The sequence below is a fragment of the Triticum aestivum genome, chromosome 7D (assembly GCF_018294505.1).
Source record: "Triticum aestivum cultivar Chinese Spring chromosome 7D, IWGSC CS RefSeq v2.1, whole genome shotgun sequence".
Lineage (NCBI taxonomy): Eukaryota > Viridiplantae > Streptophyta > Magnoliopsida > Poales > Poaceae > Triticum > Triticum aestivum.
Genome location: NC_057814.1, coordinates 92,380,230 through 92,449,772, shown reverse-complemented (window position 1 = coordinate 92,449,772; position 69,543 = coordinate 92,380,230). Strand labels below are relative to the sequence as shown.

The 69,543-nt window shown below is 48.4% G+C and overlaps 6 protein-coding genes and 1 pseudogene across 6 annotated transcripts in view; 4 read left to right on the top strand and 3 right to left on the bottom strand.

Moving 5' to 3' along the window:
- Positions 1–20,534: 20,534 nt before the first annotated feature.
- Positions 20,535–22,148, top strand: LOC123170539 (protein SRG1). Its single transcript, XM_044588399.1, has 2 exons — positions 20,535–20,834; positions 20,953–22,148. The coding sequence occupies exons 1-2, from the start codon at positions 20,559–20,561 to the stop codon at positions 21,787–21,789; spliced, it is 1,113 nt and encodes a 370-aa protein (XP_044444334.1). The 5' UTR covers positions 20,535–20,558; the 3' UTR covers positions 21,790–22,148.
- Positions 22,149–22,469: 321 nt separating this feature from the next.
- LOC123170542 (codeine O-demethylase) lies at positions 22,470–28,932 on the bottom strand. Its single transcript, XM_044588402.1, has 6 exons — positions 28,671–28,932; positions 25,415–25,867; positions 25,043–25,302; positions 24,517–24,847; positions 24,173–24,420; positions 22,470–22,871 (listed from the first exon to the last, which is right to left on the bottom strand). The coding sequence occupies exons 2-5, from the start codon at positions 25,646–25,648 to the stop codon at positions 24,178–24,180; spliced, it is 1,068 nt and encodes a 355-aa protein (XP_044444337.1). The 5' UTR covers positions 25,649–25,867; positions 28,671–28,932; the 3' UTR covers positions 22,470–22,871; positions 24,173–24,177.
- LOC123170541 (protein SRG1) lies at positions 28,506–30,158 on the top strand. Its single transcript, XM_044588401.1, has 4 exons — positions 28,506–28,876; positions 28,951–29,210; positions 29,318–29,645; positions 29,732–30,158. The coding sequence occupies exons 1-4, from the start codon at positions 28,634–28,636 to the stop codon at positions 29,972–29,974; spliced, it is 1,074 nt and encodes a 357-aa protein (XP_044444336.1). The 5' UTR covers positions 28,506–28,633; the 3' UTR covers positions 29,975–30,158.
- A 2,336-nt stretch (positions 30,159–32,494) lies between these two features.
- On the bottom strand, positions 32,495–34,238 carry LOC123170540 (codeine O-demethylase). The gene is made up of 4 exons (XM_044588400.1): positions 33,878–34,238; positions 33,496–33,755; positions 32,992–33,322; positions 32,495–32,904 (listed from the first exon to the last, which is right to left on the bottom strand). The coding sequence occupies exons 1-4, from the start codon at positions 34,109–34,111 to the stop codon at positions 32,656–32,658; spliced, it is 1,074 nt and encodes a 357-aa protein (XP_044444335.1). The 5' UTR covers positions 34,112–34,238; the 3' UTR covers positions 32,495–32,655.
- A 20,900-nt stretch (positions 34,239–55,138) lies between these two features.
- Positions 55,139–56,728, bottom strand: LOC123170544 (protein SRG1). The gene is made up of 4 exons (XM_044588403.1): positions 56,372–56,728; positions 56,048–56,307; positions 55,625–55,952; positions 55,139–55,545 (listed from the first exon to the last, which is right to left on the bottom strand). Exons 1-4 carry the CDS (start codon positions 56,606–56,608, stop codon positions 55,303–55,305), a joined length of 1,068 nt encoding a protein of 355 aa, XP_044444338.1. The 5' UTR covers positions 56,609–56,728; the 3' UTR covers positions 55,139–55,302.
- A 276-nt stretch (positions 56,729–57,004) lies between these two features.
- On the top strand, positions 57,005–58,995 carry LOC123170545 (codeine O-demethylase-like; annotated as a pseudogene).
- Positions 58,996–67,334: 8,339 nt separating this feature from the next.
- LOC123168775 (codeine O-demethylase) overlaps positions 67,335–69,543 on the top strand; it is a 2,288-nt gene continuing 79 nt past the window's right edge. Inside the window, exons 1-4 of the mRNA XM_044586646.1 lie at positions 67,335–68,007; positions 68,180–68,439; positions 68,688–69,018; positions 69,112–69,543. The exon at positions 69,112–69,543 is cut by the window's right edge and continues 79 nt beyond it. Coding sequence (XP_044442581.1) covers positions 67,774–68,007; positions 68,180–68,439; positions 68,688–69,018; positions 69,112–69,360 — 1,074 coding nt within the window. The 5' untranslated portion in view covers positions 67,335–67,773 and the 3' untranslated portion in view covers positions 69,361–69,543. The remainder of the gene's footprint in view (positions 68,008–68,179; positions 68,440–68,687; positions 69,019–69,111) is intronic.

Sequence of the window (69,543 nt, the reverse complement as noted above, 5' to 3'; positions counted from 1 at the left end):
GATAAGAAGGATGGCAAAGTGAACAAAGGTATATATGATATACATGTTATTGATGTGTAGTTTACTAGTGTTCATAGTAGCCCTTGGGTATTTGATACCGGTTCAGTTGCTAAGATTAGTAACTCAAAACAGGAGCTGCAAAATGAACAGAGACTAGTTAAGGGCAAGGTGACGATGTGTGTTGGAAGTGATTCCAAGGTTGATAAAATCACCATCGCACACTCCCTCTACCTTCGAGATTAGTGTTGGACCTAAATAAATGTTGTTTGGTGTTTGCGTTGTGCATGAATATGATTGGATCATGTTTATTGCAATACGGTTATTCATTTAAGTCATAGAATAATTGTTGTTTTGTTTACATGAATAAAACCTTCTATGGTCATACACCAAATGTTATCGTTTTATTGAATCTCGATTGTAGTGATACACATATTCATAATATTGATGCCAAAAGATGCAAAGTTGATAATGATAGTGCAACATATTTGTGGCACTGTTGTTTAGGTCATATTGGTGTAAAACGCATGAAGAAACTCCATGCAGATGGAGTTTGGGAATCACTTGATTATGAATCATATGATACTTGCGAACCATGCCTCATCGGCAAGATGACTAAAACTTCGTTCTCCGGAACAATGGTGCGAGCTAATGACTTATTGTAAATAATACATACGGATGTATGCGGTCCAATGAGTGTTCAAGCACGCGGCGGGTATCGTTATTTTCTGACCTTCAGAGTGAAGGAAATATGCCCTAGAGGCAATAATAAAGTTGTTATTTTATATTTCCTTATATCATGATAAATGATTATTATTCATGCTAGAATTGTATTAACTGGAAACTTGATACATGTGTGGATACATAGACAAAACACAGTGTCCCTAGTAAGCCTCTACTAGACTAGCTCATTAATCAAAGATGGTTAAGTTTAACAATAGACATGTGTTGTCATTTGATGAACGGGGTCACATCACTAGGAGAATGATGTGATGGACAAGACCTATCCGTTAGCTTAGCATATTGATTGTTCAGTTTTATTGCTATAGCTTATGCAACTCCCAGATACCGGAGGAATACCTTGTGTTCTATCAAACGTCACAATGTAACTAGATGATTATAAAGATGCTCTACAGGTATCTCCGAAGGTGTTTATTGGGTTGGCATAGATCGAGATTAGGATTTGTCACTCCGAGTATTAGAGAGGTATCTCTGGGCCCTCTCGGTAATACACATCAAAATAAGCCTTGCAAGCAAAGTGACTAATGAGTTAGTTACGGGATGATGTATTACGAAACTAGTAAAGAGACTTGCCGGTAATGAGATTGAACTAGGTATGAAGATACCGGCGATCGAATCTCGGGCAAGTAACTTGCCGATGACAAAGGGAATAACGTATGGTGTCATTATGGTTCGACCGATAAAGATCTTTGAAGAATATGTAGGAGCCAATATGAGCATCAAGGTTCCTCTATTGGTTATTGACCGGAGAGGTGTCTCGGTCATGTATACATAGTTCTCGAACCCGTAGTGTCCGCACGCTTAACGTTCGATGACGATGAGTTATGTGATTTGGTGACCGAATGTTGTTCGGAGTCCCGGATGAGATCACGGACATGACGAGGAGTCTCGAAATGGTCGAGAGGTAAAGATTGATATATAGGATGATAGTATTCGGACACCAAAAGTATTCTGGAGTGCATCAGATATTTATCGAGTACTGGAGGGGTTACCGGAAGGGTCTGCACGCTTAACGTTCGATGATGATTTAGTATTTTATGAGTTATGTGATTTGGTGACCGAATGTTGTTAGGAGTTCCGGATGAGATCACGGACATGACGAGGAGTCTCGAAATGGTCGGGAGGTAAAGATTGACATATAGGACGATAGTATTCGGACACCGGAAGTGTTTCGGAGTGTATCGGATATTTATCGGAGTACCAGAGGGGTTATCGGACACCCCGGGAGGTTAATGGGCCACATGGGCCAAAGGGGAAGGGGCACACCAGCCCACAAGGGGCTGGAGCACCCCTCCTAGGCCGCCGGCCAAGTGGGAGAAGGAAAGGGGGGGAGTCGGCCTCCCCCATCCTTTCCTCTCCCCTCTCTTCCTGTTCCCTTCCGGCAAATATGGTAAGGGGGCGAATTGGAATAGGCCCCCAAGTAGGATTCCTCCTACTTGGGGCGCCCCAAGGCTGCTCCCCTCCCCCTCCCACCTATATATATGTGGGGAGGGGCGCCTAGAACACACACCATTAATTGTTAGCCGTGTGCGGCGCCCCCCTCCACAGTTTACGCCTCCGGTCATATCTTTGTAGTGCTTAGGCAAAGCCATGCATGGATCATTTCACCATCACCGTCACCATGCTGCCGTGATGACGGAACTCATCTTCTTCCTTGACACCTTTGCTGGATCAAGAGGATGAGGGATGTCATCAAGCTGAACATGTGCAGAACTCGGAGGTGTCGTACGTTCGGTGCTTGATCGGTCGGATCTAGAAGAAGTTCGACTACATCAACCGCGTTGTCAAATGCTTCCGCTTTCGGTCTACGAGGGTACGTAGATACACTCTCCCCCTCTCATTGCTATGCATCTCCTAGATAGATTTTGCGTGAGCGTAGGATTTTTTTTTTGAAATTGCATGCTACGTTTCCCAACACAGAGATGATTTGATAAGATATGGGTATATATACTTAATGAAACACAAGTCTGAAACATTTGAAAAGTTCAAAGAATTTCAGAGTGAAGTGGAGAATCGTCGTAACAAGAAAATAAAGTTTCGACGATCTGATCGTGGAGGCATATATTTGAGTTACAGGTTTGGCCTTCATTTAAAACAATGAGGAATAGTTTCACAACTCACGCCACCTGGAACACCACAGCGTAATGGTGTGTCCGAATGCCATAACCTTAGTTTATTGGATATGGTGCGTTCTATGATGTCTCTTACCGATTTACCACTATCGTTTTGGGGTTATGAATTAGAGACTGCCGCATGCACATTAAATAGGGCACTGTCTAAATCTATTGAGACGACAGCATATGAACTGTGGTTTGGCAAGAAACCTAAGCTGTCGTTTCTTAAAGTTTGGGGATGCGACGCTTATGTCAAAAGGATTCAGCCTGATAAGCTCGAACCCAAATCGGAGAAGTGCGTCTTCATAGGATACCCTAAGGAAACAATTGGGTACACCTTCTATCACAGATCCGAAGGCAAGATCTTTGTTGCTAAGAATGGATCCTTTCTAGAGAATGAGTTTCTCTCGAAAGAAGTGAGTGAGAGGAAAGTAGAACTTGATGTGGTAATTGTACCATCTCTCAATTTGGAAAGTAGCACATCAAAGAAATCCGTTCCCATGATGCCTAAACCAACTAGAGAGGAAGCTCATGATGATGATCATGAAACTTCAGATCAAGGTACTACTGGAGCTCGTAGGTCGAATAGAGCACGTTCTGCACCAGAGTGGTACGGTAATCCTGTTCTGGAGGTCATGTTGCTAGACCATGGTGAACCTACGAACTATGAAGAAGCTATGATGAGCCCAGATTCCGATAAATGGCTTGAGGCCATGAAATTTGAGATAGGATCCATGTATGAGAACAAAGTATGGACTTTGGTGGACTTGCCGGATGATCGGCAAGCCATTGAGAATAAATGGATCTTCAAAAAGAAGATTGGCACTGATGGTAATGTTACTGTCTACAAAGCTCGACTTGTTGTGAAAGGTTTTCGACAAGTTCAAGGAGTTGACAGCGATGAGACTTTCTCACCTGTAGCGATGCTTAAGTCTGTCCGGATCATGTTAGCAATTGCCACATTTTATGATTATGAAATCTGGCAACTGGACGTCAAAACTGCATTCCTTAATGGATATCTTAAAGAAGAGTTGTATATGATGCAACCAGAAGGTTTTGTCGATCCTAAAGGTGCTGACAAAGTATGCAAGCTCCAGCGATCCATCTATGGACTGGTGCAAGTATCTCAGAGTTGGACTATACGCTTTGAGGAGGTGATCAAAGCATATGGTTTTATACAGACTTACGGTGAACCATGTATTTACAAGAAAGTGATTGGGAGCTCTATAGCATTTCTGATATTATATGTGGATGACATATAATTGATTGGAAATGATATAGAATTTCTGGATAGCATATACGGATACTTGAATAAGAATTTTTGAATGAAAGACCTCGGTGAAGCTACTTGCATATTGAGCATCAAGATCTATAGGAATAGATCAAGACGCTTAATAGGACTTTCACAAAACACATACCTTGATAAGATTTGAAGAAGTTCAAAATGGTTCAGTCCAAGAAGGGGTTCTTGCCTGTATTACAAGGTGTGAAGTTGAGTAAGACAAAAAGCCCGACCACAGCAGAAGATAGAGAGAGAATGAAAGTCATTCCCTATGCCTCAGTCATAGGTTCTATACGATATGCCATGCAGTGTACCACACCTGATGTGTGTCTTGCCACTTATTTGGCAAAGAGGGTACAAGAGTGATCCAGGAGTGGACTACTAGACAATGGTCAAAATTATCCTTAGGTGCCTTAAAGAGGACTAAGGAAATGTTTCTCGGTTATGGAAGTGATAAAGAGTTCATCGTAAAGAGTTATGTCGATGCAAGCTTTGACACTAATCTAGATGAATATAAGTCTCAATCTAGATACATATTGAACATGTGAGCAATTAGCTATAGTAACTCCATGTAGAGCATTGTAGACATAGATATTTGCAAAATACATACGGATCTGAATGTCACATACCCATTGACTAAACTTCTCTCACAAGCAAAACATGATCACACCTTATTACTCTTTGGTGTTAATTACATGGCGATGTGAACAGGATTATTGACTCTAGTAAACCCTTTGGGTGTTGGTCACATGACGATGTGAACTATAGGTGTTAATCACATGGCGATGTGAACTATGGGTGTTATTCACAAGGCGATGTGAACTAGATTATTGACTCTAGTGCAAGTGGGAGACTGAAGGAAATATGCCCTAGAGGCAATAATAAAGTTGTTATTTTATATTTCCTTATTCACGATAAAGGTTTATTATTCATGCTATAATTGTATTGATCGGAAACCTAAATACATGTGTGAATACATAAACACAAATACCGTGTCCCTAGTGAGCCTCTACTAGACTAGCTCGTTGATCAAAGATGGTTATGGTTTCCTAACAATGGACATGTGTTGTCATTTGATAACGGGATCACATCATTAGGAGAATGATATGATGGACAAGACGCACCCGTTAGCTTAGCATAACGATCGTTCAGTTTTATTGCTATTGCTTTCTTCATGTCAAATACATATTCCTTCGACTATGAGATTATGCAACTCCCGGATACCGGAGGAATACCTTGTGTGCTATCAAATGTCACAACGTAACTGGGTGATCATAAAGATGTCCTACAGGTATCTCCGAAGGTGTTTGTTGATTTGGCATAGATCAAGATTAGGATTTGTCACTCCGAGTATCGGAGAGGTATCTCCGGGCCCTCTCGCTAATACACATCATAAGCTTGCAAGCAAATGACTGGTTGTACATGGTCGTATGAGAAATTCTATGATATATGATTGGTTCTATACGAGAAAGTCTATTATATATGCATAACGTGTAGTAGCGTAAAATATGTTTGAAATGAAAAAGAATGAAATGAAAAACATAAAATTAAAAGGAAAAATAAACCATAAACCTAAACCCCTAAACCTTTAGTCTCGGCTGGTGTTACCAACCGGGACTAAAGGTCCCCAGCCCCAGCGTGCACTGCCGGCCACGTGGAAAGGATTTAGTCCTGGGTCGTGGCCAACCGGGACTAAAGGGTGGGGGCTAGAGGCCCTTACGAACCGGGACTAATGACCGATCATCTACTAGTGTGTATTTCCCCCTACTCCCCTCACTTTTTCTTGTCCTTCTATTTCACATAAGCAAAATTGCAATCTAAGCGGGATATAAGCCCACTATTGTACTTTCTCTTAGGGTTGAGGGTTTAGGTACTCGTATTTTTGAACCGGCTACTAGCTTAATGTCAGACCCATATACTCCCTCCGTTTGAAATTACTTGTCGGAGAAAATTGATCTATCTATACGTATTTTAATTCTAAATACATCCATTTTTAATCCATTTATTCGACAAGTATTTATGGAGGGAGAAGTATTTTATTACCGTACATAAAGTAAGTATAAGTGTCCCTAAGAAAAAGTAAAGTAGTGTGCATAGTGCACGTCTAGTAGCCACCACACTCAATTAAGGAGATAGTAGCAGCTGTTGGGGAACATAGTAATTGTTACAGTTATATTAATATTGTCTTTTGGCCTTTTGCATTCTAGTCTATTGGCATCCTCTTGTATCCTTTTGGAATCCTCATGTATGTGTATATATGTTGGCTTTGACCTCGTAATAATACAAGTTGTTCTCCTCTCAATATGATATTAGAGCTCTAGGTTTTTTTTTATCCAATATCCACCGGCCCGTTCTGCTCCTCCGCTCCTGCACGCGTCCACACATCGATCCATAGCTGGCTGTTGGTTCCCATCGAGACTTGGTCTCATTGATCCAGGCTGCTCCTCTCCGTGAAGTCAATCTCTTTGCTCTGCCGCCGATCCTGTTTGCCAGATCGTGCTAGTGCTCCTGACGCGTCTCGTAGCCGATCTCCGTCTCGTCTCTACCCGCCAGACAGCGAAGTCCAGCCACTCGAGGCACCCTGCCGCCTCGAGGTCCGGCATCCCCCATCGGCCTTCTGCTCTTCCAGGTCGGGCCACCACCGCCGCGTCTCGGGCTGGTGCTCGAGGTCCGGCCGCCGCCGCCGCTGCGTCTCTGACTGACGCTCGGGTCCGGCCGCCGCCTCAGCGTCTCGGGCTGGTGCTCGAGGTCCGGCAGTCGTCGCCGCGTCTCAGACTGGCGCTCGGGTCCGGCCCCCGCCGCTGGCCTTTGGCTCACCCAGGTCGGGTCGCCGCAACTTTGCTCCTCTGATTCTGGTGTACGAGCGCTGCGGGCGCTGCTTCTGTCGTTTGACTTACTCTGGATTCATCGATCAGTTGTGTGGATTGATTAAAAAAGAGAAGGTTAAAAAAACGAGGTACAGAGAGCGCACCATGTCTTCGACCTCGTTGGACTATGTCGCCATTCCGCGCTGCCCGGTGATTTTTGATGGGGCTAACTATGCTGAGTTTGCTGCTTTTATGCGTATTCACATGCATGGCCTTCGTCTCTGGGGAGTTCTTTCCGGCGAGGTTCCTTGTCCTCAGCGCCCGGTTCCTCCTGTGGCTCCTATCCCACCGCCGCCTCCACCGGATCTTGCAGCAAATGCTTCTGATGATGATAGGGCTGCAGCCCGAGTTGCTGCTGATGATGCGGTTGCTGCTTATGACCAGCAGGTCGTGGTTTATTCGGATGCTCTTTCCGTTTATCGTGATGATCTGGCTGCTTACACTCAGTGGTGTGATGATGATGCTCGTGCAGCTGCTGTCCTCACTGCCAGTGTTCTACCACAGTTTGCTTCTGAGTTTATGGGTCTCGGCACTGTGTTTGAGATGTGGACTCGTCTTCGTCAGTGCTATCAGCCCTCTGGTGATGCTCTCTACTTGTCTGTGGTACGTCAGGAGCATGCTCTTCAGCAGGGAGACTCCACTATTGATGAGTTCTACACTCAGAGTTCTGCTATCTGGCGCCAGCTTGACTCCCTTCGCACTGCTGTTTGTGGCACTTGCGCCTGTTGCCAGACTGTGAGGTCCGACTTGGAGTTTCAGCGTGTCTATGAGTTTCTGTCGCGGCTCCGTGGGGAGTTTGAGCCTCGGCGTGCTCAGTTGTTTGCTCGTGGCCGTGTTCCTATTTCTGAGGTGCTTTCTGAGCTTCGTGCTGAGGAGACTCGCCTCCGTGGTGCCGGTCTGCTTCAAGTTCCATCTGTGCTTGCTGCTCAAGCTGCTGCTCCACCAGTACCTTCTCGCTCGAGTGCTCCGCCGCTACTACCCACTCCTTCTGGTAGTGAGAGCCGCACTCGTGAGGGCCGCTCTCGTCCTCATACTCATTGTGGGTACTGCAACAGGGATGGTCACCCCGAATCTGATTGCTTCAAGAAGAAGCGTGATATGCGTAATAGGGAGCGCAATTCTTCTACTGGGACTCGCGCTTCTTCCTCGACGTCGTCTACTGTCTCCTTGACTGAGCAGGATATTATGAAGCTTAAGCGTCTACTTGCTGCTTCAGGTTCTTCGACGGGTACTGCAGGCTCTGTGACTGGTGCTTCTAGTGTTGAGCGACCACCATCTACACAGTCTGGTACATCCCCATGGGTTCTGGATTCTGGAGCTTCATTTCATATGTCTTCTGATTCCTCTGTCTTGTCCTCTCTTAGATCTCTCGATTTTCCTATTAATGTTCTTACTGCTGATGGTACTCCTCTACCTGTTGCTAGTCGAGGCATTCTTTCCACTTCTTCATTTCATGTTCCAGATGTTTCTTATGTTCCTCGCCTTACCATGAACTTATTTTCTGCAAGTCAGCTTACTGATTCTGGTTGTCGCGTCATTCTTGACGTTGATTCTTGCACTGTCCAGGATCGTCACACGAAGGCTTTGGTTGGAGCTGCCCTCGCCGCCTTGACTCCCAGGGGCTTTGGGAGTTAGACTGGCTTCATGTTCCTTCCGCTGCCACTACACTCGCCAGTACATCTGCCATCGCCACTTCTGCTACCAGCTCCTTCCAGTAGTGGCATCATCGCCTTGGTCACCTTTGTGGTTCTCGGCTATCATCTTTAGTTCGTCGTGGTCTTCTGGGGCCTGTCTCAGGAGATGTCTCTTTGCAGTGTCAGGGTTGTAGGCTTGGTAAACAGGTTCAGTTACCTTATCCTACAAGTGAGTTAGTGTCTCAATGCCCTTTTGATTTAGTTCATTCCGATGTGTGGGGACCGGCTCCCTTCTCTTCCAAAGGGGGCCATCGCTACTATATTATTTTTATAGATGATTTCTCTCGCTACACTTGGCTTTACTTCATGTCTTCTCGTCGCGAGGTTCTCTCTATTTATAAGCGTTTTGCCGCCATGGTCCACACTCAGTTCTCTACACCTATTCGTGTGTTTCGTGCTGATTCTGCTGGCGAGTATATCTCCAAAATGTTGCGTGGTTTTCTTGCTGAGCAGGGTACTCTTGCGCAGTTCTCTTGTCCCGGTGCTCACGCTCAGAATGGCGTGGCTGAGCGCAAGCATCGCCACCTTCTTGAGACAGCTCGTGCGATGATGATTGCCGCCTCTCTTCCGCCTCATTTCTGGGCTGAGGCTGTCTCCACTGCCACATATCTCATAAACATTCAACCCTCATCTGCTCTACAGGGAGGTATTCCTCTAGAGCGTCTTTTTGATCATCATCCTGATTATTCCGCTCTTCGATTGTTTGGTTGTGTTTGTTATGTTCTCCTTGCCCCTCGAGAACGCACCAAACTAACTGCTCAGTCTGTCGAGTGTGTTTTTCTGGGCTACAGTGATGAGCATAAGGGTTATCGGTGTTGGGATCCTGTCGGTCAACGGATGCGTATTTCTAGGGATGTGACTTTTGATGAGTCTCGTCCATTCTATCCACGACCATCCTCTTTGACCTTTTCAGTAGAGGATATCTCTTTTCTCACGTTTCCTGATACACCTCCCTCCGTGCCTCATATTCCTACTCCTCCTTATCGTCCCACTATTGCAGATCCGACACCGTCTTCTCCTATCGTTCCTTCTCCTTCCTTATTGCATGACACCCCACCTTCATCACCGATGTCTTCTCCATCTCCATCACCTCCGGTGGTTCCTTCTCATCCCACTTTTCCTTTTCATTATACTCGTCGTCGACGTGTTATGGATGAATCTACTGATGTGCCATCTACTTCTGGTGCACCGTCTTCCTCGTCCCAGCCGACTTATGGTCTTCGGGCTCGACCTTGCCCTCCTCCTGACCGCTATTCTCCTAGCAAATATGGCCTTTCGGTTGTACTTGAGCCTACCTCTTATCGTGATGCTGTTGTTCATCCTGAATGGCAGTTTGCGATGGCAGAGGAGATTGCCGCACTTGAGCGCAACAACACATGGGATCTGGTTTCTCTTCCTCCCCGTATTCGTCCCATCACTTGTAAGTGGGTCTATAAGATTAAGACTCGCTCTGATGGTTCTCTTGAGCGTTATAAAGCTCGTCTTGTGGCTCGTGGCTTTCAGCAGGAGCATGGTCGTGATTATGATGAGACTTTTGCTCCTGTGGCCCATATGACCACTGTCCGCACACTTCTCGCCGTGGCCTCTGTTCGCCACTGGTGTGTGTCACAGCTTGATGTTAAAAATGCCTTTCTTAATGGTGAGTTGCGTGAGGAGGTTTATATGCAGCCACCACCTGGGTATTCAGTTCCCGATGGCATGGTTTGTCGTCTTCGTCGCTCTCTATATGGCCTTAAGCAAGCGCCTCGCGCTTGGTTTGAGCGTTTTGCCTCTGTGGTCACTGCTGCTGGGTTTTCACCCAGTGATCACGATCCAGCGTTGTTTGTCCACCTTTCTGCTCGTGGTCGCACTCTTCTTCTTCTATATGTTGATGACATGATCATCACTGGCGACGATTCTGAGTACATTGCCTTTGTCAAGGCGCGTCTTAATGAGCAGTTCCTTATGTCTGATCTTGGTCCTCTTCGTTACTTTCTTGGGATTGAGGTTTCCTCCACCTCTGATGGCTTTTTTATTTCCCAAGAAAAGTATATCCAGGATCTTCTTACTCGTGCGGCTCTTAGTGATGAGCGCACTACTGAGACTCCTATGGAGCTCAATGTTCACTTTCGTGCTTCTGATGGTCTGCCCTTGTCTCATCCGACACGTTATCGTCATCTTGTTGGGAGTCTTGTGTATCTTGTTGTCACTCGTCCGGATATCTCCTATCCTGTCCATATTCTGAGTCAGTTTGTTTCTGCTCCCACTTCAGTTCACTATAGTCACCTTCTTCATGTTCTACGATATCTTCGTGGCACGATCTCTCATCGTCTCTTTTCCCCCTGTTCCAGCTCGTTACAGCTCCAGGCCTATTCGGATGCTACGTGAGCTAGTGATCCTACGGGTCGCCGTTCACTTTCTGCCTACTGTGTCTTTCTTGGTGGTTCCCTCATTTCCTGGAAGACGAAGAAACAGACTGCAGTTTCTCGTTCGAGTGCAGAGGCCGAGTTGCGAGCTATGGCTCTTCTGATAGCAGAGGTGACTTGGTTACGATGGTTACTGGAGGATTTTGGTGTTTCTGTTACTACACCTACCACCCTCCTGTCGGACAGCACAGGTGCTATCAGTATTGCGCGGGACCCTGTGAAGCATGAGCTTACCAAACACATTGGTGTTGATGCTTCTTATGTGCGCGCCGCTGTGCAGGATCATGTTGTTGCTCTTCAGTATGTGCCTTCTGAGTTATAGCTCGCGGACTTCTTCACGAAGGCTCAGACTAGAGCGCAACATGGATTTCACCTCTCCAAACTCAGTGTTGTGGATCCACCATGAGTTTGAGGGGGGGTGTTAGAGTTATATTAATATTGTCTTTTGGCCTTTTGCATTCTAGTCTATTGTCATCCTCTTGTAGCCTTTTGGCATCCTCATGTATGTGTATATATGTTGGCTTTGACCTCCTAAGAATACAAGTTGTTCTCCTCTCAACAGTAAATTCAAAAAAATTCCTACGCACACGCAAGATCATGGTGATGTATAGCAACGAGAGGGGAGAGTGTTGTCCACGTACCCTCGTAGACCGAAAGCAGAAGTGTTATGACAACGCGGTTGATGTAGTCGTACGTCTTCACGATCGACCGATCCTAGTACCGAACGTACGACACCTCCGCGATCTGCACACGTTCAGCTCGGTGACGTCCCACGAACTCACGATCCAGTAGAGCTTCGAGGGAGAGCTTCCTCAGCACGACGGCGTGATGACGGTGATGATGAAGCTACCGGCGCATGGCTTCGCCTAAGCACTACGACGATATGACCGAGGTGGATTATGGTGGAGGGGGCACCGCACACGGCTAAGAGATCAATGATCAACTTGTGTGTCTATGGGGTGCCCCCCTCCCCCGTATATAAAGGACTGGAGGAGGGGGAGGAGGCCGGCCTCCTAGGCGCGCCCCAAGGGGAGTCCTACTCCCACCGGGAGTAGGATTCCACCCCTTCCATGAGTAGGAGTAGGAGGGAAGGAAGGAGGAGAGGGGGGGAAGGAAAAGGGGTGCCCCCCCTTCCTAGTCCAATTCGGACTAGAGGGGGAGGGGCGTGCGGCCTGCCCTGGCCGCCCCTCCCTCTCTCCACCAAGGCCCATGAGGCCCATTACACTCCTCGGGGGGTTCTCGTAACCCCCCGGTACTCCGGTATTCGTCGAAACTCACTCGAAACCCTTCCAATGTCCAAACATAGTCATCCAATATATCGATCTTTATGTCTCGACCATTTCGAGACTCCTCGTTATGTCCGTGATCATATCCGGGACTCATATTACCGATCGTCACCGAACGTTAAGCGTGCGGACCCTACGGGTTCGAGAACTATGTAGACATGACCAAGACACATCTCCGGTCAAAAACCAATAGCGGAACCTGGATGCTCATATTGGCTCCTACATATTCTACGAAGATCTTTATCGGTCAAACCGCGTAACAACATACGTTGTTCCCTTTGTCATCCGTATGTTACTTGCCCGAGATTCGATCGTCGGTATCTCAATACCTAGTTCAATCTCGTTACCGGCAAGTCTCTTTACTCGTTCCATAATGCATCATCCCGCAACTAACTCATTAGTCACATTGCTTGCAAGGCTTATAGTGATGTGCATTACCGAGAGGGCCCAGAGATACCTCTCCGACAATCGGAGTGACAAATCCTAATCTCGATCTATGCCAACTCAACAAGTACCATCGGAGACACCTGTAGAGCACCTTTATAATCACCCAGTTACGTTGTGACGTTTGGTAGCACACAAAGTGTTCCTCCGATATTCGGGAGTTGCATAATCTCATAGTTATAGGAATATGTATAAGTCATGAAGAAAGCAATAGCAACATACTAAATGATCAAATGCTAAGCTAACGGAATGGGTCAAGTCAATCACATCATTCTCTAATGATGTGATCTCGTTAATCAAATGACAACTCATGTCAATGGCTAGGAAACTTAACCATCTTTGATTCAACGAGCTAGTCAGGTAGAGGCATGCTAGTGACACTCTATTTGTCTATGTATTCACACATGTACTAAGTTTCCGGTTAATACAATTATAGCATGAATAATAAAAAATTATCATTATATAAGGAAATATAAATAACAACTTTGTTATTGCCTCTAGGGAATATTTCCTTCAGCAGCATATAAGTTTTTTCCCCTAGGGCGATCTAGGGTTCCCAAGTTCCTCTCGGCGGCCGCCGCTGAGAGTTCACCAGTCGATCGAATCTATGAACTTCCTACACGAAAACTTCTCCTGACGAGGTTAGGATCTAATTACTAGGCGTTTTTTCGCCTGGCTGGAGACTTTGTCATGGCGAACATGGCAAAGGAAATGCAGGGGAACAACGGTGGCACATCAGGCAGTGGGGGAGGCAGACGATCTCCTCTCGAATCAAATCTAGAGAGCAAGTTTGAGGGCCTTAATCTGCACGGGGAAGAAGAGGATGAACTAGATCTGTCTGGTGAGGTGGAGGGTTTATTGGAGGAAACCAGATGGCTCGGGATTTTTAGGGTTCATACTCAAAGACCCTTCTCCCATGTTGCCCTCTTCAAGGATATGCGTAATGCATGGGCATCTGCCCAAGATGTAACCTTCAAGGAAGTAGGAAATAACCGATTTCTTGTCCAGTTTATGTGTATTGGCGATTGGAACACAGTGATGAATGCGGGGCCTTGGCTCTTCCGCGGCGAGGCCATCGTCATTGATGAATATGATGGACTGATGGATTCGCAGGAGTACAGATTGGATCGTATTCCAGTATGTACATGAATTATGGGTATCCCAGATGGAGTGATGCAGAAATCTAGCTTGGCAAAGAAGATAGCGAACAAAGTTGGCGTCCATCCTATCAAGGTGTTTGTGGCGGAAGGTCGACTAAATCCAGCAAAATATTTGCGAGCCCGCGTGTTTATAAAACTGGGTACTCCTCTTGTCCGGTTTGTCCCTTTAACTCTGAAGGAGAATAAAAAACACCCAGTGGAGTATGAAAAGCTTCCTAAGTTCTGTCACTTTTGTGGCCTAATTGGGCACGAAGTAACGGAGTGTGGAGATGGTATTCATGATCCTGAAACATGTGAATGCGGAGATTGGTTGCCGGTTCAATTTGATAATCCTGGGGGACGAGACACTACTGGGGGGAACAGAGGTGGAGGGAGTATGGGAAGAGGAGGAGGTCGTGGAAGAGGCCGAGGCTACTCAGGGGAGCCGAACTCGCATGAAATAGAAGATATGGCTCTAGGGGATGCTCTTATTCCCATGGCTCGTAAGAGGCTTATTAATCAGGATGGTACAGTGGTGATGTCCATGAACTCAGTGATACCACCTGCAGGGTTTGTGTCTGATAAAATCAGCTTGATTGAGCATGTGAATAGGGAGCCAGATGACAAAAGTCTTCTTAGTACTCCTCAAAAAATTCATGATAATAAGATGTTAAAGTCAGGATAGGAAGTAGGGAACAAGGAAGAAAAGAGTTCATCGGCAACCTCCCTTGAGGAGAATCGCCGTCAGCAATGAAAATAATAAGTTGGAACTGTCGGGGTCTCCTCGGTGCCCCGACAGTTCGCTCGCTTCTGGAAATCCAGAGGTAGCATGTACCGGATGCGTTTTTCCTGTCTGAGACGCATCTAGATGAAACAAAGGCAGAAATAATAATGAGGAAGCTAGGGATGGATGAAATGATTGTTGCACCAAGTCCTGATGGAAGAACAGACGGCTTGTTGTTAGTTTGGAAGAAGGAGGTGAGGATCTACTCCCGGACTACAACTCTTGAAGGGATTGATGTTGAGATACATGAGAGCAACGGGAATGTTTGGAGGCTAACTGACATCTATGGTGAGCCAAGTTGGGATAATAAGGAACACACATATCGTCACATTATAAATCTACATGCCCAGTCAAGGTTACCGTGGGTCATAATTGGTGATTTTAATGAGATCTTAATCTCCTCTGAGAGGGAAGGTGGAGCCCCAAGGCAGCATGCACGCCTTCAAGCGTTCCAAGACGCACTTTCAGATTGTGCGTTGGAGGATTTGGGGTTCACGGGCGACAAGTTTACCTGGTTTTGGGGTGGCTTGAAGGAGAGGTTGGACCGTGTGGTTACAAATTCAGATTGGATGGGTATGCATCCTAATGCGGGCTTGTGTAACCTAGAGATGGGTAAATCTAATCACCGCCGCATCCTCTTGGACACTGAGTACCTATCAGGTGTAGAGGAGAGAAAGCCTAAAAATAACAGAAGGTTTGAGGCAAGATGGCTCGAAGAAGAAACTATGGAAGAAATAGTAAAGATAGCTTGGCAGAAAGCTGTGCACCAAGGCTTATGCCCAACTGTTAAAGAGAAGATGGATGAGGTATTGAGGTACATTGCAATCTCCATGCTTGGGATCGTCGAGTCCTGAAGGGGCCGCGGTTCAGGTTGAAGAAAGACCAGCAAGAACTAGAAACTCTGATGCGTGCTCCCTATTCAGATGTTGTTCGGGAGAAGAGGAAAGATCTCTCGGTTCTAATCGAGAATCTGCTTGATCAAGAGGAGATATTTTGGGCGCAGCGGGGCAGGGTGAGATGGTTGCGTCGGGGAGACCGTAATACACAATATTTCAATAAGTTTGCTTCAGGTAGGAAGAGGAAAATTTTGATAAAGAAATTGCGTAACAATAATAATGGGTGGGTAGAGGGAAATAATAACCTCAACCACCTAATTTCTTAGTACTTTGGCAATCTTTTTACTTTGGATCTGGTTGATTGTGACCAAGATCTATTGAATGCAGTGAAACCTCGTGATACAACAGCTATGAACATGTTCCTTTTGGCTTCGTACTCTCAAGAGGACGTTTGGAAAGCACTTTTCCATATCGGGGATTTAAAGGCGCCGGGGCCGAATGGGCTCCATGCAGTGTTCTTCAAGAGGTTTTGGCATATACTTGGTGATGAATTAATAGATGAGGTCTTGGCTGCAATAAATAACTAGAAAATACCGGTTGGATGGAACCAAACCAATATTGTGCTAATACCGAAAGTGGAAAGTCCAGAGGTAATTACACAGTATAGGCCTATTAGCTTATGTAATGTGGTTTATAAAATTATATCCAAAATGCTAGCTAACAGGTTAAAGGAAATATTACCGGAGGTAATCTTGCCAACATAGAGTTGTTTGTTCCAGGGAGATCAATAACAGATAATGTGTGTTGGTAGCCTATGAATGTTTCTATGCGATAAAGAAGAAGACCCATGGGACAAATGGCTATTGTGCGGTGAAACTGGACATGGTGAAAGCATATGATTGTGTGGAGTGGAATTTCCTGAAGAAGATAATGCTGAAGCTTGGGTTCCATTCTCTTTGGGTGGAGTTGATCATGGAATGTGTGTCATCTGGAAGCTATAGAGTTCGTTTTAATGGCACTGAAACAAATGAGTTTTCACCCACAAGGGGCCTTAGACAGGGGGACCCCTTATTGGCGACTTCTCCAGAATCCAGACTCTTTGTGTGCAAGGGTTCTTAGTGCAAAGTATTATCCTGGTGGAAATATTCTTGAAGCGGGGCCAAAGAAAGGTTCCTCGCTCAAGTGGCAAAGCATTGTTTCGGGTATCCAAGCATTCAAGAGGGGACACATATGGCGTGTTTGGAACGGGGCGCATATCAATATCTGGAATGATCCCTGGATCCCAACCAGTGAAACCCGGAAGGTTATTACACCAAGAGGACAAACGATGCTAGATAAAGTTGAGGACTTAATTGATCCATATTCTAGTCAATGGGATGAAGAGATCTTATGATCGGTTTTATCACCTGTGGATGTACACAGAATTATGCAAATACCGCTTCGGATTGAGATGATGGAGGACTTTGTGGCCTGGCACCACACTCGGTCTGGTATGTTTACCGTAAGATCTGCATATCATGTGGAATTCCATCACCAATTTGGGGGCAACTGGAACCATAATGGGGGAGCGGGAAGCAGTCAACAATGTGAATCATGGAGGAGAGTATGGGGGCTTAAGCTACCTGGGAAGGTGAAACACTTTGTGTGGAAGGTGATGAGGGGGGTACTGTCGTGCCTAGGCACGCTAGCAGGGAGACATATCCCAACGTTTCCCCAATGCCCGCACTGCAGAATTGGATATGAAGACTCGCAACATTGCTTATTTACTTGTAACCGAGCCTTGAATATATGGAAGGAACTGGGCTGAAAGAGGAGATACGAAAATCAGATCTGAAAGATTGGTCCGGTGTGATTACTATGGACAGCCTCATGAGACGAGATGATCTACTTGGTGAGATTCCTTTGGCGGAAATAGTGGCAGTTGCGAGCTGGTATATTTGGTGGCAAAGGAGACGGCTTATAAAGGGAGAATCCATTAGGCCGCCAAATTGTACTGCGATTTCTATCAAAGTTTTAGCGACGAACTTTGTGCGAGCTGCCAGCCCTATAAACATACAATACAGAAACGTGATCACAGTTAGGAAAACCAGGCAGAGGGAGAGTTAAGATTAATGTGGATGCATCGTTTTGTTTGGAAAATATGAATGGAGCTACCGGTGCAGTAGCTAGAGATGATCATGGCGAGTTCATGGGTGCAGCATCATGGTTTATATTGCATGTACAGAGTGTGGAATCAGCAGAAATTGCTGCAATCAGGAATGGGTTGTACCTGGATGCCTAACTTGGATGTAGCTCGGTGATTATTGAGTCCGATAGTCTGAATGCCATTGAAACTACTCCCTCCGTCCGAAAAAACTTGTCTTTCAAATAGATGTATTTAGCACCAAGTTAGTGCTAGATACATCCATTTAAGGGACAAGCATTTTCGGATGAAGGGAGTATCAATCAAGAAGAGTACTTGGGTCAGGATGCAGCAACTATCACAGAGTGTAAGGCGCTTGAGGCAGAACTAACAAAACTCGATGTGGTTCACTGTTTCTGTGAGGCAATGGTGTTGCTGATATGCTTGCGAAGAACTCCCTCTGTAATAGCTCGTCTGGGTACTGGGATGGTCCCGTACCGGACTTTATTTCTCATCTCGTTGTACATGATCTTACCATATATGAGGAATAAAGTGATTTACCCGTCAAAAAAAAGTAGCCACCATACTCCACGGTACACGCGTCACACACACATAAGCCCACCGTGCATGCATGCAGCGAACCATGGATCAGACGAGCTTCACCTTGTCGATGGCCCGCTCCCCTCGCGCCAAGCTCTCCAGCAGCTCCCTGACGTAGTCGCCGGCCATCTTGTCTTTTCGTACTGCCTGGGCCTCTCCTCGCTCACCAGCTCCGGCGCCGGCTCCACCTATTTCTCCGGGTCCACCGTGTAGAACGCCGCCACCGACACCCGCCCCTCTCTGCGGTCGCCACCACCCTATGCACCGGGCTCGTCAGCACCCCGTTGCTCAGAGCATCTTCAACAGCCGCGCAACACGCGGCGTGCTAAAAGTCAGGATACAGCGCCGGGTGAGCCAGGTTTTACGCGCGGCGGCGCGCTGGCTCCAGCGGCCGCCGCAAAATAAAGCGCGCCCGAGCCGCTCCAGCAAGCGCGCTATGTTTTGTACATAGTTCAAGTCTTCTCCTATAATACGTAGTAGTACATAGTTCTATGATACAACTAAGCATACATAGTTCTAGTCTTCTCCTACAATACATAGTCTCACATAGAACTACTACTCGTCATTCTCCGACTCGCACTCTGTCTCGGTGATGTCCTTCTCAGACGTTTGAGCATAGGCGTCAAGGAACCGGTCGTCGCGGGAGTCCCAGGACGACGCATCTCCTAACGCCATGTTGTATTTAGCGACCGCCTTCCGCGTTCGCTTGTCCTCGCGATAGGCGGCTCGCTCCTTCCTCTTCCCCTTCCTCTCCGCCCTCCTCTCGGCGAAGAACTGCTCCTCGTTGATGATATCTTGCGGGAAGCGTTGCCTCCACAGCGCCATGGCTTCCTCGTCCATCTCGGCCAGGCTGAGACGGCGCTCCCGCCTCCGTTTTTGCGCCGATCCTCGTCGGTGATAAGCCGCGGGAAAGGAGCCAACTCCTGTGCTTGCTCTGGCGTCGCCACGTCGGTGAAGTTCATGTCCCAACGGGACTGCCGGAGGCGCCACGCCGCAGCGTCGTACGCGCGGGCGCCGTCCTGGGCGGTGTCGAAGGTTCCGAGGCCAAGGCGCACGCCGCCGCCCAACCGGATCGAGGCGGAGTAGGTGCCGGACGGACGCACGCGGACGCCGCGGAAGCCCGAACCTCCCCGACGGCGAGGCGGCATGGTGGCGCGGTGGTGTCGTGTCGGCGGCGAGGAATGGAAGCGCTAGAGCGAGCGAGAGAGAGCGGCAGAGGCGCTGCAATTTATAGGCGCGCTGGACGCGGTGCGCCAAATCTAGCGCGCGAGCTGCCGCCTTTTCCCGCGCGCGCTAGTTTCCCGCCACCGCTGGAGCGCGCGAAAACGTCTCGCGCGCTAAAAGCCCAGTTTACCGCCCGCCCCTCGCGGCTGTTGGAGATGCTCTCACCACCTCGACCACGTCCCCCATGTGCAAAAAAAAAACTTTAATCCTATTCCAGAAAAAAATGTATCACTTCTGAATTTTAATCACGATTTCAAGAGAAGGTATTCGTGAATGAAATTGCTGGTCCTGTACACACAGCAACAAGAAAATTCCAGTGACCCTGAGGGTAAGATCATCAGCTACCAGAATGAGCAGAGTCATGGGGTAGGCCCTGGACGAGTCAGTACAACCCATAAATGTGTAAAAAATTAGTACAAGGTTGAGTCACTTATTTTGAGACGGAGGGAGTAGAAGCCAGCGGTTGCCAATATCGGAAGAAAATAGATCTTCGACTCGATGTCACTAAGCACATCATTTGGTCATTCATTGTTCAGAAAATGATATGCTGAATTGGTACTGGTACTAGTAGCCCACTGGCACTGATATTTATATTTCTTATTTCAAGAACCTTGTCAGAAACAGGATTTTGTCAGGTAAGTGGCACCAAATAAGATTTAATCCGAACTCAAGTGTTGGATAGGCAAAGAGAAGAGGCTTGTGACGCCGATCATGGAGATTTGCAGAGCGGAACAAGAGCGGTGCGCAAAGCAGCTCGCCGTGTATACGTGAGCCACCGCTATCCATCCACTCCACTGGAACGTCACAGCAGCAGCAGCAGTAGTAGAGACAGTCACGGCACACAATTCCCGATCACTGACCACCGTCCTAACCTCCTGGCCTATACGGCTAGACCTGCACCGCTCTTGCACGTCTCGATTTATCATCTCGTGACGCCGGCACGTACATACATACAGGAGTATAAATAGTTGTAGTCTGCCTCGAGCCCTCGATCGATCTCTGAGTTTCAGAAAGTTTCAGGTAATGGAAACTGTCTTGAGGGAAGAAGAATCAAGAAGAATGGCTGATGATGACCAGCAGTGGAAGGTCCCGCCGAACGTGCAGGAGCTGGCGGCAGCTGGCCCGGAGGAGCCGCCTAGCCGGTACGTGGTCCGCGACCATGACCGTCCCGCCCTCGCCGGCGCTGGCGGCGACGTGACGGACCCCATCCCCGTCGTCGACCTCGGCCGCCTGTCCTGCGGCGACGCAGACGAGGCGGCCAAGCTGCAGTCCGCCCTCCAGACCTGGGGCCTCTTCCTGGCAAGAAAACCAACACCACCTTCCTCTGCTTCATCTGCTTCTTCTTGCACCGTTTTAGTTTCATCTTCAGCTGATCCAATGGTCTGATCGACGTCCATTAATTTCTGAATTCCTCCAGGCCGTCGGGCACGGGATCGAGCCGGGTCTCCTGGGCGAGATGATGGCCGTGACGCGGGACTTCTTCAACCTCCCGCTGGAAGAGAAGCAGAGGTACACCAACCTGGTCGGCGACAAGAGAGAGTACAGGATCGAGGGATACGGCGGCGACATGGTGCTGTCGGAGACGCAGGTCCTGGACTGGTGCGACCGGTTCTACCTTATCGTCGACCCGGAGTCGCGGCGCCTCCACGACCTCTGGCCGACGCGGCCGCCCTCTTTCCGGGACGTCCTGCACCGCTACTCCGCGCGGTGCAGGGAGCTCGCCGGCGCCGTGCTCCGGGAGGCCGCCGGCGCGGCGGGGCTCCCCGAGGAGGGGCGCCTGGCCGACATGCTGGACGAGAAGGCCGTGACCTACGTGCGGCTCAACTGCTACGCCCCATGCCCGCGCCCCGACCGCGTGCTGGGGTTCAGGCCCCACTCCGACGGCGGCGTGCTCACCGTCCTCCTCGCCGAGACCGCGGGCCTCCAGGTGCTCCGCGACGGCGAGTGGCACGACGTGCCCGTGGTGCCCGGCGCGCTGGTGGTGAACCTCGGGGACGTGGTGGAGGTGGTGAGCAACGGGGTGCTGCGGAGCCCGGTGCACAGGGTGGTGGCGAGCGCGGAGAGGGGGCGGGTGTCGGTGGCGGCGTTCTACACGGTGGACCCGGAGCGGGAGGTGGAGCCGGCGCCGGAGCTGGTGAGCGAGGAGAGGCCCAGGCGGTACGAGAAGACCAAGAAGAGCGGCGACTACGTCAGGGAGCTGCTGGAGAGCTTGGCGCGAGGGGAGAGGGCCATCGACAAGGTGAAGCTCGTCTGATCGAGACGAGCAGTTTTTTATCCAACGGTTCGCTGCATGCATGGGCGATGGGCTTATGTGTACCGTGGAGTATGGTGGCTAGTTGACGTGCACTGTGCACACTACTTACTTTACGTACGGTAAAATATATGGGTCTGGCAATAAGCTACTCCCTCTGTCCCGAAATATAAGAACGTTTTTTACACTATATTAGTGTCAAAAACGTTCTTATATTATGGAACGGAGGGAGTAGTAAGTAGCCGGTTCAAAAATACGAGTACTAAGGTCATCCAGTTTAGCTACATTTCAGTCAGCTGAATTTTTGATTTCGGGTTAGTCGATTTTGAATAAAGGAGATGGAAAGGCCTCGCCGGACCCCATTATCTATCTTAGGGTTCAGGGTTGGGACGGTGGTGAACGGCGATGGTGATGGTGGTGTGGCTTCGCCGGAGAAGAAAATTAGATGGGGGTGGGGCTAGAGGGATGGCCGGAGGCGGCGGCAAGCATGGCGGTGGGGAGAGGTTGAGGGGAGGGCGAGGCTTAGCAGGCATCCCGGCCCGTGGTAGCAGGCGGCGTGCGGGAGGAAGAAGAATGCGCGATCTGTTCTTTTTTTTACCAGGAAAACTGTTGGAAGGAGGAAGACACAATCTGGACCGTTCATTTTCTATCCAACGCTTCAAGTTCATCCAGGCCAAATCGACTGACTCAAAACAAGATTTCAATCGACTGGCTCCTAGCCATTCCCTACATGTAGCCGGTACAGATTGATATATCCATGTCGATATGATCCAGTCGTTTCAAACCCCAGTTTTGCAAATATTTCAACCAAAAAGCATCCATGTTTTCAGTCATTGCATCCAGACCAGACCACGCAGCACCCAGCAAAGGAGCATCCTGGTGAAGCACACGCACCTTCTCACTGGTAGTCCTTTGGAACGAACTCCAAGTCGACATGGCTCATCTCCAAGCAGCCCTAAGCAATCCTCAGACGTTTCAATCCCGCAACCATGAGTGAGCATCATATCTCTGGAGAGCGCCCGCCATCTCCCAACGTACAACATCACCTTGCGCCACAGTACAGTCATGCCGCGCCACTCTTTTCCCTGAAAACAAGGTTCATCCCTCAGATTCCGAATAGGCCACAGGGTTGCAGAGCAAAGCAAGTTCAAAACGGCGTTTTTTTACTATCACTTATCCGCCATCTGGCGATCGACTCAAAGTCAGAACCCAGCGAAACACCAACGATGCCAGAAATAAGAGACCGAATCGATCGTGTCACCACACAGTCAGAAAAACAAAATGGGAGCATGATTCAGGTTCAGTGCAAACATGAATTCTGGGTGGGATGTGAAGTTTCCAGCCAGCAGGGGTGCGAGCAGGAACCACACCCCAAATATTGACTTTTCGAGCTCTTTTGTCTTGCCATTTCGAACAAAGGATCAAAATTTTGAAAATAGCTGAATCCAACAGAAGTTTCAGGAATATCTACAACCGTTCTGAATTTTATTTGGATTCATGTGTACCAACTAAAATGACTGAAACATTTGGACTGAAGGACAGACACATGTTTTGGTACCTAATCAAATGACTAATTTCTGAAATTCTGGTGAATATTGACTGAAGGTGATAACCACGGCCAACCTAGATGATGACACTGAATTCCCGTCAGGCATACCGAAGGTGAAATTTGTGGACCACACCGAATGGCCAAGATGCTTTTGCCAACATGGCACTACCACTTGAAGATCATAAATAGCTTTGCTACCAGGTACCAGCATGCCACTATATGTGCATCTTTCTGCTACAATTCTCACTTGCATTCCATTTTGTGAAAAATCAATGACCAACTGATGTGCTTACTGACATCGAGTCAATGATCTATTTTCTTCTGATATTGGAACCTCTGGCTTCTGCATTTCTGTCTTGGACTACCCATGGCTGTGCTCATTCTCGTAGGTGATGATCATCACCTCAGGGTCACTGGAACACGCATGCAGGAAATTTCTTGTTGCTACACCTATAGTGTATAACATGTGTACAGGAGCAGCAATTTCATTCAAAAATACCTTTTATTGACAATCCTGATTAAAATTCACAAGTGATACTCTTTTTTCCCTGGGATAGAATTTAAGTTTTTTTGGCACATGCATGAAGAAACCTAACTAAGTAAAAGTAAGTTGTGGAGAAAGGGAGGAGACACTTGAGGTAAGAGAATACAAAGGTGTCCATAGAGCCACATCTACCACAGAACAAACCCAAAATGCAACATAAATACGATGAAATTATTTATTTTCACCAGATTCATCGCCTTATAGAAGTAAAGTCGCCTCGTTTATATCCTTAACGAATAGGCAAGTCACAAATTCTTTATTCCATGGGTATTGCAGCACCAAAGCAAACTCACCTTGATCATATCCTTAACGAATCGACGACTCTTTCTCCTCGAGAGAAATGCTCAAGGTGCGCGACCAGGAAATCCTTGACCTTCATTTTCCTGTATCGCGCCGGTTGGTCCTCAGTCAACATCTGAGCTATCGGTCCAATCTCTCTTTCAGGATCCAGGCCATAGAACACGGCCACTGACATCCTCTCTTTCTCAGAATTAGTCACAACCCTATGTACTGGCCCTTTAAATATCCCGTTGGTCATTATCTGCACCAATAAAAGTAACCCGAGGTTCAGAGATGGCTACCTCTCCATTGTCGAATAAATATGGGAGAAATTTACTTGAGGTTCAATGATGGCTACCTCCATTGTAACACCAACGTTGATCAGCAAGGTGTAGTTAGACGCAGATGGGACATTGTACCACGTTCCATCTCTGAGAAACTGCAGCCCAGCGACATCTTTGTCCATTAGAAGAACCGTAAGAGCGTAGACATCAGAGTGAGGCTTGATGCCCAAGACAAGATCAGGCCTTGGACATGGAGGATAGTAATTGAATCTAGCATAAGTGAGAGCCCTGTCGCTAAACTGGTTAACTAGGCAATCTTCATCGAGCTCCAGTAGCTTGGCCATTGCCCGAAGGATGTCGTCTTTAATTCTCTTGCTCCTCAATGTGTACTCATGCAGGTCATCCCTGCAAATACCACCAGGGTAGTTCAGTTAAGCCAAGTATGGTATATGGACGATGGTTTCTTTCATATAGTAATTATTTATGAAGTTTCACCAGGTCACGATAGATAACTAGTGACATAAATAAGAAAATGAACTCTATTCTGCAACATTAACAGCAAAGACAGATCCATTTGAACACATATATCTGGCAGATTACCTGAAAGATTTTGGATGTATGGGCCAAAGGGCAAGGTTTCTCTCGTCCTCTGGCTCCACTTTAAGATGCAGTCGATCGGACCAGTCCAGCCTTTGGTCTTGAGTTTTCACCTGGTCAGTTCCATACCCTTCCATCTGGAAATGTTTCCCACCTATTATGTTACTGTACTTTCTCTTCTCTTCAAGCGGTAGGCGGAAGAAATCCCTTGATGCGGTCATCACAGAATCCATCAGAGAGGTCTCCATTCCATGGTTAGAAACCTGGTCACACGTACGGGGTGATGCGTGTCACAGAAATAGCAAGTACACTGAACCAAAAATGCAAAGACCAAAGTAAAACTTAGGAACAGGAAACACGAGAACGAAATCTCACCTTGAAGAATCCCCAGGTCTGCAGTGCCGACCGCAGCTTGGCGGCTTCCTCCGCGTCGTTGGATGCAGACAGCAGGCCGAGATCGATTGTTGGAATGGGGTCCGGCATCTCCGTACCAGCCAGGTTCCCACCAAGCGGTTCTTGCTCTCTGAGCAAGTACTGCCTTGGTGGCTCCTGTATGCTGGCAGCCAGTTGCTGCACTGAACTCGGCAGCCTCCATGACTCATCAGCCATTGGAGTTCTTGGATGTCTCTTTGCTGATCCTGGTGTTGCTCTCCTTGGTGGTTGTGCTCTCTTGAAGAAAGAGGTTGCAGTATGCAAGATGAAGTTGTCTTTGTCTCAGTCCCGTCTCAGTCCACATGGTTATCGATGAATGGACCAGCCACCAACCACTGCAACTAACACCAAAAAGATCGGAAAGATGGCGGCTACTCCTTTTTCCCCAGAATACACCTAATAAGCCAAAACAAGCTATGTAAGAAGACAAGTGGGAGACAGAGATAACATGGCATTTGGTGGCATGCACTACACTTTATTTTGCTACGCAGGTATATATATTCATGTTATGGCCGGTTTAGCTAGGCCCACCGGGCAATCTTAGTCCACAAATTATTTTAGGTTAATTCTTATGCAAGTTATCTTAGGTTAATTCTTATGCAAGTTATCTAGGTTATAAATATAGGCTGTAAGACTCTTTTTGAAATCAAGTAATAAGAATATTATTATCCCTATTGCCCGGCTCCCAGAGGAGCCGGAACCCTAGCCGCCCCTGCCTCTTGCGCTGCCGCCGCCATCTTCCTCTCCCGTGACGGCGCCCAGCCGCCGGCGCGGCCGCTCATCGCCACGCCCAGCCCCCTCCTTCCCTTACCGCTTAAGCCCCAGCCTGGTAGGGTACAAGTTCCTACCAATTTGGTATCCAGAGACTTGGATCCGATCATGTCTTCGTCAACACCATCGCCCCCGCTGCCCGTCTCCACCTCCGCGCCGATGACCACCGCGCCGATGACGTCCGCCCCGATGACCACCGCCGGGGCCCCCACGCTGTCGGGCCCGGTCACCACCGCGGGCTCCTCACCACCGCCTCCCCCCATCACTTCCGCGCCGCCGCTAGCCGTCGTCTTCACGCCGGAACAGATGACCAGCACGCTGCAGCAGCTCGTGACGGCCGTCCAAGGGCTCCACATGAACCAGTACCACCAGTACATGGCAGGAGCGTACGGCCTTCCGCCGGCTGCGCCGATCGCCACCTACGGCCACCCTGCGCCGTGGCTGTTCCCGGGCGCACCCGCAGGCGGCGGGCCCCCGCTGTTGCCGTTCCAGACGGGGAACTCCAGTGGGCCACCACCAGCCGCCGCGGGCCTGTGGCATCTGCCGCCGCCATCATCGACGGCGCCCCTCTGGCACCTGCAACCATTGCCGTCCCCGGCAGCCGCTGCCCCCGTCCAGCCCCCGCTGCTGCCGCTGCAACCACCGGCGCCGCCCCTGCCCAGCTCGGGGGCACCCTCGCCGACCGACCTCCCGATCCATCAGGTCCGGTTCCCGCCCTCCCCGTCGCCACTCCCAGCGTGGGCGGCTGGGTCTTCGCCATCGCCGGTCTACACCACGGCCCCCGAACAGCCGACTCCGTTCCCGCAGTTCGGTGGGCCATCCGGTTCCGCCGGTCCCTACCCGGAGTACTCCGACCAGGCGCCACCTGCCTCGCTGCTCCGCACCTTTGAGCCAGCTCGATACGGCGCTCCGACCCAGACACCGCCGCGGTTCGCCAAGATCGACTTCGCCACCTATGACGGCACGGAGGACCCCCTCAACTGGCTCAACCAGTGCAACCAGTTCTTTCGCGGGCAGCGCACCCTCGCATCGGAGCGTACCTGGCTCGCCTCGTACCACCTCCGCGGCGCGGCACAGACCTGGTATTACGCCCTCGAGCAGGACGAGGGCGCCATGCCCCCTTGGGAGCGCTTACGCGAGCTCTGCCTCCTTCGCTTTGGGCCTCCGGTTCGCGGGAGCCGCCTGGCGGAGCTCGGCCGCCTTCCCTTCACCTCCATGGTGCAGGACTACGCCGACCGTTTCCAGGCCCTGGCATGCCATGCGTCAGGTGTGACGGCGCAACAGCTGGCCGACCTCTTTGTCGGTGGACTTCCGGATCACATCCGCGTGGACGTGGAGCTTCGGGGACCCCAGGATCTCCAGTCGGCCATGTACTACGCCCGCACGTTCGAGCGCCGCGCGGTGGCCATCCAGCAGGAATCACCGTTCCGGACCGCTGGGTCGCTATCCGGGCCGGATTCCGCGCAGGGTCGGCCTGCGCAGGCTTCTGCGGCACCCCTCGCCGCGACCGCGGCGCGCCCGTTCTGCCGGCTCACCTCAGCCGAGCTACTCGAGCGTCGCCGCCAAGGGTTGTGCTTCAACTGCGACGAGCCCTACACGCCCGGCCATGCCTGCCCGCGACTCTTCTACCTGGAGGTTGCAGACTACATTCCGGAGGACGCCGTCGCGGCCGACCTGGCCGCCCCAGCTGTCGAGAAGGTGTTTGACGCTGGTTGATCGCCTCGAGGAGTTCCGCAAGCGCTTCCCCACCTTACAGCTCGAGGACGAGCTGTTGTGCAGGCGGGGAGAAGTGTTATGGCCGGTTTAGCTAGGCCCACCGGGCAATCTTAGCCCACAAGTTATCTTAGGTTAATTCTTATGCAATTTATCTTAGGTTGATTCTTATGCAAGTTATCTAGGTTATAAATATAGGCTGTAAGACTCTTTTTGCAATCAAGCAATAAGAATATTATTATCCCTATTGCCCGGCTCCCAGAGGAGCCGGAACCCTAGCCGCCCCCTGCCTCTTGCGCTGCCGCCGCCATCTTCCTCTCCCGCGACGGCGCCCAGCCGCCGGCGCGGCCGCTCATCGCCACGCCCAGCCCCCTCCTTCCCTGACCGCTTACGCCCCAGCCTGGTAGGGTACAAGTTCCTACCAATTTACCAGTTTGTATTTCTCACTAAATTATGTGTGGATCAAAGTGCTGACTACATCCTAAACTACTCACTTGTGCACATAAAAATTGGCTCTATAGAAGTGGACAAAGGAGTCAGTACTGGATCCAGCTGCGCGCTTGAAAGTCAAGATACCCATTTGCTTTGAAACAAACTATTCGGTTTCGCATATCTATGCCCATAAAACTGCCAAAGCGAGACAAGGGAACTCAAGCAAAACAACAGTAGCAAGCAACCATGGCTTGTGAAGAACCATCGAAGATAGTCAACATACCCTCGATTGTGCAAGAGCTGGTGACTTGTGTACAGGAGCCACCAAGCCAGTATGTGGTTCCTGAGCAAAACCGCCCGGGCGTGGCCTGTTCCGAGATGCCTGAGCCGATCCCAATCATTGATCTCAGCCGTCTGCCTGCCCCTGGGAACAGCTCTGATGAGGTTGCCAAGATGCAGTCCGCCTTGGAGAACTGGGGCCTCTTCCTGGTAAGCTTGCGCCGATGAACTCTTTGTGTTATCTTTTATCAATCGAATAAGAGTGGTAACCGATCTTTCTCCAGGCTGTTGGACATGGAATAGAGCCAAGTTTTCTTAGTGAGGTGATGAAAGTGACAAAAGAATTTTACAAGCTCCCACTGGAAGAGAAGCAGAAGTACTCAAACTTGGTCGATGGCGAGGAGTTCCGTATGGAAGGATACGGGAACGACATAGTCGTATCAGAGAAGAAGACCCTGGACTGGAGTGACCGGTTGTACCTTGTAGTGGAACCGGAGTCCCGGAGAATCTATAGCTTGTGGCCCGCGCATCCTCCTTCTTTCAGGTACCTTCTAGAATTTTATCAGGAATCCATGATCAATATGCATGATTTAAAAAAAAGTCAACTGATGAGTAGCAATTGAACGATTCTGATCATTCAGTTTTCTTCAGAGATATTATGTGCGAGTACACAGTAAGGTGCAGGGAGATTGCCAGCCTTGTCCTCAGGCACCTGGCGAGGATGCTCAATTTACATGAGGACTACTTCGTCGAATTGATTGAAGAGGATGCCATCACATACGCCAGATTCAACTACTACCCTCACTGCCCCAAGCCGGACCAAGTCTTAGGCCTGAAACCCCACACTGATGCCACTGTGATCACCGTTGTCTTTATCGATGATAGCGTCAGTGGGCTCCAGGTGCAGAAAAATGGTGTCTGGTACAAAGTGCCAATAGTTCGAAATGCATTACTTGTGAACACAGGAGATGCAATGGAGGTACGTGTGTGCAGGAAGTTGCAAAAGTTGTTCGATCTTGTCCTGTGAACAGTTAAGCTGAGCTCTATTTCATCTGATACATGCAGATACTTAGCAACGGGTTCTTCAAGAGCCCGGTTCACAGGGCTGTGACCAATGCAGAGAAAGACCGGGTGTCATTGGTTATGTTCTATACGCCAGACCCGGAGAGAGAGATCCAGCCAGCGGCAGAGCTGGTGGATGAAAAGAGACCGATGCGCTACAGGAAGATAAAGACCAAGGATTATCTAACAAAGCTCTTTGAAACTTTTGCGGAAGGGACACTAGCCATCGACACAATGAAGATCTGAATGTGATTCTGAAGTGCAAAAGATTGATTCGCAGTGTGGTGACAATTATTTCAACAATCTGTCCTTTCCTATATAATTGATTTATGTTTCAACTCTCTGATTAGAATGTGCTGTATAAGGACACTTTTGTGTGATTTTGTATGCCTTGTGCGGCCACTTCATATATCTTTTAGTTCAAGTGTTATCCCCCATTTTTTCTAATTGAGGAGCTCTTCACCTCCGATTTCATTTTCATGAAACGGAACCGATAAACAACCGTCCCCCCAAAAGGGGCAAATGCCAGTCAAGTGCAGCAAAAAGAAAAAGACATCTAAGATAACAGGCACCGTACCCTGCTGTCCATCAAGCTACTGAACATCTAGGACGACATATCAAATCCAGCCCCCCAGGGTGATCGAACACGAGTCCCCTGGAGCAAAAGTACATCAAAGCCGTCGCCAAAGGTTCAGGTCCGAACAGTGTTATCACCTTGTTCTACATGATCTTTTACTGTGTTAAGTATCTGCTACAGAAAGCTACTTCTTATCCTGTCTATTGTCTTCCTTATTTTTCTCCTATTGTCGCTAGTCACTGATAGCTGGTCTATTTGTTGATGACCATGCTGATTAAGACAAAGTCAGCTTGCTAACGAAGAATTGGGTATTGCCTCGGCAACAATAGTATAAACTAGAGTGACCTGACAAAGGCGCATTCTTTTAGAGTGAAATAACCGAGGGGACAAACTACACCAGGCTAATCCTTTCCAGCTAGTAGGGTAAATGAGGCACCCAAGAGTTGACCATAGGATGAGAGAAAGATTCCACGGTGGACCATACATCGAAACGGTTTCAGATAATCTATGCGCGAGAGGCCTTCAGTAGTCGCCAATTTTATTAAATACAGTTCATCATCTTATTCATGTTATGAGTGATATTGCCCTGTTGGACAAGAGTAAACAAAAAAAAACTTGTAAAACCGGTGTCAGTGGTCTAATCTTGGTTCATCTGAACTACCGAGTAGGTGTTTGCCAAAATGCGCAGTTGAATTTTGCAGTTACTACATCCTATCTTCCGGGCACCTCTAAAAACATGCAGAAAAACACAATAAATAGTCTAATACGGTGTAGTACTCTTATCTGCTTTGATTTGGGGACAATTGGCTAGCATGTTTTACACGACTATCAAATCTCAGAGCATAGCAACGGAGAACCCGCAATACAATCGACCCGAACAAACCTCTGTAGTAGGTGCAATTGGAAATCCAACTCCGGCTCCGGGGGTCGGCTCGAGGGTAAGAAGGAAAGAGCACACGCATTCATTTCTGGGCTGATGAGAAGTGGGGGATTAGGATTTAGATCAGTTGAATGCATGTGCTCTTTGCTTCTTACCTCGAGGCGATTCCCCGCATGGAGGTAGGCGTTTCCTTGGCGAGTCCGGCGGGCTCTCTCCCGCTGGGATCTCGCATCCCCCGCCGCGGTTCGCCGGCTCCCGGCGACCCATTAATTAGCCGCGCGCAGGGCTCCGTTGCCACCTGAGCGATTTCTCCGGCGGACCGCCCGTGTCTGTCTGCTGCGAGATGAATCCGGCCTATACCACGAAAAAAGTTGGAAGTTGTCGTAATCCAGGTCCAGCGACAGTCCCCTAGGATAGCACAGCCCCATAAAAAAAAAGGGACAGAGCCACAAGTGCACAGTACACAGTAGCACCCCCTAGAATACCGGAAATGGTTTCGAAATAATTGTTTGTTTATAAACGAGATGCATGTTTACAATCTTACGAATTTAAAATCTGAATTTAATCTACACACAGAGTAATAAAACAAGATAAATCCAGATATGAATAGCATGCGCAAATTTGTTTTTTTTTTGAATGGGTAGACTGAATTTGAATTTAACATTTTGTGGGATTGTAAACAAATATTTTGTTCCCCCAAAAAAAATTTGTTGACACACACAAATACTTTCAGTAAAAATAACATGTAAGGGGTGATATCGATGCCACAGCTAATTACTTCAAAAGTACGAGCTGATGGAGAAATTTTCTAGCAATATACTCCCTCCATTCCTAAGTCTTTTTAGAGATTTCAAAAGTACGAACTGATGGAGAACATTTGTTGCTATCTGGGTGTTGCCAAGGTTAATATTGTTGTATGCTACTGTGTGAAATTGATTGTTCATGCATGACTTGTGGAGTTATGTCTTTTATCTTCCTTCTTAAATAAATTGGATGCGTGCATCATGGATATCTCGACTAGTTCTTGACATCGTATCGTGTAGATGCTATCAATTTAATATTCATATATTACCCCTTGATGAAAAATTTACATCTTGACACCGAATTCCTGAAGAGACGTATGTTGGCAAAAGACATCCATGGAGCACACCACACCGACATGTCTGTCAGTTTCACACAACATGACAGTGACTCTAGTGCTGACATTTTTACATCCTAAAAATCATTATTCACCATGTTAGGATAGGATTTATGCATTTCAAAGAATAAAAGCTACGGAGTAATATATAAGAAGGAACGGTGGAGACACTTGAGCAGATAAGAGAATATGAAAGTGCTCAGAGAGCATGTTAATACAAACCAAACATAAACAAGGCTGATTCTTCATTATAGCCAGATTGCTCCCTGTAAGTTCACCAATTATTTACTACTTTCCATGGGTACTCTAGCATGGAACTACAGCCATCTTACTTAGATCTTCAGTGCATCGGCAATTCTTGGTCCTCGGCCTCCAGCGTAATGTTCATGGTGCAACACTAACAAGTCATTGGCCTTCATTTTCCTGTACTGTGCCGGTTGCTCCTCACTTAACAGATGAGCTATCGGCCCAATCTCTTGCTCGGGATCCACACCATAGAACATGGCCACTGATATCCTCTCTTTATCGGCATTAGTCACAACTCTATGCATTGGCCCCGTGAACATCCCGTTGGTCATTATCTGCACGAGGAACGGTCAGGCGAAAGTCATCAAGAAGACAAGAACTTCATATGGGAGAAAAATTACTGGAGGTTCAGAGATGGTCACCTCCATTGTAAGACCAATGCTGATCAGCAAGGTGTGGTCACACGCAGCTGGAACATTGTACCAGGTTCCATCTTTCAGATATTGCAGCCCCGCGACGTCTTTGTCCATGAGGAGAACCGTGAGAGCAGGGAAATCGGCGTGAGGCTTGATGCCCAGGACAAGATCAGGTCTTGGACACGGAGGGAAGTGGTTGAATCTAGCAAAAGTGGGGGCGTTGCTGTTAAACTGATTAACAAGGCAGTCTTCATCAAGCTCCAAAATCTTAGCCATTGCCCGAAGGATGTCGCCTTTGATTCTCTTGCACTTCAATGTGTATTCGTGCAGATCATCCCTGCAAACAGAGCCCATGTAGTCCAATTAAACCAAGCCTAGTTTACAAATGTTTATTTTATTTCTGCAGTCCATGTCAGGTTATAGCACTCAAGACATAAATCAGCAAATGAACTCTGTTCTACAAAGCAGACAAGAAAGAAAGATCCGTTTTAAGTATCGCTGATAGATTACCTGAAAGATTTGGGATGTGTGGGCCAATGGACAAGGTTTCTCCCACCCTCGGGCTCAACCCTAAGATGCAGTCGATCAGACCAGTCCAATCTCTGATCTTGAGTCCTCACTTGGTCATTTCCATACCCTTCTACCTGGAAATGCTTGCCATCTATCAGGTTGCTGCATTTCTTCTTCTCTTCCAGCGGTAGGTGAAAAAATTCCCTTGATGCGGTGAACACAGAATCCATCATAGAGGCCTCCATTCCATGGTTAGAAACCTGGTCACATAGGCTCATGCGTGTTACAGAAATATAGCAAGTGCACCATGAACGAAAAATGCAAAAAAGAGAGTAAATCTTAGGAACAAGAAACTCGAGAACGGAGTAACAAAGAAACTCACCTGGAAGAATCCCCAGGTCTGCAGCGCCGACCGCAGCTTGGCGGCTTCCTCAGGATCGTTGGATGCAGACAGCAGGCCAAGATCGATTGTTGGGACGGGCTCAGGCATCTCAGCACCAGCAAGGTGCGCACCAAGCAGTTCTTGCTCTCTGAGCAAGTACTGGCTTGGTGGTTCTTGCATGTTGGCAGCCAGTTGCTGCACTGAATTCGGTAGCCTCCATGATTCATCAGCCATTGAAGTTCTTGAATGTTTCTTTGCTGATCCTGGTGCTCTGTCTCCTTGGTTGTTGGCTCTCTTCAAGGAAGATGTTGCCCTACGCAATATGTAGTTGCCTTCGTCTCAGTCCCATCTCAGTACACATTGTCATCAATAAGTAAGGACAGTCACCAACCACTACAACAAACACCAAAAAGATCAGAGTGATGATGGCTACTCCTTTTTTCTCAAGAAGAAACCTAATAAGCCAAAACAAACTATATAAGAAGACAAGCGGCAGGGACAGAGATAACATGGCATGTGTTGGCATGCATTACTCTGGTTCACCAGTTTGTACTTTTCACTAATTGCCAATTGGTAGCTGGTGACTGGTGTACAGGAGCCACCAAGCGAGTATGTGGTTCCTGAGCAAGACCGCCTTGACGTGATCTGTTCCGAGATGCCTGAGCTGATCCCAGTCATTGAACTCAGCAATCTGCCTGCCCCTGGTAACAGCCCTGATGATGAGGCTGTCAAGATGCAGTCCACCTTGGAGAACTGGGGCCTCTTCCTATTAAGTTTGTCCTGGTGAATTCTTTGTGTTATTTTTTATCAGTCGGATAGAGTTGTGATTGATCTTTACCTATTCTGTTGGACATGGAATAGAGCCAAATTTTCTCGGTGAGATGATGAAACTGTCACAAGCTCCCACTGGAAGAAAAGCAGAAGTACCAGAACGACATAGTCGTATCAGAGAAGCAGACCCTGGACTGGTGTGACCGGCTGTACCTCTAGCCGAACCGGAGTCCCGAAGAAACTACCACACATCCTCCTTCTTTCAGGTACCTTTAAGGCCTTTAACAGGAATCCAGGATCAATATGCATGATTTAAAAAGTTTACTGATGAGTAGCCATTGAATAATTCTGATCACTCAGTTTTCGTCAGAAATGCTCTGTGTGAGTACACAGCCAGGTGAAGGGAGATTGCCAGCCTTGTCCACAGGCACCTGGCCAAGATGCTTGATTTACATGAGGACTACTTCATCGATGGAAGAGGATGCCATCACCCTCACTGTCCCAAGCCGGACCAAGTCTTAGGCCTGAAGCCCCACACTGATGCCGCTGTGATCACAGTCGTGTTTATCGATGATAACGTCAGTGGGCTCCGAGTTCAGAAAAAATGGCTTCTGGTACAAAGTGCGAATAGTTCCGAATGCATTACTTGTGAACACAGGAGATGCAATCGAGGTACGTGCATGTGCAGGACGTTTCTTTCAACAATCTGTTCTTCCTTACAGAAATGGTTTATGTTTAAACTTTTTGATCAGAATGTGCTATATACTGATACTTTTGTGTCATCGCATGCCATGAGCAGGCCAATTCATCTCTTTAAGCTCAAGTGTTACCCCCTTCCTCTACATTAGCTTCTTACTGTGTCAAGTTTCTGCTTCAGAAAGCTACTTCCGATCCGTGGCCGTGAGTGGGGGGGTGGGATGGATGGGGGTTAAAGGGACGGCCGTGGCGGTGGTGGAGGCGCGGCAGCGACGCCGGCCGAGAGTGACCGAGGACGGCGGTTAGGCCGGTGGCTGCAAGCGGGTCGACAGTAGAGGCGGCTGCTGACAACAGGGACGAAGGGGAAAATTGACTGATCCCGATCTGGGCAACTGATAGATAGCCAATCAGTGTTAAAATCAAGCTCGATCCATACCTCAGGGCGTCCCACCGCATGGAGGGGCGTTTCCTCGGCGAGTCCGGCGGCAGGCTCTCCTCGGCCGCCCCCCGGCTCTGTTCCCGGCGGTCCCTGCACCGCGCGTCCGTGGATCGGCCCATGGGCCGTGGCTGCTAGGAGCTGAATCCGGCCCACGACGAAAATTACGACAGCCCCCGGTAAGCACCCCTGCCCCCTAAAAAAACCTAAAATGATGTAAAAAAACATAGTAGAATATAATTGTGTGTGTAATAAACAATATTTTTTCTTCCTTTTAAAAACAATATTTTTTTCTTTCAAAAAGGCCTAAGACCATACATTAAATATCACATGTCCTTACATGCTTACAAATTGAAAATTACATTCAAAATCTTTGAGGTGTCACGTTGTGAGCATAGCTCAATGCCGCCTCTGGGCCTCCACCTCGGCGGTGCAAACTTTTTGGAACCCAAAAGCCTGTAGAAGCAGTATCTGGGAATTCATCAATGCAGAGAAGGAGACGCCTGTGGCCGTGATCTGCAAAGCATATCATCGTTCCGAAGAAAGAAAAACGCGTCGATAAGGACCTGCAGAAATTCCGTAGATCACAAAAGCCAGCTGGACCCAGACAAATCTAAAGGAAACCTACGCCGACCGGATCCCGAAAGACCCATTGGAGACACGACTCCACACACACTCCAATGATTCCCTAAAGAAAACCTAAGAAAGAACAACATACGGTAGATTCGGCTCTGGTGTCCAGCTAACTACCGTCCAGAGCCATGCATTGACACCCTCATCTCCGGTGATCTAGCCAAGCCGGGCTACCGATGAAGAGCATCGCGCTCGATCCATCCGGCCACTGCCGCCTTCCCCAACGCCTCTGCGACCCATTGCCTGACGAAGACCACCACTCAAGCACCCATCTCCTTTGCAGTTGTACAACCACTACCAGAATCTCAATTTTTCCTGTGAGCCGATAACAGACAGGAAAATAGGATAAACCGACAGAAAAATATTTTCCTGTCGTCTGACCGTTAGGGTTAGCCGTCAGCCATAGCTTGACAGGGAAAATAGTATATGCCTGTCAGCCAGCCGACGGCATCTATATTCCTGTCGGGTTTCCATGTGCTCCCTGGCGGTTTGGCACGACAAGGTTATAAACCAGGGAAGTGGTACATCCCTGTCATGGCATAACCGTCAGGAAAAAAAGGTAACAGTAGAAAAAAAACATAATTAATGATTTTCCAAATGATTATTACATATCTAGAGCGCAGGAACAGCAATATCAGTATCAATAGTTTACATTAACCATACAGGTACGAGTTCACAGTTCATCCAATACAATTTCATATAATTTTGTATACATGAGAGGTCAACAAAACAGAGGTGAATCATCTAAAAAATACAAGTGCATAAACTCCATATTCACAACATGAGACCTCATTTTCTACAATGTCAGTGCTGCATCTTACGTTCCAATCTGCTCTTCAAGGTTACCCTGCATTGGACATAACTAAACTTATAATGTGCATGTGTCAACAGTTTGCTATATGAAGGTAACAAGAAGTGGGAACATCTGTAAGATATAATCAACATTGTCTATTTGGTATCTCAGTTTCTCACATTAACTTGGGCGTGTATACCCAACTTATTTTATCGCCGCAAAGTTACCGAGTCATATGACATAACAATTGATCGATTTGGTCTATTATCCTTTCTCAAATTCGATAAAATGGTCAGGCAAAAGTCATCAAGAACTTGAGTATAGTGGTATCATCTGGGAGAAAAATTACTGGAGGTTCAGAGATGGTCACCTCCATTGCAAAACCAACGTTGATCAGCAAGATGTGGTTACACACAGGTGGAACATTGTACCAGGTTCCATCTCTAAGATATTGCAGCCCAGCGACATATTTGTCCATAAGCAGAACCGTGAGGACAGAGAAATCAGAGTGAGGCTTGACGCCCAGGACAAGATCGGGTTTTGGACACGGCGGGAAGTAGTTGAATCTAGCATAAGTGTGGGCGTTACTGTTAAACTGATGAACGAGGCAGCCTTCATCAAGCTCCAAAAGCTTGGCTACTGTCCGCAGGATGTCGCCTTTGATTCTCTTGCACTTCAATGCGTACTGGTGCAGATCATGCCTGCGAACAGAGCTCAGGTAGTCCAGTTAAACCAAGCCTAGTATATAGTTTACTAATGTATAATTTGTTTCTGTAGTCCATGTCAGGTTACGTCACTCAAGGCATAAATAAGCAAATGAACTTTTTTATTTAACTTTTTGGGAGAAACCTCTTTTTTACTAAATGGACAACAAAGAATGATCCATTGATCATGTTAAGAGCGACAAGCCAGTCCATCTCCAGTTCTATCCAGGGGCGGAGCTGCATGGAGCTACCCTGTTGCACCGGCAACAGGGTCAAGTTGGTTTCTACTGATAGTTTAGCACTTGGATCAAGCGTGTGCATGAGTGCATCAGGCTAAACTAGCAATGGTGCAACACGGTAGATGCAGATGCAGCTCCGCCCCTGCTTCTATCGGCATCTCCGACAATTGCAGGGCAAGGTTGATGCCTTCCATGCAAGATGAGAGTTCGGCCTTCAATGGCTCTGCGCATGTACACAACTCTCTACATGATGAAAAAATGATGTCGCCGGTGGAGCCGCACAGAATCGTGCCCGCCCCAACAGTTCCGAGGTGGCGCAAAACGATCCGTCAACGTTCAGTTTTGTCCATCCTTCAGCCAGAGGAGACCACCTGGGTGTGGCGCCATTGCGGTTATGGCTTGCTGGATGTCACCACATCCACAACTTGCTTTTCATTAACTGGATCAACACCTGGATTATTCTACACACCAATTAATGAGTCCACGTAGCTTAGAAGATACCTCTTAGATGCTTCGACTGGGGGTGGCTGTTTGCGTTGTACAAAAAAGATGATCCAGTGAACCTCGCAAACAATTTGCTTAACAAAAGAAAATAAATAATAGAGTAGAAGTCTCACCGTTTTATAATGTAGTGCATATAGAATCTCTCAAAAGTCAAACTTAGTAAACTTTGACCAGGTTTATGAAGAAAACTACCAATATCTTACAATACCGAACATATACAATATGAATATTAAACTCACAATGTATCTGATGATATACATTTGGAATTCTAAACATAAATATTTTTCTCTTTAAACATGGTCGAATTTTGACTTTAAAAAAAATTATACGCACCATATTAATGAATCGGAAGGAGTATTATTTTTAGGATATTATTACTGCTTGACTAAATAAAGGCCACTGTAAACTACTCCAGAGTTAGTCCTCTATAATGCTAGATAGATTGCTACTATTTGTCCCTAACGATGGCGACGGTCCATGGTTACACATGATCCAATGCGATGTTCCCCACACCGGCTCTACCTTGCAGCGTCTTAGCGCCTCGCCTCCCTCCGCCATAGCCACCTTCCTCAGGTCGTTCAGCGGAGACACGGCGACGACGCGCGCCATGCCGCCATCGTCGTCCAGCTCCACGGTCTTGTACACGTACACACAGTTCCTCCTCACGCGCCCGCCGGCGCGGACGGTGAAGCCGTGCGCGCCGTCGACGAACACCGCGCGGTCGCCGATGCTCTTCACCTGCTCCCACTGGACGGGCCCGTCCTGCCGCGGCCTGTGCGCGCGGTACGCGTGGGTGAAGGTCGACCTGTACCCGTCGCGGCTCAGCAGCAGGAGCACGTTGTCGGTGGAGGTCACGAGGAACGCCAGGTGGACGCCGCCGGCGCGAGGCGGCGGGTCGATCTCGGCGGAGCGGTCCAGGGTCTCGGCGTCGATGACGGCGGTGCGCAGCGACAGCTCCTCGAGCACGAAGAAGAAGCCGCCGCGGTAGTTCACGGTCATGGCCGAGCCGTGGCTCGACCGGTGCACCGGCGTCCACTCGTCGCCTCCCGCCTTGCAGAAGAACACCGTGTCGCCACGCGCAACCATGACGCCATGCGGCGACCAGTCCCACGCGAACCCGTCGTCGGTCGACAGCCGGTACCGGGGCTCGCTCCGGTCAGTCCCGAGCACCGGCGTCGGCTCCTCCTCGGAGAGCGGGATGGGCAGGTCGGGGAGCGGCGTCCGCTCGCCCGTGAACGGGTCGACGAGGTGGCACGGGTGGCGGCCGCACATGTCGGTGACGAACACCTTCCCTCCGTGCGGGGACGGCACGTGCCGGCGGCCGCGCGCCAGCCGCATCACGACGTCGCCGCTGCGCATGCGGTTCTCAGCGAAGGAGAAGACCTTGAAGCCGTCCTCCGATCCGAACGCCAGGCACGGCAGCTCGGCCTCCGCGTCACCATCGGTCTCCCGCGTGAACTCGACGACAGACGGGCTCGACAGGCATCCGGGCTGCTCGGCCGACCTTCCGGACGCGAACAGCAGCGGGGAGATGAGCCCTCCGCGCGGCCCGTCCGTCGGCAGGACGCCGCAGACGAGCTTGTTGAACCTGTCGGACAGCTTTGACAGCATGTCTACGGCGGCGGCGTTGGTGCTGAGTAGCCCAGGCCAGCACGGGTACATCGATCGACGGATGAACAGATAGATCTTAGCCTGGCCTCGATCATAACAAATTTCCAATCTGCGAGATTATATAGGTATAGATTTGTAGATTATAAATTCGTTTCCAGTAGGAACACAATGGGATCCTAACAAATTTCAACTTGTGTAGAGACTAGAGATTGAGTTTGTTTTTTTTATGAGGGGCGTGTACAGATGAGTTGGTTTCCAACTCTTTGTTTTTTCAGGGGTGGTTTCCAACTTATTAGATTGAGTTGGTTTCTAATGTGGGCTCCAAGTCCATGCTCGCCAGGCTAACATCTCGAGCCGCTTCTCGGCCCATCCAGCCACGACCCACCGCAAAAGGACTTCCCTCTTCTAAAAAAAAAACTAGTAAGACGGCCAGTCGACGGCGGAAGGGAAACAGGGGTTTCCGCGGAGGCGCGGCACGGCGGCGCCGGGTGGTCGCCGGGAACCGCGAGGGTTGCGGGGCGGGCGTTCTCCTTTTTCCCGCGGCAAGCTGCCCGCCGGACTCACCAATGGACATCTCTCTCCAACTTGAGGTAAGACCTGCGATTATCACCTTCGTTGTCTCAGCTACTTCGAGATTAATTTTTTTGATTGAGAGATCGAATTGGCTGGTATGGAACGTGGTCATCTTTCTCTTATGCCGGTGGTGATTTTTTATTTTTATTTTGCGAGAATATGCCGGTAGTGAATTTGATGGCACACTGACGCACGATACTTATTTTCCCATTCATGATTGGGGATATGTCACTATGTCTATTGTCTGTATGCGTGAGGCTTGTTGCCTGCATAATGCAATTTTCCCAGAGTTACAGCCAGAGTTTGATTCAGGCCGGCTGTTAACTGTGTGAATTCCCTGCCATGGTCTTCTAAGATTTTAGCGTGTAGACAAAGGATGTGCATGATTTAGTTTTGGCCGTGATATATATAGTAGAAAAACGAATGGTACCCCGTACCAGACTAGTTTTTCTCTTTTCATTTTTTTTTCTGCCGGTAACAGGGACTGTCAGATAGGATGAATTTTTATGATGGAGACGAGCCATGTCAGATAGAATGTAGGAGTAGCTGCAAAGTACAACTGTACTTTTCTAACAAATAATGCTAACATTAGAAGAAAAAAAGACAATGCACAAGATAAAAGTACTTGAAAAACATAGATAGAACTTCGTTTCAAAAACAAATCTTTTCACAGATAGAACTTGAATATCTCTGCTATGTAGTCTTTGGCCTTGATCTTCCTGTACCGCCTTGGGTTCTTCTCATCAGGCACTGGCTCAATGGTCACTGTCCAGCATGCCGGCGGCATAATTTCCACATCCCCATCCCGCCGGAGCGATGGGCGGGGCGACTAGGGACGGGTCTCGCGACCACGGCGCCGGCGGCGACTGGCGAGTCGGAGGACGGTTCTGGGCGCTAGTGGAGAGTGACGAGGAGGAGGACGAAGACGACGGCCGGCATCTTGACGCCTGCTCGCCGGAGACGGCGTCACCTACGCCTTCAGATCATATCTGCGAGGCTTTCAAGATTGGATATTCTGAGGATGAGGTTGCGCTGTTGATAGATGAGGCGATCCCGCAGGACGATCCGGCAAGGACTGGACTGGAGAAGACGGAGAGGATCGAGATCGTTCGGCGCGTCGTGCACCGGAGGACGGCGGCGACGGCGATCCGGCCATGGCGTGGCCCTCTTCCAAACGTACGTCTTCCGGCCCTTACGTTCGGTGATTTTCTTGGTTCGGAATGGAAAGTTGTGCCCAGTCGCCGGAAGAAGGGCCGGCGGCCGGAGCCGATGGTGGTGCAGCCGTCCGGTGAGATCCCGATCGGGGTAGCCAGGCGGCTGCGTTTGAATTCGTTGATGGGCTTGGTTGGGCCGGGAGATCAGGCCGATGGGTGTGAGGCCCATCGGGTGGCATCGCAGTGTGGGCCAGAGTTAGCCGGGTATGAGGCCCAGGCTAACCCGGTCTCCATGGGCTCTACGGGCGATGAGGCGTATAGCCCTTGCATGCGTACGTGTGAACCTGTATCGTCGTGCGTTCTTTCTCCGCCGACGCTGTGCCCTAGGTATAGGCGCCGCGAGAGTTCATCGGGCTTCCGTCGCTGTGGTCCGGGGCGGGCAACTCTGATCCCTCCCCTGATGGCGGGACGGGGGGATGCAGCGGCCTTCGGCCCCAACAAGCAGGTGCTCGCCGGAGCGACACCGGCGACCCGTGGTGGCGGCGTTCCACAAGGCCAGCGGCCGGTGCTGCTGGCTGGCCGTGGCGCGTCACAGGGGCCACGACCTACGGGTGCGGCCGGACGAGGAACCCCGCCAGGGCCGCGACCTGCGCAGGCAGTAGGGGCCGTGCCAGCCGCCGGGCGCGGTGCTCAAGGACTCCGGCCGCCGGCGTCGGCTGCTACTCTGCCGATGGCTGTGGGGCGCGGTGCTGCTCCGCCGAGGCCGCCGACGACTGCGCCTGTCGGGCGTGGCGCCTCTACATAGAAGCAGTAGACCCAAGCCACTTCTGTCGGGTCTCAGCCACGTATCGCGCCGCCGCCGCACTACGTCGCAAGGCCGGCGCAAAAACGCTCGGGCCCAACGCAGACGAGGCAGAACTCGGTTGCTGGTGAGAACTTTGATCCGCCCCGGGGACAGTGGGGGGACGACAGTTATTATGCATATGGGGATGGCCAACACCGTGGCTCGTCATCCACGGGAGGTGGTCGTGGCTATGCCTGGCAGAGTGATGGTTCTGCTGAGAGACCTTTTCTCGGCCCTCCGGGTGGTTTTGTCGAGGGAGCTTCTGGACCAGACTACCGGCAGAGAGGTGGCTACCGTGGTAATCGTGGTGGTGGTCGCGGTCGATACCGTACCAGACAGCCTCCGCCGCCGGTCGTTGTTGACCATTCGGCCTCTGTCGTGGCAGCCGATCCCGTTCAGACGACTAATCTGCTTAGCCAGGCGATGGCGGTCGTGACGGCACTGGCCAATGTGGAGGTTCCCGGGACTGGGGTTACAGCTGAGGCAGGCGACAGGACTGATGCAGAGAGAGCGTCCAAGTGGGCGCGTAAGAAGGAGAAGATGTTATGTTATCGATGTGGTGAGAAGGGTCACTTTATTGCTGAGTGCGTGGCGGAGCTGTGCGATACGTGTGGTAAGCCAGCACATGCCACGGGCGATTGCCCGTTTCTGCGTGATCAGGTTCCGGCTCTTACTATGTATGGGATATACTGTGCTGAGTTGATGTTCTTTGAGTCCCCGGCTGCGAGAGAGATTCCGGTAGAGACGCAGAGTTTGACTACTGGGATCGTGAAAGCTACCCAGGGAGAGGTTTCTGAGGCTCAGATCGTGCAGAGGCTTCAGGAACTGGCTCCAGGTGATTTCCAGTGGGAGCTTGTCAGTGTTGAGGCCAATGTGTTCAAGGTTGACTTCCCAACCATGAATGATTTGCAGAGATTGCTGAGCTTTGGTTTGTGCAGAGTTCGTGGCACTAAATGCATCCTGGAATTTCACGAGTGGAAGAAGGTGGAGCCTAAGGGCAAACCCCTTACTCAGGTTTGGTTGCGGTTTTCCGGGGCTCCCTCTGAGCCAATGCAGGATGCTCGAGTTGTGGCTAGTCTGGGCATTATGGTTGGAAAAACTGAGAAAGTGGATATGGCCTTTACCCGTGCTCATGGGGTGGCCCGACTTCTAGTGAGCGTTCTGGACATTGAGTTCATCCCTGATGTGGTCAACTGGACTTACAGGGGAGAGGTGTTTCCTCTCGAGATTGAGTTTGAGGATGCAGATTTGTTTGCTGAGGCGATTAATGGGACTGATGTGGATATGCACGAGAGTGATGACAGCGCGGGTGATAAAGGGGCACCGACTGATGAGGCTGGACGAGAGATGTCCAACGGATCGGAGCCTGTTGCTCAGTTGCCCGGGGACGGGCCCGGGGTAGAGCCGGCACCAGCTTCCTCGGTGCCTATGAGTTCACTGCGGTTTGGGTATTTTGAGCCATCTTCTGCCCCTCCCAGACTATGGAGCGACCGGGTGGAATCTGATGATGTGTTTGAGTGCACGCTTCCGGTTTTGGAGTTTGCTACTGCTGATAGTCCCATGTTTGGAGGCTTGGTGAGGACGCCCTCAGCGACGACCTTGGATGGGGGAGGGGAGGTGGAGCCTCAAGTGGCTTCTCTTTCCCACGCTCTCCGAGTGGTCGCGTTCCGGGAGACGATGCCTGCTTCGGAGGTTGTGTCTGAGGGGGGAGTCCAGGGCAGGTGGCCTCGATTCCTTGCACTCTCCTACACTTCGTGGGCGGCGAGTTGGTCGATGTTGCCAAGGGCAGAATCGTTCAACCGGGCAACCGCGTGTTCCACGGTAATCCGATGCCACCCACCTTGTATAGGGTTGAACTGGTTCGGGTGCTGCCAGGCTGCGACGAGTTGTTACCTCCGATTCGACCCGCTGGGGCCGACGAAGATGATGTGATGACCCTCAGCGCCTGCGTAAGCTGGCCCCTGCTTTGGCCGAAGAGCCAGATTCGTTTGGGGGCGGGGGACACCACCCCACAGACAAGACCGCCAGTCGTGCCAGCGCCAAGCCATGGCAAGAACGCCGCAACGCTACCGGATATGCCGGACATCCCTATGGCACAGGATCCGGACATGCATAGGGCACAGGATCCGGACGACGACGACAACGACGACGGTACATTTTCCAATGTCGATAAGTACTTTGCCGAACATGGGTACGGTGACGAGTTCTGCGGGCCTCCTTCTCAAGAACCCAACCCTGAAAAAGATGACCGCGATCTAGCTGGTACGGCGGAGAAACCCAATTGCAACAGGCGTCGTCTGGCGTTCAGTTCTCAGGAGACGCCTCCAGCTGCCGCCTTCACCGAGCCTCAGATAGCTGAGGCGCGAAATATTATCAGCCCCAACACGCTCAAGAAGGTGGCCTGTGAGCAGAACTCGATCCCATTACAGCAGATCAGGAAGAAGGGACGGAAACGAAAGACTAACAAGGGCGCCTGTGTGAGCCAGCCGGCACCGAGTATGATCCGTGCTCAGGACGGGCCACCTTCACCTAAGGATATCTCGAGGAGGGTGCATGTGGCGGGTAGGGCGATGCTACCGACAAATATGCTCAATGCTGCAACCGGTGCTATGCGGAGTCTGCATGACAGTGTTCTTTCTTTGGAGAAGCGGCGTCTCAGAGAGAATGATGTGGCATACCCGGTTTTCGTGGCCAAGGTGCCAGAGGGCAAGGGCTTTGTGGATAGCACCGTCGGGGGTACGATCATCCTGCGGTTTGATGACATCTTTGCTATGTTTAACCTTCATCCGCTGCACTACACCTTCGTTCGGCTGTTTTCGCTGAGTATGGAGATGCGGATCATTAGAGACAAGACCCCGGACATTGTGATAGTCGACCCCTTCTACATGCGTGCCAAGATCTTGGGCAGCGCTGGGGACCGGCAAGTCGCGAGTTCACATCTCGAAGGCGTCATTCTGGCAAACCCAGATAAGGATAACTTCCTCGTGCCTTACTTTCCCGAGTAAGTCATCCCCTAACCGCCCCGTAACATATGATTTCTTAGATTTCGATCGTTCTTTTTTTTTCTAACATTCTGTGTTCTGTGCAGTGACACACATTGCACACTCATCCTCTTAAGCCCGAAATATTCCATGGCCACGTATTTCGACCCGGACCGTGACTCCAAGATAGACTACACAAATATCAAGAAAGTTCTTGATGATGCTCTCCCCGGCTACGCCGCATCTGGAGGCACCTTTAAGAGGCCAGCTCGTAGGTACGGCAGGCACATGTTCACCCACAATACGACGTTCCCCTGCGTCAAGCAGCCGCCTGGCGGTCAGAAGGATGCCTACTACGCCCTCCATCACATGCGGGCGATCGTACGGGACCATTATCACCTTCTGCTACCAAATAATCTCAAAGATTGGGCCGCAAGCTTGGCGGCAATCCAGGACGCGGACATCCGACAAGAATTCTTTCGCATCCAGTCGGAGTTTGCAGAAATCATCCATCAAGATGTCCTTCGTACCTCGGGGCAGTTCTACCTCAAATATCAACCGTCCAACAGTGAGATAGACACAACGCTACAAATGCAGGCTGACAACGCCCGCGACTTCATGACCATCACGACAGACGGCGGCTTCATCCATGCTCAGGTCCCATGAGTCGAATCGAAAGTAGTGATGCTATGTGTAGTTCTGAAACATCAATTAGCTCATGTTGTAATTAAACTTTAATGAACTTGTATGTCTCTTCGGTTTGGACAGTCGTTCAACTTAGATGTAATCGATGCTATTTATTAGTAGGACCATGAATCGTGCTATTAATGTCTTGCTTTTCTCTTCCGATCCTTTTGTTGCATACTTATATATTGCTTATGTATTGTCTATTGTTTGGCTAGTGCATAGAGATGCCGTCGTATGTCGTGTACAAGGGTAAGGTTCCCGGAGTCTACGACGACTGGGAGGAGTGTCGGAGACAGGTTCACCGTTTCAGCGGTAACAGTTACAAAGGGTACACCACTAGGGTGGAGGCGGAATCTAGATACGCGCGCTATCTAGCGGGAGAGAGGAGGGAGCGTTGGAGGAACCGGATGAAGACCCGTTTCATCGCGATGATGCTCATCTTGATGACCGCAGCTCTCTACTATGTGATGGTAGTTTAGATGATCGATATCGACTTGTAATGTGAAGACAAACTCGCTACTCGCGGTCTCGAGACTTGTAATGTTCTATCTTTGTTCGATCTTTTGAATTCGAAGACTAATATGATGAATTGTATTCGGAGACTAATCTTTTATTGTATTCGATGAATCTGCTGTTGCTGTGTGGTGCTGTCTATATTCTGTCCAATAATATATTTTGTAATCTGTGCAAATATCAGAAAAGAAAAAAATAATCCCTAATATACAAACTAATGGCGCATCACCCCAACGTGCCACATTAGTATGCCAAAGGATACTAATGGCGCATCACCCCGCAGTGCGCCATTAGTATGGCAAAGCACATGTGTAAATATCGCCCCTGGGAGGCACACTAATGGCGCATGTTGGTCCATACTAATGGCGCACGGCGTGATGCGCCATTAGTATTTAATACTAGTGGCGTGGTACTAGTGGCGCACCAGTAGTGCGCCATTAGTAGGCAAAACTGGTGCGCCACTAGTAGGCCTTTTCCTAGTAGTGGTAGTTGATATGTTGGCAATTATGATAGGAAGGGCTAAGGAGGCTGGTCAAGTGGGTGGCCTGGTACCTCATCTCGTTGACGGAGGTGTGTGCATCCTTCAGTACGTCGATGATACAATCATCTTTATGGAGCATGACTTGGCCAAAGCAAGAAATATGAAGCTGGTGTTATGCTTATTTGAACAATTGACCGGGTTAAAGATTAACTTTCACAAAAGCGAGTTGTTCTGCTTTGGTAGAGCCAATGACGAACAAGAGGCATATAGGCAATTGTTTGGGTGCGATTTGGGGGCTTTACCTTTCACTTACTTAGGAATACCAATCCACCATCGTAAGCTGACAAATAGAGAATGGAAGTGCATCGAAGACCGATTTGAAAAGAAACTGAGCAGCTGGAAGGGCAAGCTCATGTCATATGGAGGCCGATTAATTCTGATAAATTCGGTTCTCACGAGTATGCCTATGTTTCTTTTGTCGTTCTTCGAAGTCCCAGTTGGAGTCAGGAAACGACTGGACTTTTATCGCTCACGATTCTTTTGGCCGGGCGATGAACTAAAAAGAAAGTACCGTTTAGCCAAATGGGATATCATTTGTAGACCGAAATACCAAGGGGGTCTTGGTATTGAGAATCTTGAAGTTAAGAACAGATGTCTTCTCAGCAAGTGGCTGTGGAAGTTATCTAGTGGGACTAAAGCCACTTGGGCGCAAATTCTCCGTAGCAAGTATCTTCAAACCAAAACTTTGTCTCAGGTGACAGTAAGGCCGACTGACTCACCTTTTTGGAAAGGGCTTATGAAAGTCAAACTATCCCTGTTTAATAGGACAAAGTTTATTGTTGGTAACGGTGCTAGTACGCGATTCTGGGAGGATACTTGGCTCGGAGAGACACCCTTAGCCATTCAATACCCGTCTTTGTATCGTATTGTTCAATGACGTGAGGTTTTTGTTGCAACGGTACTTCAATCTACCCCCCTTAATATTCAGTTCGGAAGGACGCTAGTGGGCAATCATTGGGAAGATTGGCTCCGTCTAGTAAGTAGACTGATGAAGGTTCAGCTTTCTCAACAACCCGATGAGTTAGCTGGAAGCTTACTAGGTCTGGAGTATTTACGGTTAAATCAATGTATGTTGATGTCATCAATTCAAGCTCGATTCCTAGCTCCAAACATGTTTGGGCTGTCAAAGTCCCTTTGAAAATCAAAGTGTTTATGTGGTTTGTCCATAAACAAGTTATTTTAACCAAGGACAACTTGACAAAGCGTAATTGGACAGGACCTACTAGGTGTAGTTTCTGTGATCGGGATGAGACGATCAAACACCTGTTTCTTGATTGCCCGCTAGCCAAAGTTTTATGGCGAACGGTCCATATTGCTTTCAATATTACTCCACCGAGTTCTGTCAACACGTTATTTGGAACGTGGCTTAACGGGATAGAGCCCGAGTTAGCGAGACATATTCGCGTCGGAGTTTACGCCTTATTGTGGGCGCTCTGGAATTGCAGAAATTATTTGGTTTTTAACAGGACAACACACATTCATTTTTTGCAGGTTATTTTCAGAGCCACGGCGTTGATCCGTTCGTGGTCGCTACTCACTCCGACGGAGGCCAGGGAGCGTTTGGTTACTGGATCTATCCGCTGGGAGATGGTAGCTCGTGATATCTTCAACCGGTTTGGATGGCGGTCATGTAATAGGATAGACAATTAGTTTACCTATCTCTCTTTTGCCAGCCGGTTGTGGTGTCCTTTATTTGGCTAGTTTGTGTTCTAGCCCTTTTGGCTCTGTGTGAGCTATCTCTTATTTTCTTTTGGAGACTTTAAGACCTTGTTGGAACATATTTTTTTGTTTTAATAAGATGGCCGTATGCATCATTCTGATGCACAGAGGCAAGGGAATCCCCCTTTTCGAAAAAAGGCACTGGCTCAATCTCCCTCTCTGGGTCCATCGTATAGAACATCACCAACACAGCCGCTCTTTCTCTGCATTGGTCACAACCATGTGAACTGGACTCTTGAAGAACCCATTGCTCATTATCTGCATTCATCAGTGGAAATAGAGAAATTTGTAGCTTAAATTAACTGTCCCACGATACAAGATCAAACAAGTTTTGCAACACATGTACCTCCATTACATCTCCCATGTTCACAAGTAATGCATTCGAAATAATTGGTTTTACAGTATATGTGGATTGCACTAGCTCTTTACATCAGTTCGGACTTTTGGTTGCGTTGGCTAGTGCATGAAGCTTAACATGGTATTAGAGCCTAGGTTTAGGTTCCCTCCAGCGCCGCAACACGCCTAACGATCACTTTTTTTTCCGACCTTTTTCCTTCGATCGATCTCTTCTGGATCGATCTCTTCTGTATCGACCGAGTCCGCCAGATGATGGTTGTCTCCTTTGACCCCGGTGGAACTCAGCCCAGCCGTTCCTGCATCAACTTGGCCCGTTAGATCGATCGATGCACCGCTGGGCTTCTACACGCTCGCTGTTGGGCAGCACGGGCCGCCTCCTGGGACTCTCGACAGTTGTCCGTGTTCGTCCCTCCCAGATTGACGCCTCCATCTACCAGGTCGTCGTCCTCCGCGCGGCCACCGGGATGCTGCCTGCCCCGGAGAAGGACGCGGTGCCCTTCTCCACGATGCTGTCTTCGATCTGTTGGCTGTTCCCCAGACAAGGAGAGGTTCCCGATCCACGCTCCAAGGTCGTGGTCCAGATCTGTGCACGCAGACGTCGAGATCGAGGCTGCAGCCGTTCTGCCTCCAAGTGCGTCCTAGGCGAGACTATTCCCGGAGCTGCTGCTAGCGTGCTTCTCTGTCTACTTCCGCTAGCTGGTGCTGCTGTTTTCAGTTTGGCCTGATTCTCTGTATGCGTACATCTGACCATGATTTGTTTGGTTACGTGGGCACACTTGGTGAGCTGCTACTCTGCTGGTTTGATCCATCTCGATTCATTACTCTAAAAAAAGGTCTAATGACACCTGGCATCTTTTCTCTCCCTTGTTGTTCGGTGATTCTCGACGGTGGTCGTTTCGCCCACTTCGTCTAGCACATGCACCTTCCTTCGGTGTTGCGTGCTCCTTCGGTGCCATTGCATCTAGCCTACTATACCTTTTCTTTGTTTTTCGCTGCGTCCACCAAATCCATTGATATTTTGTGTTTTTTTTATGTCATGTGAGTTCACCATACCTTTGTCCGTCAGCTTTTTTTCCTCTGTATAGGATTTCTGTGGCCTCTTTTTGCATTGTTGATCTAAGCCCATTCTCTTGCCGCCGAGCTTATTTCGCCGTCGGTTTTCATGGGCCATGATTCTTTAAGCAATGCTTCATTCTTTTGATGTGCCATCTTCTTTCGACAACCCATCTTCTCTTGATACTTCTATTGTATCTTCTATCGATGCGGTGTCTTCCTCTGATGTGCCATCTCTTCGTTATCCCCTTTGGCGACTCGACAGGTTTTGAAGACTCTTCATGCTACGACGACACTCTCGAGACGCGGATTTGGATTATCATTTTTTTAGTATTACACTTCTTCAAATGCAATGCTATTGCATACGCTTTGCATTTGTGGGGGGTGTTAAGGAGTATTAGTATTAGTCTAGGAGTCCTTATTAGTCTATGTTTAGTTTCCTTACACCTCAAGTCATGTGTAATATATATATGCCCCTTGGGCCTTCAATAAAGTTAAATTGCTTTCCTAACATGGTAACAGAGCTAAGGTCTTGAGTTCAAGTCCTGGTTTTCGCAATTTATCTAAAAAATTGCTGTTGCCCCCCTTTGTGTCCACGTATAGGCCTCTTGAGTCATACGTGGGTTTCGCGCGCCGTCGCGTTCTTTCGGTTGCACGTGTTGACTTGTCTTCCCCGTCACACGTGAGAGGGGGTGTTACAGTATATGTGGATTGCACTAGCCCTTTGCATTAGTTCGGACTTTTAGTTGCGTTGGCTAGTGCATGAAGCTTAACAATTGGCACATCGTACCAGTTGCCATTTTTCTGCAGTTGGAGTCCACTGACGTTATCATCAATGAAGTGATCACCGTGGCATCAGAGTGGGGCTTCAGGCCAAAGACTTGGTCCGGCTTGGGACAGTGAGGGTAGTAGTTAAACCTGGCGTGTGTCATGGCATTCTCATGAGTAAATAGCATAAAGCTACTATTTTACGGGTTAGGGTTCCAAAAAACTATCAAATTTATTTTTTCGCTGATAACTACCAAGTCAGGGGTCGGCTGTTTCAAAAAACACAAAACGCTCGGTGCTTTGCAATTGATCATGATTATGACAGTTGGGGCCCGCATGTAAGAAAACTGATAGAGTGGACCGTTAAGTTGCACGTTATGACAAATGGGACCCATGTGTCAGCCTCACAAAAATCCCCAATACAAAAAAAAACAAAATCCCCAAACTCGTTCCTGTCTTCTTCCTTCGATCTGATCGGGACGCAGAGAGGATCCCACCCTCCCGATGCAGTTGCCCGTCGCTAGCCTGCGGCGCGCCGCCGCGCCTGGGAGTCGTCGGATCTGCTCTGGCCCTTCACCCTGCGCCTCCCCGCCGTTCCTCCCCTCGACGGGATACCAACGCCGCCGTCCGCCTGCCTCGACCCAACGGAATCGAGCGGCATCAACTGCTGCGCCCCTGCATCAAAGCTTGCCGGAAACAGGTCGCTGACCGCTGGCCTCTCCCCTCCATCCTCCCTCGTTCTACAACGGGAGGGGCCGACTAGGTGGAGGGTGGAGGCGCTCCGGCGTCGGGCGGAGCCCTCCTTGTGAGCCGAAGGAGGGGCTGGCGAGGGAGCTCAGCCTCCACCTCCTGGTGCCCCAACCTCCGGCGTGCTCTCCCAGGTGCGTGGACGAGGGCGCCGACAGCAAGCGGCTCGATGTCGATGCGGGGCAGGGGTCAATGCGGCGATGCGAAGCAGTTGCCGGCGACGTGCGACGGCGCCGAGGAGACGGGAGTTCCAGTGGTGGCGCGACTGTTCGTGCGGCGGCCCGTCCCGCGGTTCGACCTGGCTTGGCATGCGGCAGGTGGTGGAGGTGCGGTGGTGGAGGTGGTGGAGAAGGGAGAGAAGAAAAAATAAGAGGAAGAAGAGAGAACTTACATGTGGGTCCCACATGTAAGTTAACGTTCAAACAAACAGAATATTTAGGAGTGGGGCCAACATGTGAGAAAACGGCTTAAATCGCTAACGATGAGCGTTTTGGGTTTTTTGAAACAGCCGACCCTTGACTTGGTAGTTATCAGCGAAAAAAAAAATTGGTAGTTTTTTAAAACCCTAACCTGTAAAGTAGTAGCTTTATGCTATTTACTCCGTTCTCATCGAGGTAGTCCTTGTCAAAACTGAGCAGCTTGGTCAGGTTCTTGAGAACAAGGTTGGTGATCTCCCTGCATCTGACTGTGTACTCACTCAGAATATCTCTTGCACAAATATGAATGATCAGGCTTAGTTATGGCTACTCATTAACTGAATTCCTTTTTATGATGCAGATTGATCCTGGTAAAAGCCTGGAGTACCTGAAAGAAGGAGGTTGTGTTGGCCATAGAGTATAGATTCTCGAGACTCAGGTTCCACTACGAGATAGAACTGGTCGCACCAGTCCAAGATCTGCTTCTCTGATATGACCATGTCGCTCCCATATCCTTCCATTCTGAACTCCTTGCCATCCACAAAGTTTGAGTACTTCTGCTTCTCTTCCAGTGGGAGTTTGTAAAATTCTCTTGTCACTTCCATCACCTCACCAAGAAAACTTGGTTCCATCCCATGTCCAACAACCTGGCTAAATATTGTCAGAAAACATAATTCGGCTGATTAAAAATACAAAACAAAATTAGTCAAGAAAAGCTTACTAGGAAGAGGCCCCAGTTCTCCAAGGCGGAACTCAGCTTGACATTCTCATCGGCGCTGTTGTCACTGGAAGATAGACGGCTGAGATCAACAATGGGGATGGGCTCAGGCATCTCGGAACCAGCCACATCGGGGCGGTCCTGCTCGGGAACAATGTACCGGCTTGGTGGCTCCTGCACGCCGGTGACTAGCTCTTGCACAATTGGTGGTATCTCGACAAACTTTGATGGTTGGCCATCAGCCATGGTTGCTTGTTGCTGCTCTTAGTTTTGAGCTCCCTTGTCCCACTTTGGCAGTTTTTATGAGCATGGGTTTTGATACTCCTTTGTGATTCTCTGGACCCCCGTGTGGACATCACGGTTATCACTTTGTTTTTTGTCTTTGTCTTTCTCCCACACATCAATTGGTAAGTACAAACCGGTGAGTATCCCGATATACACGCAATGACCTGAATAGCTGAATAATGAGTACGACATTCCATACATGGATGTCCTCATATTTCTCTTAGCTGAGGTGTTTCATCCCTTCTACAGTTTCTTTTGTTCTGTTAAGTTTCTTTAAAAAATACATCACCCTCGTCAAAATAGGATTGAAAAATTACACCTTAAAAAAAATTCATGGTGAGATTAAGTGTTACCATGAGAAGTTGAGCACATGACACTAGGTACTAACATAAGTATACATGGTTGAGAGAACCAGAGTTGGATTCCCACCAACAACGTTTTGTTGTATCAATTATCCATTATTGTATTCTTAGATTTGAACCCGTAACATGAAAATCTGAAACAATTGGTACTTAATTAAATATATTAGCCAATTTCCCCCCTTTGTATATCTTACATATGGTTCATATTTAACTTGCTGAAATGAATAGCACACTGTACTGAACTTACATTTGTCTGGATATTTTTTCTACATAGGAGGGGCCACGGAAGAATATAACTGTAAAGTTCAAGGTCAGGCTAATGTTTTTTTATATAAAATTGACAGTGATTAAAGATCTGTTTGAGTAGATGTATCAGTGACAATTTTTTTTTTATTTTAGAAAAGGAGGATGACCCCCGGCCTCTGCATCGGGGAGATGCATACGGCCATTTTATTGATTATCCTCGAGGACCTTACAAAGTAGTACAACAATATGCCTGAATCCACCATCTTGGCAACATCTGCCGTTACTTCAATCCGTATGATGAAGGGGTGCAAGCTGGGCCAAATACCCAGACCTCTCACCTAAGCCTAACATCTAAAGCCGGAGGCCCCGACCGAGCCACATAGCGGGTCCGGGGCACAAACCGGTCTGACGCACTCACATGTGTCGTCGCCACCATCTTCCACTAGTCCATCTTCAGAGCAGATTGAGGTGCCAACCTTGATATGTGCCACCGCCATCGACGCCACCATGACGCCAAACGACGACCTCCACCTACGCGTGAGTCCATCTCCAAGCAACGGACGCAGATCCATGCTAGGATAGGGCCGCACCACCGCCCTGAAAGCTTTGATATTTATAGCCAGTGGCAAGATTCCGTTCAGACTCGGGTGAACTATTCAGTTCTCACGGGATAATGTTCATACCTTCTGGCTGGAAATGATTATTCTGGTCTGGTATGTCCCCTTAGTTGTTTTTCTATTTAAAAAGGTGCTTTCCTAGTTTCCTTAGGTTATTGTAGTTTTACTATTATTGCTGAGGCAACCACATTGCATAGCAAGACGAATGTGTGGATGTCTAAATCATCATGGTGAAAACAAGACAGTAAACCAGAGATAGAAAGTGATGTAGAACAACGGGGTAACAACTGAACTAAACAAACAGATATGAAGTAGTCTGTAGATGGTATATAGGTGATACATCATAGCACATTATTTTCAGAAGGTCAAAGCATAAACCAACTCCAGGAGAATAGTACATATCGCTGGAAGAAATATCACCACAGTGCGATTAATCTTCTACACTTCCCAACCAGGTTCAGATCTTCACCGTGTCGATAGCTAGTGTCCCCCTAGCAAAAGTTTCGAAGAGTTGTGCTATGTAGTCATTAGTCGTTGTCTTCCTGTACCGCCTCGGTCTTTTCTCATCCACCAGCTCTGACAGTGGCTCAATCTCCTTCTCCGGGTTCATCGTGTAGAACATCACCAAAGATAGCCTCTCTTTCTCTGCATTGGTCACAACCCTGTGAATCGGGCTCTTGAAGAATCCATTGCTCATTATCTGTATGTGTCAGATGAAGTAGCGAGATTTACAACTCAGTTTAACTGTCACAATTTTGCAACTTCTCACACATACGTACCTCCATTACATCTCCCACGTTCACGAGTAATGCATTCGGAAGAATGGGTATGTTGTACCAGACGCCATCTTTCTGAAGCTGGAGCCCGCTGACATTATCATCGATGAAGACGATTGTGATCACCGAGGCATCGGTGTGGGGCTTCATGCCGAAGACGTGGTCCGGCTTTGGACAGTTAGGATAGTAGTTTAACCTGGCGTATGTCAAGGCATTCTCGTCGAACATGTTGACGAAGTAGTCCTCGTGTAAATCTAGTAGCTTGGCCAGGTTCTGGAGGAAAAGGTTGGCGATCTTACGGCACCTGACCGTGTACTCACTCAGAATATCTCTGCAGAAATCTTCGCGGTCAAACAACTGCGGCGGCTACTCATCGGTCAATATGCAGATATACCACATGAAGTACAAGCCTGAAAAGTAAGATACCTGAAGGATGGAGGCTGTGTTGGCCACAAGCTGTAGATTCTTCGATTCTCAGGTTCCACTATGATGTAGAGACGGTCACACCAGTCCAGGATCTGCTTCTCAGATACGACCATGTCGTTCCCGTAACCCTCGATCCTGACTTCATTGCCGTTCACCAGGTTCGAGTACTTCTGCTTCTCTTCCAGTGGGAGCTTGAAAAAATCCCTAGCCACTCCCATCACCTCACCAAGAAAACTTGGCTCCATTCCATGCCCAACAGCCTGGAGGAACATCGATAAGAAATCTGAAGATGGAAAGAAGCAAAGAAATCAGGGAGAACTTCACCAGGAACAGGCCCCAGTTCTCCAAGGCGGACCGCAGCTTGGCAACCTCATCAGCACAGTTGTCAGACAGCCGGCTGAGATCGACGATGGGTATGGGATCGGGCATCTCAGAACCAGCCACGGCGGGGCGGTTGTGCTCAGCGATCACATACCGGCTCGGTGGCTCCTGCACACCGGTCGCCAGCTCCTGCACAATCGGGGGTATCTTGACTGTCTTCCATGGCTCTGCATCAGCCATGGTTGCTTCTTACTGTTGCTGATCTTGAGCTCCCTTATCCCCGGTTTGGCTGTTTAATGGTCATGGATTTTCAAAAGGTGAGTAGTGGTGGATCACAGTGGAGTGTGTTGACATGTCAGGCAGAGAATATTGATCACTCCTTTGTCCACTTCCATAGGAGATGGTGACTTATGCACTACTGAGTCCCTCTGGATGTGGACATCATGGTTATTGCTTACTACTTTATCCCACGCACCAATTACCTCGAAGTACAAAATGGTCAATATCACAACATAACATACACATGAAGAGACTCTGGCAGCAAAATACTGAGTACTGCATGCCATATATTGACACCTTGTCCGGGCTTTTTAACTTTATTAGGTTTCTTTAGTTCATTTACATGTCTCCTGTTCAAAAAAATAATAACACTTCAATCATGGCCCAGATTTTCAGCCACTTGTGCTAGTGGTCGTTGTGAACTTGTGGCTGTTCTACTCGATGAATATTGACAGTTTGTTGTCACAAAGGCATCTTCGCATCCTGCTAATTGAGGATTAGGGATATGGAAATTTATATGCCCAACTATGAGTACCATCATCTATGGACGGCTTTGTAGTGTGTCCCCACTTATTTTTCCTCCTTTATAGTAGCTTGTTTTACCTCATTATAGGTTTCTCCTTGTGAAAAAAGAAGTGTTTTTTTCAGCATGTGGGTCATCTTTCTGACAATTCAGCGTTAGTTCTAGTGGCTGGTCGCTAGTCTACTTATTGATGACCGTGCAGACTGAGATTAAGACAACTTGCTAATTAAATTCCACGTTGCTTAGTGCCACTCTTCCTTCAAGAGAGCACAGCAACCAAGGACAGAGCAAAGACATACCATAGAACTCCAATGGCTGATGAGTCATGGAGGTTGCCAAATGCAGTGCAGCAGCTGTCTGCCACCGTGCAGTAGCCGCCACCGCGCAGTAGCCACCGAGCAAGTACTTGGCTACTTGCTCAGAGAGCATGAACTTCTTGGTGGGCACCTTGCTGGTACCGAGTTGCCGGAGCTGATCCCGGACTGCTATCAGCATCCAACGACGTGGAGGAAGCCAACAAGCTGCGGTCGGTGCTGCGGAGCTGGGGATTCTTCATGTTAATTGAGCTTCTTTACTTCGTTCTTCAACTTCCTTTTCTATCACTCTTTGTCTACGTGCATCTCACGACAATGGAGTTAGCTATTCCATTATCTGAAACAAAAACTCTTATCTCGCATTTTTTTTGCTTTACGTACGACTTGTTTTTTTGTTTTGTTAACATGCATCAGCCTATGTGACCAGGTTTCTAACCATGGAATGGAGACCTCTATGATGGATTATGTGATGACCGCATCAAGGGAATTTTTTCACCTGCCGCTCGAAGAGAAGAAATGCAGAAACCTGATAGATGGCAAGCATTTCCAGGTAGAAGGGTATTATGGAAATGACCAGGTGAGGACTCAAGATCAGAGATTGGACTGGTCTGATCGACTGCACCTTAGAGTTGAGCCAGATAGGGTGGGAGAAACCTCCAAATCTTTCAGGTAATCTATCAGCGATACTTCAAACGGATCTTTCTTTCTTGTCTGCTTTGTATAGAAAAGAGTTCATTTGCTTATTTATGTCTTGAGTGACGTAACCTGACATGGACTGCAGAAACTAAATAGACATTAGTTAACTAGGCTTGTATCAATTGGACTACCTGAGCTCTGTTTGCAGGGATGATCTGCACGAATACGCATTGAAGTGCAAGAGAATCAAAGCTGACATCCTTCGGGCAATGGCTTTTGGAGCTTGATGAAGACTGCCTCGTTAATCAGTTTAACAGCAACGCCCCGACTTTTGCTAGATTCAACCACTTCCCTCCGTGTCCAAGACCTGATCTTGTCGTGGGCATCAAGCCTAACGCCGATTTCCCTGCTCTCAGGGTTCTTCTCATGGACAAAGATGTCGCGGGGCTGCAATATCTTAGAGATGGAACCTGGTACAATGTTCCAGCTGCGTGTGACCACACCTTGCTGATCAACATTGGACTTGCAATGGATGTGACCATCTCTGAACCTCCAGTAATTTTTCTCCCATATGAAGTTCTTTTCTTCTTGACGACTTCCGCCTGACCGTTCCTCGCGCAAATAATGACCAATGGGATATTCACGGGGCCAATGCATAGAGTTGTGACTAATGCCGATAAAGAGAGGATATCAGTGGCCATGTTCTATGGTACGGTGTGAATCCCGAGCAAGAGATTGGGCCGATAGCTCATCTGTTAAGTGAGGAGCAACCGGCACAATACAGGAAAATGAAGGCCAAAGACTTGTTAGTGTTGCACCATGAGCATTACGCTGGAGGCCGAGGACCAAGAATTGCCGATGCACTGAAGATCTAAGTAAGATTACTGTAGTTCCATGCTACAACACCCATGGAAAGTAAATAATTGGTGAGCTTACAGGGAGTGAATCTGGTTAAAATAAAGAATCAGTCTGGTTTATGTTTGGTTTGTATTAACGTGCTCTCTGAGCACTTTGATATTCTCTTATCGGCCCAAGTGTCTCCACCGTTCCTTATTATATACTCAGTAGCTTTTATCCTTCAAAATGCATAAATTTTATCCCCATAACATGGTGAATGATGATTTTTAGGATGTAAAAATGTCAGCACTAGAATCACTGTCATGTTGTGTGAAACTGACAAAGACATGTTGGCATGGTGTACTCCATGGATGTCTCCTTTTGCCAACATACGCCTCTTCAGGAATTCGGTGTCACCATGTAAATTTTTCGTTAAGGGGTAATATATGAATATTAAGTTGATACCAAGTATATCAGGCATCTACATGGTACAATGTCAAGAACTAGTCGAGATGTCCCTGATGCACACATCCAATTTATTTAAAATAGAAAAATAAACTAGTGCCATGTTGATGCAAAGTCGTCTTTAGGAAATATCATGTTTTTCCCCCACTTTGAGGGAAGGAAATAACACATGGTGTTCCAATTGAAGCTATCATCTTCGTGGCCCTAGCATAATTAGATTGCAACAATATTACATGAAAAGATTAAGCGAACTAGCTGGAGTAACTAGTTGTTGAAATATATTGCACGTCTTTCTCTATTAGTTCGTATGTTTTTCAGAAAGTATTTGTGTGTGTCAACAAATATTTTTATTTTTTGGGGGGAACAAAATATTTGTTTACAATCCCACAAAATGTTAAATCCAGATCCAGTCTACCCATAGAAAAGCAAAAAAAAAGTACGGATTTATCTTGTTTTATTACTATGTGTGTAGATTAAATTCAGAATTATAAATTGCTAAGTTTCTAAACAAATATCTCGTTCAAACAAACAATTATTTTCGAAAACATTTAGGTACCGTCCACTTGCAGCTCTCTCCTCCCGTGGGGGGTGGTAGGGCTCTGTCGTTGGATTATGACAATTTCCAACCTTTTCATGATGGGCCGGATTCATCTCGCAGCACACAGACACGGGCGGTCCGCCGGAGAAATACTCAGTCACGGCTAATTAAGGGTTCGCCGGGCCTGGGAATCGACGAGCCGCGGCGGGGGATGCGAGATCCCAGCGGGAGCCGGTGGAGGAGGGCCCGCCGGACTCGCCAAGAAGATGCGGCCTACCTCCATGCGGGGAATCGCCTCGAGGTAAGAAGCAAATAGCACATGCAGGAGGTAAGAAGCAAAGCGAATGTGTGTGCTCTTTCCTTATTACCCTCGAGCCGACTCCCGAAACCGGAGGTGGGTCTCCAATTGCACCTACAGAGGTTTGGTTGGGTCGATTGTGATCCGATTGCTATGTTCTCAGATTTGGACCCCTACCATGAGAACTGAGAGACAGATGATAATTGTGTAGAACGTGGTAGCCGATTGTCCCCGAATCAAAGTAAAACTAGACTATTCCCATTTTTTCTGCATATTTATAGAGGTGCCCGGAAGATAGAATGCAACTGCAAAATTCAACTACGCAGTTTGCCAAACACCTATTCGGTAGCTCAGATGAATCCTGGGTAGAAACTGGTGATATTTTAGTAGGTAAATTAACGCCTCAGATAGCGAGTGAATCATCTTATATCACGGAAGCTGGATTATTACGGACCATATTTGGCCTTGAGGTTTCCACTTCAAAAGAAACTTCTCTGAAATTACCTATAGGTGGAAGAGGGCGCGTTATCGATGCGAAATGGATCCAAAGGGACCCGCTCGACATAATGATTCGTGTATATATTTTACAGAAACGTGAAACCAAGGTTGGGGATAAAGTTGTTGATTCTGGGGTGAACGGACGTACCCTTTGGGGTAGCCGGTTACGTGTTTATATATACGGGAAGAGCCCCCGTGGTGGCGTATACAAAGAGGATACGTATTGGGGTAGAGTACTACTCTATACCCAATACATATAGTACACTAACTCTAATACCCCCCCTTAATCTAGACCTGGGAGAGGTTTAGATTACGTTTAAACTCATCTAATTTTTTTACACATAATGTTTTTGTGAAATCATCTGCAATCTGATCCTTGCTTGATATGAACCTGACATCAAGTTGCTTGCGAGCAACCCGTTCGCGAACAAAGCAGAAGTCTATCTCAATGTGTTTTGTACGGGCATGAAAAACTGGATTGGCAGGCAGGTAGGTAGCACCAAGATTATCACACCATAGGCATGGTTTCACCTGAAGGGAAACACCAAGTTCACGAACTAGTGCTTCAACCCAAATAAGCTCAGCAGTGGCATTTGCAAGAGCTTTATATTCAGCCTCTGTACTTGACCTGGACACAGTAGGCTGTTTTCTGGCACTCCAAGAAACAAGATTGGGCCCCAAAAAATATAGCAAATCCACCAGTAGAGCGTCTACCATCCAGATCACCTGTCCAATCTGCATCGGAATAGGCACTGAGAAGGGTGGAGCTGGACCGCTGGAAAGTAAGACCAACCTTACTTGTGCCCTGAATATGCCTCAAAATGCGTCTAACAGCAGTCCAATGTGCAGTAGTGGGAGCATGAAGAAACTGACAGACCTTATTAACTGAAAAAGAAAGATCAGGGCGAGTCAGTGTCAGATACTGGAGTCCCCCAACAATGCTTCTATAATGTGTAACATCCTCAGATCCAAGAGGAGATCCATCTGTCAAGCGTAATGTTTCTGTAGTGGAGAGGGGTGTTGGACATGGCGTGCAAGAACGCATAACAACACGAGCCAGTAAGTCTGTAGCATATTTTTCTTGACTTAAAAGCAGCCCATTGGACTGTTTGTGAACCTCAATACCTAGAAAATAATGAAGATCGCCAAGATCCTTGAGAGCAAAATCCGAACTTAAGTGATGAAGGAGAGCTGATATAGCCGAATCAGAGGAGCTTGCAACAATGATGTCATCAACATAAATTAAGAGGAACATAGTGAGTCCTGGCTTATCAAAAAGGAACAATGAAGTATCAGCTTTGGATGGAAGAAAACCCAGTGTGTGTAACTTGGAACTCAGGCGAGAGTACCAAGCTCGAGGAGCCTGTTTCAGACCATATAATGCTTTATCAAGTCTGCAAATATAATTTGGATTAGCGGAAGACTGAAAACCTAGTGGTTGTTTCATGTAAACCTCCTCTTCCAGAACACCATGTAAAAACGCGTTCTTCACATCTAGCTGCCTTAAACTCCAGCCTCGATAAACTGATATTGCAAGAACAATCTTGATAGTGGCAGCCTTAACAATAGGACTGAAAGTATCCTCGTAGTCAATACCATATCTCTGTTTGAATCCTTTTGCAACAAGACGTGCTTTGTACCTGTCCACAGTGTCATCAGCATGTTTCTTGATGCGATAAACCCATTCGCAATCAATGATATTTTTAGTGGAACTGGGAGGCACTAAATGCCAGGTTTTGTTAGCAACAAGAGCATCATATTCATCTTGCATAGCATGTTTCCAGTTTGGATCAGTAAGAGCCTCGAAAAGATTCTTGGGTTCTCCTGTAGCTGTTAGAAGGGCATACCTAACAGTACCATCGGTATATAGTTTCGGTTTTCGAATACCTTTTTGCAGCCTAGTTTGAACTCCAACAACAGGAGGTGGTGCAGGAGTGGAAGGCACAAAAGATCCTGAAGAGTCAGCAGAATCCCTATTCACAGAAGATCCAGCCGGATCCGCTGCACCCCATCGCTCCAGATCCGAGGAGATCTCCCTCGCGATCGGTGCTCCAGCGCCCTCGTTGGCCACCCGCTCGGTCGCGCGGGGCGAAGCGTTCAGGCTGGGTCCCGCCCCTGTCGTCTGGTCGGCCACCGTCCCATCCATCGCGCGCGTGGCGCTCGGTGAGCCGCACCGGGCCGTGGTGGCGCGGCTGGAGGGCCCCACGTTGATGGGGCTGTCGGCTGCTGGCGCATGCAACACGCCGAGATCCTCCTGGGATTGCGCGCCTGACGTACTGACGAGGGGAGTGTTGTTGCTGCAGTCTGCCTGCACGGATCCCAGAGGAGAATCTGAACCAAAATCAGCCTCGGGATTGCTCATATCTCCTGTTACGCATGTTGTCCTGTTCTCCTGCTGTGTAGCGTTATTTGATGTGCTATGTGATGCATTTTCCTCAGAATTTGACCAGATGCTTGAGCTGAAACAACCGGGGTTTCATTGACAGCAACCTGAGGAGGATTAACAACAGGAACAAGACGCAAATAATGATCATTAGTATGCACACCCCTATCCATACATACCGAAGATGAGTTATCTTGTGGAAGAAGAAGAATTTCTTCACGGAGACGTCGACCAGCATTAGGATTAAGAGAAGCAAATGGGAAAACATTCTCATCAAAGACAACATCTCGAGAAACATAAACACGACCAGTGGTCACATCGAGGCATTTAACACCTTTGTGACAAGGACTATATCCAAGAAAAACACACCGTTTGGATCGGAAAGAGAGTTTATGTTTGTTATATGGACGAAGGTTGGGCCAGCAAGCACAACCAAAGATATGGAGAGGCTCATAATTGGGTGTGATTTGGAGAAGTTTTTCACTGGGAGTGTCAAAATTGAGGACTTTGGTAGGAAGCATGTTTATAAGAAAGGTAGCTGTGATGAAGGCATCATCCCAAAACTTGAGAGGCATAGAAGCATTGGCAAGTAGAGCAAGGCCTACTTCAACAATGTGACGGTGTTTGCGTGCAGCAGAACCGTTTTGTTGATGAGTATGGGGACATGACACATGATGAACAATGCCTATACGTTGAAAGAAACTGTTCAATTTTTCATATTCACCACCCCGTCGGTTTTGGGGTGAACGGACGTACCCTTTGGGGTAGCCGGTTACGTGTTTATATATACGGAAAGAGCCCCCGTGGTGGCGTATACAAAGAGGATACGTATTTGGGTAGAGTACTACTCTATACCCAATACATATAGTACACTAACTCTAATAAAAGTAACCGGAAGACATAGGAATAAAGGGATCATTTCCAAAATTTTGCCTAGGCAAGATATGCCCTATTTGCAAGATGGAACACCCGTTGATATGGTCTTCAATCCCTTAGGAGTACCCTCCCGAATGAATGTGGGACAAATATTTGAAGATTAGATCACTGACACCGGTTTTACAAGTCTTTTTTACTTTATTTAATATAAACTAGCACAGTTGCCCGTGCGTTGCAACAGGAGATTTTTTGACGTGGATTCAAATTTAGTGAGAATTGTCAAATTTAAAGTATCGGTTAGAAGCAAGCCGATCCAAGACAGTCAAACAACACAAAATGATGAGTCAAAAAAAATGAAATCACTGTTTGGAACAAAATGATAAGAACAAACCAATATTTAAGAAAGAATTCCAATGCAATTCAGGGTTCGTCTCTGGTAAACCTTTTTTGTGGACACCGTTTCAGGTGAGCTACCAACGTGTGAGACTTGATGAGGCTAATTTGATGCGTGCTTATGCCTGATTGATTATTGGAATGATGACCAGGTTTTTTCTGCTTCAGATCAGCCATGACATACATGTATGTGATGTTTGGATCGGCCATAGGCCATGCGTGCGTCGAGGTTTAATCAGGAGCAAAAATCCCACGAGTCAGCAGCATGTCTAGCTCAGCTAGCCAGAGGCTGCAAAATCCATCCGACGCCACTTTGCTCTGCTTCATGTGGCCGGTTAGCACTGCCGTCCGTCGAGCCGCCCCGGCTGCTCGACTTCTCTCTCCCCCGCACGCCTCCCTCTCCATCTTGCTCCGTCCGTCGAGCCGACCTCGCTGATCAAACTTGTCTCTCTCCCCCTCAGGCCTCCGTTGACCTTTGCCCCCGCCTGCGCGCTCGCTGCCGCGGCAGCACACATCCGCCTCCCCCTCGGGCCTCCGTTGACCTGTGCCCCCTGCTCGCTCGCTCGCTCGCTGCCGCCGCAGCACAACATCCGCCTCGCTGCATCACCCGGCCTCCGCCGGAGCTCGCCATCTGGACACCAATCCCTCTTTTTGCCCTCTACTTGTTTGATACTACTTTGATTTCCAAGCTTGCTTGTTGATTTGCTAAGCAACATGTATATAAACTGGACTGATTCGATCTAATAAAGCGAAGTGGGACTATTCTATGGATGCACGATAGTGGAAGGGCTGACCAAACTTTCGCAACCAGGATAAACCAACGAATCGTTGATCGATACTGGCTGTGTGATGGCGACCAGAGCGGTGAGGGTCGGCGTTGAGCGCGAGGCCGTGGGAGGGCCGGGCGCCCGGGCCACCGGCCGGGGACGGTCAGCTCGTCCACGTACCCGGCGTTCAGTCACCGGAGCTTCGGCGGCTGCGGGCGGTAGATGAGGTACACGGTGAGCACGGTCACACCGATGACGACCAGCGCCAGCCAGAAAACGATGCAGCAGAGAGTGAAACAGAAGGCCGGCAGCTGCCTGGCTTTGCCTCCAGCGAGAGGAAGCCCGGGGAGCCTTTCCGGAGTCCTCCTCCCCGGCGTCTAGCGGGATGTCCTGGCGGCGTTTGCAACGGTGACCCCTGGTGATCATGGTGCTGGTGCTGCTTCCCGCCAACCTGACCTTCGCCGGCAACTCCAGCGTCACCCAGAACCAAGGTTTTGGTTACCGAATGAGGCAATTTTACCGAGGGTGACTGATAAACGTGGTTACCACGGTTACCGGGAAATACCAAGAAATACCGAGAATATTTCAAACGAATTTTATAGTTGAATTTTGAATTCAAATAAATGAATGAACGAACATTCAAACCAAAGACCTGTCAAAACAGGAACTAGGTTGCTATGAACACGTCAGAATCAACTCTCCTTGCATTAATTAGATCCTAGGCACTTTACTACAAATCGAGCGTTAAAATTCAAAATTTTCAAAAATAATGGTATTTTTTGCTCGGTATGTGGATTTACCGAGGGGCACGGAAATACGCGGTAACCACGGGAAATCTTGAAATTTCGACTGGTAACCAAAACGTTGCCCAGAACACGCTCCAAATCACCCCGGACAGCAACAGAGCCAGCGGGCCCGACAACTTCCTCGTCAACCAGACCGGCAGCGTCTTCCTCTCCGCCCCGTTCGTCTTGTGGGCCTCTGAACCCGCCGGCGGCAGGTACGTACGTCGCCTCCTTCTCCACCGTGTTCCGGATCAACCTCTACCGCGCCAACGCGACAAGCAAGGGCGAAGGCCTCGCGTTCGTCGTCGCGTCCAGCAACGGCGGCGGCGGCCTGCCCCCCGGCAGCCACGGCGGGTACCTGGGCCTCACCAACGCGTCCATGGACGGCGACCCCGCCAACGGGTTCGCGGCCGTGGAGCTGGACACGGTGAAGCAGCCCTACGACCTCGACGACAACCACGTCGGCCTCGACGTGAACGGCGTCCGCTCCACCCACGCCGCCTCGCTCACGCCCTTCGGCATCCAGCTCGCCCCCATCGACACCACGGTCAACGACGGCTTCTACATGGTCTGGGTCGACTACGACGGCGCGTCGCGGCGCGCGCGGGCGTACGTGGCCAAGAACGGGAGCAGGCCCGGCGTGGCCGTGCTCGAAGCGCCGCTGGACCTCTCGGCGGTGCTCCTCGGCAAGCGGGTCTACTTCGGCTTCTCGCCGTCCACCGGCGTCAAGTACCAGTTCAACTGCGTGCGCATGTGGAACATGACGGTGGAGAGGCTCCCCGGTTGATATGGGCTGTTTCTTCGCTTGGCCTTTTCTAGATGGGTTGTTTTGTTCGCTTTCTCGGTGCCGAACGATCTGAGCGAAATCGATCAACGCTTTAGTACCACCTCGCGTATATGCTTTAAATTCAAACTGAATTCACATGAAGAAAGGGTATTGTGACGGTGAACCTACGGAATCAATCCGTGCTTTATTATTATTAAATATAGAATTAGAGACAATGGAAGGCCTCTGGCGGATAGATTATCTGAAACCGTTTCGATGTATGGTCCATTGTGGAATCTTTCTCTCATCCTTGGTCAACTCTTGGGGTTCTCACAGCCTCATTTATCATACTAGCTGGAATGACTAGCCTGATGTAGTTTGTCACCTCGGTTATTTCACTCTGTTAAAAGAATGCGGCATTGTCAGGTCACTAGTTTAGAATATTGTTGGCGAGGCATACCCAATTCTTGATTAGCAAGCTGACTTTGTCTTAATCAGCATGGGCATCGACGAACAGACTAGCCATCAGTTACTAGCGATAATACGAGGAAAATAAGGAACCAATAGACAGGATAGGAAGCACCTATCTGAAATAGAAATTTAACAAAGTAGAAGATAATGTAGAACAAGGGGATAACAGTTGAACGGAAAGAGATATCAAGTGACCTGCAGATGGCATACAGTGACACAAAAGTGTCCACATATAGCACATTCTAATCAGACAGTTGAAACATAAACCAATGCTGTAAGTAAGAACAGACTGCCCGTCAGTCTTTTGCACTTCATAATCACATTCAGATCTGATGCACAACAGTCCATGCAGACTGAGATTAAGACAACTTGCTAATTACTCCCTCCGTAAACTAATATAAGAGCATTTAGAATACTAAAGTAGTGATCTAAACGCTCTTATATTAGTTTACAGAGGAAGTAAAAATGAAGTCATCCATCTTGCTTAGTGCAGCTCTTCCTTCAAAATAGTTCATGCACAACAACCAAAGGCAGAGCAGACCAGAATAAGCAAAGGTGACACATCCTAGAACTCCAATGGCTGATGAGTCATGGAGGTTGCCAAACTCGGTGCAGCAACTGGCTGCAACTGTGCAGGAGCCGCCGAGCCAGTACTTGCTCAGAGAGCATGAAGGTCTTGACGGGCACCTGGCTGGTGCCGAGTTGCCAGAGCAGATCCCAACCATAGATCTCGGCCTGCTATCAGCATCCAACGATGCGGAGGAAGCCACCAAGCTACGATCTGCGTTGCAGAGCTGGCGATTCTTCAAGGTCAGCTTCTCTTCCTTATCCTACCCTTCACTCTTGTCTGTGTGCATCTCACGATGCATAAGATGCAGGACTTGGCTACTCCATTATCTCAAGGGGAAAAAAAGCCTTCTTCTTGCATTTTTTGCTTCTAGAGTACTTGCTTTTCTGTAACACACATCAGCCTGGGTACCAGGTTTCTAACCATGGAATGGAGACCTCTATGCTGGATTCTGTGATGACTGCAACAAGGGAATTTTTTCACCTACCGCTTGAAGAGAAGAAGAAATGCAGTAACCTGATAGATGGGAAACATTTCCAGGTAGAAGGGTATGGAAATGACCAGGTGAAAACTCAACATCAGATTTTAGACTGGTCTGATCGACTGCATCTTAGAATTGAGCCAGAGGGTGGGAGAAACCTTGCACATTGGCCAACACATCCCAAATCTTTCAGGTAATCTATCAGCCGTCACAGATACCTGTGTTCAAATGGATCTTTCTTTGTTGTCTGTTTTGTAGAAGAAAGTTCATTTGCTTATTTATGTCTCTTTTTTTTTGCGGGTTTGCTTATTTATGATTTTTTTTGCGGGTTTGCTATATTATGTCTTGACTCTTGAGTGACGTGGGCTACAGAAACAAAACAGACACTAGTAAACTACGCTTGGTTTAATTGGACTACCTCTACCTGAGCTCTGTTTGCAGGGATGATCTGCACAAATACGCATTGAAATGCAAGAGAATCAAAGGCGACATCCTTCGGGCAATAGCCAAGCTTTTGGAGCTTGATGAAGACTCCCTCGTTAATCAGTTTAACAGTAACGCCCGCACTTATTCTAGATTCAACTACTTCCCGCCGTGTCCAAGACCTGATCTTGTCCTGGGCGTCAAGCCTCACGCGGATTTCTCTGTTCTCACGGTTCTTCTCATGGACAAAGATGTCGCTGGGCTGCAATATCTTAGAGATGGAACCTGGTACAATGTTCCAGCTGTGTGTAACCACACCTTGCTGATCAACATTGGTTTTGCAATGGAGGTGACCATCTCTGAACATCCAGTAATTTTTCTCCCAGATGATACCACTATAATCAAGTTCTTGATGACTTTCACCTGACCATTTCTCGCGCAGATAATGACCAACGGGATCTTCACAGGGCCAGTGCATAGAGTTGTGACTAATGCCGATAAAGAGAGGATATCAGTGGCCATGTTCTATGGTGTGGACCCTGATCAAGAGATTGGGCCAATAGCTCATCTGTTGAGTCATGAGCAACCGGCACGGTACAGGAAAATGAAGGCCAAGGACTTACTAGTCGCGCAACTTGACCATTTCTCTCAAGGCCGAGGAGCACGAATTGCCGATGCATTCAAGATCTAAGTGAGATAACTGTACTTTCATGCCACAGTACCAATGGAAAGTAAATAATTGATGAACTTACAGAGGATGAATCTGGTTAAAATAAAGAATTAGTCCGATTTATGTTTGAGTTTATATAAATACGCTCTGTGAACACTTCCATATTCTCTTATCAGCTCCAGTGTCTCTTCCCTTCCTTCTTCT

Excerpts from the sequence above, each read along its gene's own strand:
- LOC123170542 (XM_044588402.1), bottom strand. The coding sequence starts at position 25,648 with ATGGCTGATGAGTCATGGAGGCTGCCGAGTTCAGTGCAGCAACTGGCT. Across the intron at positions 25,303-25,414 it reads AGACCTGGGGATTCTTCAAG|GTTTCTAACCATGGAATGGA; the intron begins GTGAGATTTCGT and ends ACGTGTGACCAG. Across the intron at positions 24,421-24,516 it reads ACGTTGGTGTTACAATGGAG|ATAATGACCAACGGGATATT; the intron begins GTAGCCATCATT and ends TTATTGGTGCAG.
- LOC123170541 (XM_044588401.1), top strand. The coding sequence starts at position 28,634 with ATGGCTTGTGAAGAACCATCGAAGATAGTCAACATACCCTCGATTGTG. Across the intron at positions 28,877-28,950 it reads AGAACTGGGGCCTCTTCCTG|GCTGTTGGACATGGAATAGA; the intron begins GTAAGCTTGCGC and ends ATCTTTCTCCAG. Across the intron at positions 29,646-29,731 it reads ACACAGGAGATGCAATGGAG|ATACTTAGCAACGGGTTCTT; the intron begins GTACGTGTGTGC and ends TGATACATGCAG.
- LOC123170539 (XM_044588399.1), top strand. The coding sequence starts at position 20,559 with ATGGAAACTGTCTTGAGGGAAGAAGAATCAAGAAGAATGGCTGATGAT. Across the intron at positions 20,835-20,952 it reads AGACCTGGGGCCTCTTCCTG|GCCGTCGGGCACGGGATCGA; the intron begins GCAAGAAAACCA and ends GAATTCCTCCAG.
- LOC123170544 (XM_044588403.1), bottom strand. The coding sequence starts at position 56,608 with ATGGCTGATGCAGAGCCATGGAAGACAGTCAAGATACCCCCGATTGTG. Across the intron at positions 56,308-56,371 it reads AGAACTGGGGCCTGTTCCTG|GCTGTTGGGCATGGAATGGA; the intron begins GTGAAGTTCTCC and ends ATGTTCCTCCAG. Across the intron at positions 55,546-55,624 it reads ACGTGGGAGATGTAATGGAG|ATAATGAGCAATGGATTCTT; the intron begins GTACGTATGTGT and ends TGACACATACAG.
- LOC123170540 (XM_044588400.1), bottom strand. The coding sequence starts at position 34,111 with ATGGCTGATGAATCATGGAGGCTACCGAATTCAGTGCAGCAACTGGCT. Across the intron at positions 33,756-33,877 it reads AGACCTGGGGATTCTTCCAG|GTTTCTAACCATGGAATGGA; the intron begins GTGAGTTTCTTT and ends CTATGTGACCAG. Across the intron at positions 33,323-33,495 it reads ACACATCCCAAATCTTTCAG|GGATGATCTGCACGAATACA; the intron begins GTAATCTATCAG and ends CTCTGTTTGCAG.